Here is a 72089-nt window from a genome sequence, read left to right on the forward strand (position 1 = left end):
GACTGTCACAATTTGAGCTTTCGGCCGCCAAGGCCTTTGTCAAAAATAGACACCACACACACACACACACACACACACACACACACACACACACACACACACACGACTGCACCTCTGGCAGCTGAAGCCACACTGTGAGCAACAGCAGCAGCGCATTATGGGTGTGGCAACTGGGTGGGGTTAAGGAGGAGGCTGGAGTGGGGAGGGGGGGGGAGAGGGATAGCAGGGTAGAGGTTGGGGACTGTGAAGTGCTACTGGTGGCAAACAAAGATGAGTTGGAGTAGGGCTGCTAGGTTGCATTTGGGAGGTTAGACGGAGGGCCGAGGAGAGACGGGGTGGGGGGGGGGGGGGGGGGGGAGGTAGCAGAAAAGGAGAGAAGTAAAAAGTCTGGCAGCATTGGTGGAATGACGGCTGTGTAGTGCTGGAGGGGGAACAGGGAAGGAGCTGGATGGGTGAGAAAAATTACTGATGAAGGTTGAGGCCAGGAGGGTTACAGGAACATAGGATATATTGCAAGGAGAGTTCCCACCTGTGCAATTCAGAAAAGCTGGTGTTGGTGGGAATGACCCATATAGCACAGGCTATGAAGCAGTCATTAAAATGAATGATGCCATGTTGGCCAGTGTGTTTAGCAACAGAATGGTCCACTTGTTTATTGGACACAGTTTGTAGGTGGCCTTTTGTGTGGACAGACAGCTTATTGGTTGTCATGCCCACATATAATGCAGCACAGTGGTTGCAGCTTAGGTTATAGATTACATGACTGGTTTCACAGGCAGCCCTGCCTTTGATGGGATAGGTGATCTTTGTGGATAGGTGATCTTTGTGGATAGGTCTTGCATCTAAATCTATTACAGGGACATGAGCCATGAGCTAGGGGATTGGGAGCAGGGATTGTGTAGGGATGGACAAGTATATTGTGTAGGTTTGGTGGATGGCAGAATACCACTGTGGCAGGGGTGGAAAGGGTAGTGGGCAGGACATTTCTCGTTTTAGGGCATGTATTTGTTGGTACAAGCGAGGCTGCCAGCAACTGTGGACAGTAGCATCAAGCTGCACGTTACCAACAGTGCTGTACTCTTGGGCAATGTTATCTGCAGGCAAGGTGTTGCCTGCTGGCAGTGTTATGCTGTGTGCATTCTGCAGCTGAGTGCTTGGATCAGAGTCTGTAATGTGAGCTTTGTGCAATGTTAGGCGGCTTCAAGTTTTTTCAGGACGTGTGCTGGCTGACCTGGTGGCAGAGGCAGGGGGGCCCAAATTGATGTGGTATCTGTGCTGAATCACTGGAAACAGTCTGTCTGCCAGGGCGAGTCTTTTGTGTGCAATAATTCTGAACTGTAGCTGGGGCAAGAGTTGGACAATCCATACCATCTGGAGTGTCAGGTCTGGTGTGTGAAAATGCTACAACATGACAGCACTGCAAAGTACCCTTCAAATCATCTGCCTTACTGTTAACATCTCAGGCACTATAAACACTCCTCCAGTCAGCTTTAAGGAGCAAATGTGTAAAAGTTATTATACTATTTCTGTTGCTCACTGATGCTCATTTGTAGACACATTGAAATTCTTCTGTCTGCATATCTGTGTGTGGCACAGCCATATTTATTATCAAACAGTGTTGATAGGATATTGATTTGATTTTGGTTCTCCACATTTTGGCTCTGATGGGCCAAGCAGGACTGACTGACTGCCATGTCATCCTCTGTCAAAGATGTCAATGGATGCAGTATGGAGGGGCGTGGTCAGCACACTGTTCTCCTGGCTATTGTTGGTCTTCTTGACATTGGAGCTGCTACTTCTCACTCAAGGAGCTACCCAGTTGGCATCATGAGGCTGAGTGCACCCCTTTTCAGTCCTATGACTAAAGAAAAATTCCTGGCAGTACTGGGACTCAAACCCATGTCCTCTGCATAGTAGCCAGATATGCTGACCACTGAGCTATGGAGGCGGACTTCAATCAGATATACCATTACAAATATTGTTTAAGGTGTATAATCATGATATGTTGGTATTAACAAAATAGTTGTCAACAGCAAAGGAACTAGTTGCTGTTACATTCTTATTAACCCACAACACTCACCTCGAAACCTGGTAAATGATGAATTCAGTTTCTTTGCTCATTTATGGTAATGCAATTGTGAACTCTTTAAGCTTTCTGTATTCCAAAAAATTAGTTTATGGATCACGAATTATCATTCGCTCTTGACTTGGTCCACACAACACTCATAAAAACATCACTTCCACTGCTTCAGCTTCAAGCAGCTGAGTGAAATTGTTTTAACATTCAGTCCCTTCAGCCAGTAAGCATAAGTAGCAGAATGCTGTCATTTCCAGGTGTCATTTCCTGCTCCTGCTGAGAGCATTTCTCTGGAATGTGACTTCTTCCCAGATTTTTCTAAAGTTTATTTACAACACCACCTGCCTCCTTGGGAAAGTAACTAGACTTTAATCCAGTGTAGCTGGCTCTGATTGAACCTCACTTAAGGTAGATTAGGGAAGGACCAATCCATCAGTTCCATGACTGGCAAAACCCCATTATACCAGATGCAGGCTGCTGGCTCTGCTGTCCCTAACATCCAAGAAGATGACCCCACAGCATGGCACAGGATGATGTATTACAAAAACAGATACAAAGGTAATGCTCTGAAGGATGTATTCACCACAAAATTTCTTCCCACATCAAACAACCAGTGAACCCAGCTGATTAAGGAGTGACTGTCACATTTTTTAGTTGGAAAGGCTGTCAGCACCACAATTCACACCATTATTCCAGAAGATGTGGATTATCAGCTTGCCCTCATACCAGAAGGGCTCTAGGACCTGCCGGCTAACCAACCAACATCTGAAGTAGATGCACTGAAACATGACCCATTACATTGCAGCTGCTTTCAGCTACATCCTCCATACTGGCCACTAACTGTAAGTATGCAAACATTTTGAGACAGTAGCTACAACAAAGCTGGGGAAAGATCTGTGGCTACCAAAGAGTTATCAACTAATCTGCCTGTCATTTCAGAGCTGTTTGAAAGGCTATACACACAGAAACTATGGGAGCATATGCAAGTGAAACTCATTTTTTGTGATGAGAAGTTTGAGTTTCTGTCCAAGCACTTCATGATCCAACTTTCGTGGCTGGTGGAGGGAGTGATAGGTACAATAGACTGTTGGGAATACTGTGGGACTGTCTTCCTGGAAATGTCTCATGTTTCTGACAGAGTAACACAATGACATTCTCAAGCTGTTTTAATGGGGATTCCTTGGGATATACCACTGAAGAAGACCACTTCATCTACACATCCAGTGTGGGATCATCTCAGTTTGCAGTATCAGTATGCTAGCATTTGCAGTATCAGTATGCTAGCATTTGCAGCATCAGTATGCTAGCAGTTTGCTACGGTCAGTGCTAGGGCCAATCCTCGACAATTTTGTCACCAGTAACATATTAATCACACACTACATCTACCTCACGCTGTATGCCAATGACAGAACTATCTTTGAATAGAGCATGATCATTTGGCAAACACCAAAAAATCCAAGACGCCATAGATCACATAACATTCTGGGCCCTACAATGGTACTTGGCTTCCAATGCAGACAAAAGCAAAACCATTTATGTCAGCAAATGGAGCATTCCAGCTAAGCAACAGCCTGTTCTCATTCATGAAACTCCAAAACTGCACATCACATCACATCAGCATCATGTTAGACACTTAGTTAACAGCCAGGAACTATGGATGAAGCCACTGGATCACCTCAAGTGTTCTACCTGCTAATCAGTGTTGCCAGAATACATTGGTAGCAATTATACTTCATCAGTCAGTCTTCCAGCCAAACCTTGACTATGCTGTCATTGTGTAAGGGGCAGTGCAGCAGATCCTGTCTCCTGCTCATATAGAGTACATAGTCAAGAATCATGCACTGAGACTGGTACATCACTTGCCATACAACTTGCTCACAGCACAACTGCAGCAAGTCACAGAGTCATTTATGAGAAGGTGTACCAACCGTAGAATGACCCCGTCCAGACACTTTCACACAACATAACTCATAGTACCAGTATCAGATGACTAAACTTGCTGACATGTAAGTCAACATGCAATAAATGAAGGAGTTAAAGAAATCATAATAAACAAAAGTAATGGAAGGAAATGCTCCAAAGTTTCGTACTTGAATTACAACTAGGGAATGTTGACGAGGTCCCTGCAAAGATTGTATTGCAGCAAAGTCAAGCAACAGTTGTGAATTAGCAAAGTCATCTGTAAGCTACAAACTTTTAACTGTAGATGTATACTTTTGTGAAATTTGAACAATGGAACATCCAGGGTGGAATGTAGCATTATTATGAAAAGGGTAGTTGCTACTCACCATATAGCAGAGATGCTGAGTTGCAGAGAGGCACAACAGAAAGGCTGTCACAAAATGAGCTTTCGGCCAACAAGGCCTTTATCGAAAGTAGACAATCTCTCTCTCTCTCTCTCTCTCTCTCTCTCTCTCTCTCTCTCTCTCTCTCTCTCCCCCCCCCCCCCTCACACACACACACACACACATATATATATAAGAGGGAAACATTCCACGTGGGAAAAATATTCTAAAAACAAAGATGATGTGACTTACCAAACGAAAGCGCTGGCAGGTCGATAGACACACACAAACATACACACAAAATTCTAGCTTTCGCAACCAATGGTTGCTTCATCAGGAAAGAGGGAAGGAGAGGGAAAGACGAAAGGATGCGGGTTTTAAGGGAGAGGGTTAGGAGTCATCCCAATCCCGGGAGCGGAAAGACTTACCTTAGGGGGAAAAAAGGACGGGTATACACTCGCACACACACACACACACATATCCATCCACACATATACAGACACAAGCAGACATATCATATGTCATGATATATCTGCTTGTGTCTGTATATGTGTGGATGGATATGTGTGTGTGTGCAAGTGTATACCCGTCCTTTTTTCCCCCTAAGGTAAGTCTTTCCGCTCCCAGGATTATGTTTGTGTGTGTCTATCGACCTGCCAGCGCTTTCGTTTGGTAAGTCACATAATCTTTGTTTTTTTATATATATCTGTGTGTGTGTGTGTGTGTGTGTGTGTGTGTGTGTGTGTGTGTGTGTGTGTGTGTGCACGTACGTGTGAGAGAGAGAGAATATACTAGTACTAAAATCTGCAGTTCTTTACCTAGAATCATTAAATGTGTGAAAGATAATAAACCTTTATTTACACATAACTTAAGGAAGTATCTGCTTGATGTGACACACTACTTTTTAAAAGAATTCCTTAGGAGAAGTAAATAAAATTTACAGCAGAGATAAAAAAATTTATCACATAGATATTTACACGAATTTGCACAAAGAACTGGCCTGCAAATCTCATATGAGAAAACCCAGTACATAGAAAGAGTGCCACAAGACAAATTGCCTATTGTGAAAACCCATGGGAAAATCGCACAAGTACCACATTTTAAGTACCTGGGAGAAATCAGCCAGCCATCAGGGATCAACCTAAAGGCCAATGAGGAAAGAATTAAAAAACTACAGAAAGCATATAAACTCATGTGGAACTATTATAACAAAAAGTCCATATCCATTAATGCAAAATTGAGGTACTACAACACTGTCGTACTTCCTGAGGCACTGTATGCATCTGAAACAACACAAATAGGTGGGCAAACTAAAATCAAAGAAATAGAGAAACAAGAAAGGAAAATTCTCAGGAAAATTTTTGGCCCGATACAAGAGCAAGGAATCTGGAAGAAGAGACCAACATCAGAATTATGTAAATACACAGACAAGATTACAGATACAATAAGGAAAAGAAGAATGCAGTTCTATGGACATATCCACAGGATGAATGAAAACAGAATTTCAAAGCGAATTCTTAAAGTCATCAACTCAGGCAGGGGAAAAACAAAATGGATAAAAGAAGTTGAAGAGGACCTCAGACAAGCACACATAACAGTAAACGATGCAGAAAATAGAACTGAATTCAGGAACATCATCAAAAAACATAAATTTGACACCACAACACAGAAGAGACCAGGATGCAAATGGACAGCGGAGCGAAAGAAACAACACAGTGAACACATGAAGAAAATTTGGGCTCAGAAAAAACACAAACAATCATCATAAAGGAATTCAAGTTCAAACGCGCTCTTAATTGGGAATAATCGAAAATAATAATAATAGATATTTACTTGGGGTCACAGTGCTTATAATTATCGTATATAGTTTAGGATGTAAATAAAAAAGCAATGTTTGCATTTTTTTAGAATATGTTTATATGAATCAAAATAAATGAAACATGTTATTTCATAGATTTTGATGCTGAAATTGGTTTAATATCAGTTTTTAAATATCTTCTGCGAGTATTATTAAACTAAGATACAAACAAGGATGCTGTAAATTAATACCAGCCTACTATTATCATTATGATATGTGTGAAGATGTCCATGGAAATTAAAATGGATCTTTTTAAGTACTGAAATGATTAACTCCTACCTTCCACCAATGTTAAAAAAAGTTGTCATCCGTAACTTATTCAACATTAGCCATTTTGCACCTTCTAGGTCTGTACCACTTTAAGATACTACCACAGATTAATTTCAAAATTACTGCAATGGTCTAAATGTGTTATCAGCTTGCTATCATATTGCACACAGTGCTTTCTTGGCAGTTGTAGGAAACATCTATAACATGTAATGTGTCATTAAAAAAACTGAATAATTCACTTAATCAGACAGGGGACTGCTGTGGTGTTGCCAGTTGTGTGTAAGCATAACTCTGTAACAAACTACATCAAATGGAAAAAAGAAAATGCAGCCACAGTTTTCTTGGTTGAACAACTGTTCTCTGAACAGAAAATTATTGTTTTTCTTGACTTTGCATAGTTGCCCGATTATCTCACAGAGCACTGAGCAATGTTGAAGTAAGTACCCATTGTCTTTGTTGAAAAATGGTGACTTGTTGAGTTCTCCATAAGCTGTTTTATGAAGCTTGGTAAAGAGTTTTCTACCATCAAGATGAGTCTTAAAATTTTCATGTCTGTACTTAACCACAGCATATTTGTCTAGATCCCATGGCATTGTATCTACATATCTGCATCGAGTGACACATGTGGGCTGAGGATGACATGGCGGCCAGTCGATACTGTCGGGCCTTCGTGGCCTCTTTGAGCAGAGTTTAGTTTTAGTTTTTATGGCATTATGTGTCATGAACACCAACTATGATCAACATAATTTTTATCACTTTCACAAGGCACATTTCAAACACCAGGTATGCTTAGTCCAAATCTGTCTTTTTCTTTATGACTTTACTTATATATATTTCAGAAATGGAGATAGGTAAAAAAATGTGGTTTGAAGCATAATGTTCACACACACCTAAAATTTAGAGGAGTTCAATGAGTACACCACCTGTAGTATGCCAATGTGCGCCTCCCGCGAACTTTCTGGTGGCTACAGCAGTGTATCTCATCTGCAAATAAGATCATGCATAGAACACTTGTTTGACCAATTCTTGAGTACCACTTGAGTTTTTCGTATCCATTCCAGGTTGGATTAAAGGAAGACATCAAAGCAATTCAGAGGTAGGCTGCTGGATTTACTGCTAGGTTTGATCAACACATGAGTATTGCGGCATTGCTTCATGAGCTCAAATGGGAATCCCTGGAGGGAAGACAATATTCTTTAGAGAATCAATATTTGAAACTGACTGGAGAATGATTCTTCTGCTGCCAACATACATTTTACATAAGGATCTTGATGATAAGAAAACAAAATTAGGGCTTATATAGAGGTATATACGACAGCTGTTTCTTCCTCATCATGTTTGTGAGTGGAACAGGAAATGAAATAACTATTAGTGATACAAGGTACCCTCCACCATGCACCAAACAGTGAGTTGTGGAGTATGTATGGTTTCATCTGCAAATATCATTAATTTACACTCACGTTCATAGCTGCAGGAAGCTCAGTGCTGTAGATAAAAAATGATAGGGGAGTCAGGACAGAACCATGAATTGCTTCATGATGGGTAACTACATTTTCTGATGCTACAGCTACTCTTGATTTGAAGTCCACTGCTTTGAAAATTGCTTTCTGTCCTTGTTTAGCGACTCTATCCACAAATGATAATGTTGCCTGTTCAGACTGGTATATTATTTTGAAATCCAAATTGCCATTTACTAATAATTCCAAATTTATCTTATGCTTGACTATCCCAGCAAATAATAATTTTTCAAATATAATAAAAATACAGTCAGAAATGGAATATATCCATAAATATTCACATTTACAACATCCCTTTTTTGTAGTGATGTTTTGTAGTGGAGTATTTCATTCTGTCGGGATAGACACCTTGATCCATATTCTCAAATTACTATGCATATTTATTTTTAGTGAATTAAAGGTTGTCTTGAGCTCTCTAGTGGTTATGCAAGAGAAAATTATTTCATCATAAGTAACAGCCACTTGTTTCTTGAGGATATCTGTTGCCTCACCAGGAGTGGACTACACCCTATCTGTTTAGCATGAATTAAAGATCTCTGTTATCCCATGTGTGTCATTTATTTCTTTGTTCTTAATATTAAGGGCGATATTGGGGCCCTTGCTCAAAGCTATGTGTCTTTCACTTCTTATTATACATAAATTTGAGTTTTTAAGTCCAAATTATTAGGTTTGTCCATGAATAGCATATCTACAATATTTTCAGTCACTTTCATTATAATTGTGCTGTATCTTTCATAGAAGTTTATGTTATCAGGGCTACCTGAAGTTCTTCATTCAGTATATAACTTTATTTTTCCTTTTACATGATATTTCAGTGCTTGCAGTAATCCATGGCTTCTTAAGTTATTCTTTGCTATGAACTGATTATAATCTTCTTGGAAATACATTTTCAAAAATGGATGCAAACTGAAGGCATCATTTAAACATTTTAATTGTTGCATTAACTATTAATTTATACATTTATCTGCCTGTACTCCATATTAAAAATAATATTTCAGAATTTATTTCCAGAGCGGAAATACATGAGAGCTAAGGATAATTTCGACATACCACACCACAGATTAGCAAGAACAGGAAATTCCCACAAAGTAAACCCGTTCAAAATGTTCAATAAACTGCCAATTCATGTTCAGTCTATGGATATAATTTTTTTAGAATTAAGTGGTACAGCTGGCTGTCAGATCATCCATTTTATGACATTAAACAATTCTTTGAGATGGCTGAGGAGGATATTAGCATTTAAAAGTTTTCTGTAGTTAAACATATTATTGTGTGCTATGGTTAGTCATGTGTGTAATTACGTAGTGTATACAATACACATTAGTTTAACAGTAAACAGTGTCAAAAAATTTAAAAACATCTTTCCAATCTGGGTTTTACTTATTTCTCTGAAAGGATTCCTCTAGTGAATAAAGTGAGGTCTCAAGTAAATAATTTCTCAAGCTACGTTTAAATACTGATGTACTTCTCCTTATACTTTTGATGCTGTTGGGTAGGGAATTGAAAATTTTCGTTCCAGCGTACTTTACCCCTTTCTGAATAAGTGTCAAGTTCTTTAACTCACAGTGGAAATCCTCTTTTCTTCTGGTGTTATGTTCATGATGTAGGCAATTCGTTTCATACAGAGTGGGGTTATTTATTATGAAGCACATCAGTGAATATATGTACTGAGATGTTGCTGTCAGTATTTCAAGTCGTTTAAAAAGATTTCGACATGAGGTTCGTGGGGGTACACCACAAATGATTCTTATTGCTCTTTTTTGTGCTGTGAGGATTTTCTTTGCGGCAGGTGTATTGCCCCAGAAGATGATGCCATAACACATGACTGAATGAAAATAGCCAAAGTAAGCTGACTTTGAGATGGTAATGTCATTGAAGCGTGACAAAATTCGTAAAGCAAATGTTGCCGACGTCAGCCGTTTTAGTGTTTGTAGAACGTGATGTTCCCAATTCAGCCTACTGTCCACGTATACGCCTAGGAATTTTGATAAGTACACTTGCTTTATCATCTGATCATTCTGTGTGATAACTATTTCTTTTGGGTTTTTGTGGGTTGTCTGGAACTGGATAAAATTGGTTTTTTTCAGGTTTATTGAAAGGGAGTTAATACTAAACCAACCCAGAACTTCTTTAAGGATATCATTGACCTCAGATTCTAAGTCAGTAGCTGACACATTATCCACCACAATGCTCGTATCATCAGCGAACATTGTAAATTTACACTTCTTATTGATGGATAAAGGCAGGTCACTAACATATATGAGGAACAGCAAGGGCCCAAGCACTGATCCCTGTGGCACTCCGTGCTGCACAATTCCCCACTCAGAGTCCACTGTATATTGTGATACACTATCTGAAAGATCTAGAATAATCTTCTGTTTCCTATTTTCGAGGTACGATTTTAACCAGTTCCCTACAGGTCCTGTAATTCCATAATGACAGGCCTTCTTGAAGAGTATCTGGTGATCTACACAGTCGAACGCCTTTGATAGGTAGCATAAGACACCAATTGGCAGCCTCTTGCTGTTTATAGACTCTAGAACATCATTTGTGAATGAGAAAATTGCGTTATCTATTGAAACTCCCTTTTGAAAACCAAACTGCTGACTGTTAATGATGTTCAGGTCACCAAGGTGTGCCACAATCCTGTTGTACAGAGCTTTTTCTAGGACTTTTGAAAATGTTGTTAATAGAGAGATAGGGCGATAGTTTGACACATTTGTAGCATCCCCTGCTTTGTACAGGGGCCTGACAACAGAGTATTTCATTCTATCTGGAAACACTCCTTGTTGCATGGATGTGTTGCAGATGTGAGACAAAACTTCTGTCACTTCACTACAGCAAGCCTTCAACAGCTTGCTTGAAATATCGTCGATACCAGCAGAATGTTTATTTTTCAAAGACTGTATGATTTTTTTGATTTCATTGGCAGTAATGGGAAGCACACTTATTTGACTGAAAGGTTCTGGAGAATTATTTTTCATTATACGGGCAGCTTTATCTACAGAACCATGGCAAACTATCTGTGTTGGGACAGTTAAAAAATGTTGGTTAAAGATTTCAGCAATTTCCTCACTATTAGTTATCTCTGAGTTGTCAACAGTTAAAACAATATTTTTGTCTTTGGTGTAGTTTAGAGTCCCTGTTTCTCTCTTTATCACATTCCAGATTGTTTTAATTTTATTTTCAGAATTAGTAATTTCAGATGCTATACACATACTTCTTCTTCCTGGTTTGAGATTGTCCTTAATCTGAAGTGTTATTCTTGACTTGTTCTAAATTCTTAGGGACCACTTCACTTAGAATCCCTGGTATTAACATTAAATCTAACCATATAGCCTCTAAATAGTTGTGTAAAATATACATTCTGTCTTTGTTTCCCAGACATTTTGCACATCTACAAGGATAACCTCACCATGATTCTATCAAAAGAATAATGTTAATAACTCAAAAATGAAGGGTTTTTGGACATTTGTTTGTATTACCTTCTTTTCTTGTCTTGGTGTATGAAACCTCTGCCCAAAGTTTTAAAAGTATTTTTGAAACACCCTGGAAAAAAAACTATCTCTTTTGTTCCTACTGTCAGTTCTGCCTTGAACATTTTGATTTTTCTGTTGGTTACAGCAGCTAAACAGTTCATTACTGGTTTTAAAACTAAAGCACTGACAGTGTTTGGGTCTTGAACTTGACTAAGTTCCATGTGTACATGACTAGTCTTCATTTACTTTTGCTAAGTTTGTGATGATAAGATACACTTGTGTATATAGATGAAAGAAGAATCATTGACAGAGAATTTATAAATTTGACAGGCACATTTGGACTATTTGTGGAAAGTTACCAGTCAACCAGAGGTCATGTCTTTCTTGACACTATTATTACTAGTTTAAATATTTGGGATTACAAGATAAGGGTACTGGAATCAACAATTGTAGATTATAATGCATCAGTTATGGAGCTAAATACAAAACCAATGAGTAACTGGTCTGATATTACTTGAATGAATTCATCAGTAGAATCATTAAAAAGGAGAAGGGAAATCACCCGAAATGTGTATTACCATTTGTTAAATGGTAACAAAAAATTGAAGAGAGAACAGCAAATGGTGCATTCAAACCTGTAGTCAGTGAGTACTTTGAGAGTGTAGTCGAAAAACTGTAAATGATATTTCAGATTTGTGCACAGACCCTGTAAGCATGTGATTCAAAACAACTGTTGTGCATTGAGTGAGCAAGCACACACTAATGAGATCACAAGCATTGTTGATAGGTTGGTTGATTGGGGTTTAAGGCATTAAACAAAATGGTTGTCAGTCTCATGATCCAGGTGTAGTTCAACCGGAATAAATGATATCAGCAAAATACGTGTTCTGATGATGTAATTATGTAGGAGCGGTGAGGCTGAGGCACAGAAAGAACTACTGAAGCAAGAGCAGAGAAAGAATTTATGGAGAAGTTTATGGGTCAGACCAACATGGAGGTCAGAGCAGATGAGGAGCCTCCAAGGACTCATCCAGTGGTAAGAAAAGCCCCACCCTCCATCTGAGCCCCACCTGCGCAATGAAGGGCAAAGACAGTTACAGGGCAAAGAATGTCTTCTAATTGACAGATTTAGTATAGTAAAAAGGGGAAGCCTAAAAATGTAATACACATCAGTTGGGTCATCAATAATAAAAACAAAAGGAGAGAAGTAGATAAGGCTGTAGGAGGGCATCCCCAGGGCTCTGCAGTTAATGGGAGCTGTCCCACCCACAACAGTCCCACCCCTGCTCTAGTGTAGTCAAGGCATTAAAGAGCATCCACTATTCAAAAGAGTGCTATCTCTGAAGTAGTAAATAGGGTGCAACAGAAAAGGAGACAAACTGCACCTAAAAAAATTAAAAACAAGTGTGAGAGAAATAAAAGAGTGAGATTGCCAAGGAGATACAGTCAGGGTCCCGCCAACCCAGCATGTAGTGGGAGACATCCCAATCTCAGCCAACCTGCCCCTGCCCCAAAGGTAGCTTAAAACCTTATATCTGAAAATAAGAACCACTTTCATGGAGAAAATGGAGAATCGTCCATGAATCATCTACTAATATTTGAGGCAAAGGATTTGGAAGGCCATGTGTAGCATGGAGGGCCAGAAGAAGGGGGCATTCCACCAGATTATGGCCCTCTGTCTGTAAGGCTCCACAACTAAAATGTATTGGTGACTCATTATGTAAAATAAAACTAAGGGTTGGCCTGGTATGATCAATGTGGGAGTGATGTGAGTCAGTGAATTACTTCCAAGAGGAATGGAACAAAGAGTGCTATGCAGCAGTAGTCTCCATGAGAATGTGGAGTTTATTGGAGGATCCATTAGCCAACCAGATGTCATTCCATCTCTGAGTGAGCAGAGGTCTCATTCTCTCCCACAAATCCACACATGAGACCAGCAAAGTGAATGGAGGATGAGTAATCACTTCTCTAGGCAAATAGTGAGTCAGTTCATTTCCCGGAATACCCAAATGACTTGGGAGCCAGTCCATTGGGATTACCACATGACTTGGAAGCCAGATACAACAACCATGCAGTCATTATGAATAAGTTCAATGAGAAGGTAATGAGTAACAAATACCACAAGGCCAATACAGTAACATGGCCTGAAAACTGCTCATTGAATCACTACATATTAAAACATATCCATGGGAGGCCCTTTTAATAAAGTGGAGGGCTTTGTTAATGGCTATCACTCCATTGTAAAAACAGTACGCATTCCTGGCAACAAATGGTGTTCCTGACTGGTAGGGGATGTAAAAACATATCTGGTCTTATCCACAGTGTTAGAGCTGTCAGTGTAAAAGATGGTAGTACCATGAAACTCCTGAAGAATTCAACATAACAGACACCAAAAGTTTGTGGGGATGACTGATACTTTAGGACCTTGAAATAGATTGGTCCTAATTCATGGGTTGGACACCAAACAAGGGGGTTTGTGTGAGAAAACGGGGGAAGCACACCCCAGGGAAAAGAGGTGAAGATCCTGGAAGAGGGCTATGAGGCACATTCAAAATAGTAATACCACCAAAGGGTGGGTATCAAGAGGTTGACATCTGTCATATGCCAAAATAATAGGACAAATTGGATGATCAGGGAACTGGTGAATGGTGACTGCATATGAAACCAAGAACTGGTCTCCATGATGATGGACTGGGTCTAGCAATTTCAAAGTCAAAGGCATCACCAAGCCATAAACCTGACAACCATAGTCTGGTCGTGATGAGAACAGACATAGTCCGGTCATGATGAGAAAAGGGCCCAGTAAATATGGAGAAGAGTAGCATGATCCACACACCAAGAGGTGTGTGGAAAGAAACAGGCATCTTCTCCATGATGGGGAACAGTGTGACATTCAGGACAGATCTATGGGATGTTTGGAATCATAGAGAGCTGAGGGAAGTATCAAACACGGAACAACCAGAGGGGCAAAAGTGATGAATGAAATTTGGTAGGGAGCCTCGATGCCTGATGCAGGTTTAAAAAAAAGACTGCAATGAGGTAGTGTTTCCAACCAGACCAGATGGCTGTTTGTGGATCATCCCTCTGATAAACCACACTGACAGTGGGAAAAAAGGCCCTGAGACTTGATAACACAGCATAATCTGCAGGTGACCATTCTTTCAAGCTATTTGCAGGAGCACATTTGTCAGGATAATCAGTGATAGCTGTTAAGAAACTTTGGGTTTTCCCTGGCTTAAAGATATGAGTAACATTCAGATGTTGGATCATTTGATTATGAAATGAATCAGGGCCTGGGGCTCCATTGTGAGATGAGGCCAAAGCCTGAAGCTGTCCTTGTCAATGAAATGTTCATTATATGATTCAGCTTGGTGAAGGGGTGAAACATAAGGAGACATCTTCAACTTTTTTTTTCTGCAGTACGAAGTTAGCTGGACAGGAAGAGTATGCCAATGTTGGCACAAAGTGAGTTGCTAAATAGCCAACAACCACCAAGCATTGGTACAAGGCCATCCTGAAGCGCAAGATCCGAAACAGTTGTTGATAAGTGGCAGCCCAAAAGACAGATGAAAAGGCACATATTCCCAGAAAGGAGACAAGCACTCCCAGCATCCCTTCTTAATTTATTTAATTAGATAGCTACCCATAGCACGAGGTCACTTAAAAGTGATAAGGTTGGTTTGAGAAGGATGTTGTTCGAAACATTTCAGGGCTCTTTGGCAATCCTCAACAGCTACTTTAATGTCTTTGGTCCAGCATAGTACTGGACAGCAGTGGAGGGGACCTGTAGAAAGGGGAAGAGCAGGTCCAGTGGTGTGAGTGATCATGTTGGTGATGTCATGAACAACTTCATTCACGTAATATAACAGGACTGGAATAGGAAACATTGGGTGGATGGATGGGACAGGTTTTGCATCTGGGTCTTCCACAGGGATATGAACCTTGTGGCAAGAGGTTGGCATTGGGACTGGCATAGGGATGGACTAAGATGTTGTGGGGCTTGAGTGGGCGATGGAACACCACTTTAGGAGGGGTGGGAAATATCTAGGGTAGGATGTCTCCCATTTCAGGGCATGATGATAGATAATCAAAGCCCTCATGAAGGATGTGGTTCAGTTGTTCCAGTCTGGGATTGTACCGGGTGATGAAGGGGATACTCCTTTGTGGCTGGTTCTTGGGAGGGTGGTGGGAGGATTGGTGGAGGGGTGAGGGGAAATGGCTTGGGGAGCCTATTTGTGGACTAGGTCTGGGAGTAGTGCCTGTCTGTGAAGGTCTTGGTGAATCCCTCAGCATACTGAGCAAGGGAGTTTTTGTCACTGCAGATATGCCATCCCTAGGTAGCCAAGCTATATGGGATTTTTTGGTGTGAAAGGGATGACAACCGTCAGAATGGAGTAATAGTGGTTGGTGGGTTTAATGTGGATGAAGGTGCAGATGGAGCTTTCAGAGAGGAGATCAACATCTAGGAAGGTGGCATGCTGAGTTGAGGAGGGTCACGTGAAGAGGATGGGAGAGAAGATGTTGAGGTTGTGAAGTAACAAAGATAGGGTGTCTTGGCCCTGATTCCAGATCATGAAGATATTATCAATGAACCTGAACCAGACTAGGTCTCTAGTGTTTTGGGAGGCTATGAAGATCGCCTCCAGATGCCCGTAAAATGGTTGGTGCAGGAGATTGCCATGCAGGTGCCCATAGCTGTGCTGCAGATTTGTTTATAAACCTTCCCTTCAAATGAGAAGTAGTTGTGGGTTAGGATAAAGTTAGTAAGGTGTATGAGGAATGATGTGGTGGGTTTGGAGTCTGAAGGACATTGGGAAGGTAGTGTTCAATAGTGGTAAGACCATGGGCATGAGGGATTTTGGTGTACAGGGAGATAAAGGGGTGGGGATGGTGGGGAGTTGGTGAAGGAAGTGGTTGGTGTCTTTGATATGGAAGGCTAGATTGTGGGCATTTGATTGGAGGTGTAGGTCAATGTGGACTGAAATTCTTTCAGTGGGGGTACAATAACCAGTCACAATGGGCCATCCAGGATTGCTGGGTTTTGATTGTTGGATTTTGAGGAGCATGTAGAAGGTGGGTATGTGGGGTGTCATAGTGGTGAGGAGGGAAATAGATTCAGGGGGGATGTCCTGGGAAGGCCCTAAGGCTTTAAGAAGGGATTGAAGTTTGTGTTGGACTTCTGGGACTTATACACCTAAAAGCTTCTCCCATATAGCCAGGATAACCAGGGATCGCATATCTGTGGTGACAAAAACTCCATTGCCCAGTATGCTGATAGTCTCACCAAGGCCTTCACATATAGGCACTAGCCCAAGACATTGTTCGCAAACAGATCTCCCATGCCATTTCCCTCATGCCCCCAATCCTCCCACCACCCCTCAAGAACCAGGCACAAAGGAGTGTCCCTTTTATCACCCAGCATCACCCGAGACTGGAACAACTGAACCACATCCGTTGCAGGGCTTTGATTACCTATTGTTTTGTCTTGAAATGAAGGACATCCTACCCAAGATACTTCCCACCCCTCCTAAAGTGGTGTTCTGTCACCCACCCAACCTCCACAACATCCTAGTTCATCCCTATGCCACTCCCAATGCCAACCTCCTGCCACAAAGGTCACATCCCTGTGTAAGACCCAGGTGTAAAACCTGTCCCATCCATCCACCCACCCAGTACTTCCTATTTCGGTCCTGTCACAGGTTTATCTTACCCCATCGGGGGCCTGGCCACCTGTGAAAGCAGCCATGCTATTTACCAGCTGTGCTACAATCATTGCACAGATGTTTATATTGGTATGACCAGCTACCATCTGTCCAACAGTTGAACAGCCACCACCAAACTGTGCCCAAGACCAAAAGTAAACAACTCTGTGGCACAAAACGCTGCTGAACATAACATACTTGATTTCAATGGCTGCTCCAGTACCTGAGCCATCTGGATCCTTCCCTCCACCGCCAGCTCTTCAGAACTGCACAGATGTGAGTTATCCTTAAAACACATTCTCTCCCCTGTAATTATCCCATCCTCAACCTGCACCCAACAGTTTCCACCCTGTTTATTTGCGGCCATATGCCAGTTCATCCATCAATCCATCTTTCCCGCTCCTCTCCGTTTTTGCTCCTTTTTTCTCCACCTCTCTGCCCCACAACCCTCTGATACTGCATCTGTTGACAGACTAATCTGTGCACACTCAACCAGCCAGTGTTGGTCTCTTTCCCCACCTGTACAATACTTTCCCCTCTCCTTCCCCACCTCCTCCAGACTACTGCTTGCATCCCACATGATGATGAATTCCAGCATGAGATGATGTTACGAGGGTCACTCCAAAAGAAAGGCACACAATTTTTTTTTTTAAATCCATCTTTTATTCTACATGTTTGAAAGTTTTACAGTGTGTAGATACATCCTTTAGGAACAATATTTTCACTTCTCCACATAATTTCCATCCCTTTCAACTGCCTTACGCCATCTTGGAACCAGCGCCTGCATACCCACACGCTAAAATTCTGGATCAACCTGTTGGAGCCACTGTTTGGCAGCCTGCACAAGGGGGTCATCATCTTCAAACCTTCTTCCACAAAAAGATTCTTTCAGTTTCCCAAAGAGATAATAGTCACATGGAGCCAGGTCAGGACTGTAAGGTGGGTGTTTCAGTGTTGTCCATCCGAGATTTGTGATCGCTTCCACGGTTTTTTGACTGACATATGGCCATGCATTGTCGTGCGACAGCAAAACATCCTGCTTTTGTCGATGTGGTTGAACACGACTCAGTCGAGCTTGAAGTTTCTTCAGTATCGTCACTTATGCATCAGAATTTATGGTGGTTCCACTTGGCATGATGTCCACAAGCAAGAGTCCTTTGGAATCGAAAAACGCCGTAGCCATAACTTTTCCAGCAGAAGGTGTGGTTTTGAACTTTTTTTTCTTGGGTGAATTTGCATGATGCCACTCCATTGATTGCATCTTTGTCTCTGGTGAAAAATGATGGGGCCATGTTTCATCACCTGTCACAATTCTTCCAAGAAATTCATCTCCACCATTCTCGTACTGTTACAAAAGTTCTCTGCATACCGTTTTTCTTGTTTCTTTGTGAGCCACTGTCAACATCCTGGGAACCCACCTGGCACAAACCTTTTTTAACGCCAACACTTTCAGTATTCTGCAAGCACTTCCTTCCCCTATCCCAACGTAGCGTGACAATTCTTTCACTGTAATACGTCTGTCAGCAGTCACAAATTCGTTAACTATCTGCACATTGTCTGGAGTGTGTGTAGTACGAGGCCTGCTGCTGTGAGGACAATCCTCAATATTGCCATGCCCGCTTTCATCATGTAACTTGCTTGCCCACCGACTAACTGTACTGCGATTGACAGCAGCATCTCCATACACCTTTTTCAACCTCTTGTGGATGTTTCCGACTGTCTCGTTTTCACAGCACAGGAATTCTATGACAGCACGTTGCTTCTGATGAATGTCAAGTGTAACAGCCATCTTGAAGAGATGCTGTGACGGCGCCACTCATGGGAACAGGTTGAACTAAGTTTGAAACTAAGCGGGAAGGATGTATCTACACACTGTAAAACTTTCACACATGCAGAATGAAAACTGAATTTTTACAAAAATAGTGTGCATTTCTTTTGGAACGACTCTCATATGATTTACAAAATCTTTCTTAATTTAAATAGGTGTCACTTTAAACTAAATGACAAGTTATGTGTATTTTTTAATGTATTTATATTTAATTGTATGCAAATTCCTAACTGTACATACTTCTGTATTGTAGGTTTGACGCAGTCTGTCCAATAATGACTGGTCAATGACCAAGATATGGAAATAAATGGTAATAATAAACTGATTTAAAACTGAAGAGATAGCAAAAAGATAGGAAATTAAGGAGAAGGGGCCTGGATAAGTTGAAAGAACCAGAGGTTGTTGAGAGTTTCAGAGTGAGCATTAGACAATGACTGACAAGTTTTGAGGAAAGGAATACATTAGAAAACGAATGGGTAGCTTTGGGAGATGAAATAGTGAAGGCAGCATAGGACCAAATAGGTAAAAAGAAAAGGCCAAGAAGAAATCCATGGATAACACAGGAGACACGGAACTGATGAAAGAATAAAATATAAAAATGCAGTAAATGAAGCAGGCAAAAGGGAATACAAACACCTCAAAAATAAGATTGACAGAAAGTGATAAATTGCTAAGTAGGAATGCCTAGTGGACAAACATAAGGATTTAGATGCATAGATCACAAGGGAAAAGCTAGATGCTGCCTACAGAAAAATTAAAGAGGCCTTTAGAGAAAAGACAAGCAGCTATACAAACATCAAGAGCTCACACGGAAAACCAGCAAAGAGGGGAAAGCTGAAAGATGGAAGAAGTATATAGAGGGTCCATAAAGGAATATGAACTTGCAGGAAATATTATAGAAATAGATGAGTGTGTAAATGAGAATGAGATGGGAGACATGATACTGTGAGAAGATTTTGACAGAGTGCTGAAAGGCCTGAGTTAAAACAAGGCCCAGGAATAGACAACTTTCCATCAGAACTACTGACAGTCTAGGTAGAACCAGCAATGACAAAACTCTTCCATCTGGTGTGCAAGATGTATGAGACAGGCAAAATATCCTCAGCGTTCAAGAATATAATAATTCCAGTTCCAATGAAAGTAGGTGCTGACAAGTATGAATATTACCAAGCTAACAGTTCAATAAGTAATGGCTGCAAAATACTAACAAAAATTCTTCACAGAAGAATGGAAAAACTGGTAGAAGTCAACCTTGGGGAATATCAGTTTGGATTCTGGAGAAACGTACGAACATGCGAAGTAATACTTAGCCTATAACTTCTCTTAGAAGATAGGTTAAGGGTAGGCAAACCTACGTTTGTAGCATTTGTAGACTTAGAGAAGGCTTTTGACAATGTTGATTGGAATACTCTCTTTGAAATTCTGGAGGTAGCAAGGGTAAAACATAGAGAGCAAAAGGCTATTTATAACTTGTACTGAAACCAAGTGGCAGGTATAAGAGAAGGAGTGGTCAAGAATGTAGTGAGACAGGGATGTAGCCTATCAAGCAATAAAGGAAACCAAAGAAAAATTCAGAGTAGGAATCAAAGTTAAGGGAGAAGAAATAAATATAAGGGGCATTAAAAAAGAAACGTACTGTAACCAGGTGAAGGATAATACATCACTCACAACCATGTGGGAATATCCTATTGCAAAATACAACTCTCCAAGTTTCATATTTTCTGTTGTACCACTCAAAGAATCATATGATCTTCACACTAATGTGAGAAGCATTCCTACTAATGTGCCAAATAGTGTAGTTATGGTTGTAGTCTAAACTATTTGTGATAATATGAGCAGATATTTCACTATCTTAGAAGCATGGTAGTTCAGAAGGATTGTATTACTGGTATTTTTCTTTAATTACCTTAATACAAAACAAACTAAATATTCTACCAAAAACTCAACAGCTTTTTTCATTAAAATCATGATAGGCACCCTTTTGAACCTAAATAAATGTTGGAAATATTGATAACTGTTCTTGTAACTATTAATAGTGACATTTAATTATGACCATTTGTCATGTATAATTTTATGTTTTACACAGACAATACTGTTAGTGCATGAAAGACCAGTCTTCCACCATAGTGATTTTTCTCTGCTCCTTACGACATCCTATAGTTCGCTGTACTGAATATTGTTTGCTAGAGTTTATCAGCTTACTGCCAGTATGAGGACAAAGAAGATATTAAAACTCAAATAGAGGTTAGGAAAAAGAGTAAGAAATAATTTCAAACTCAGGGGTACAACTGGATTCATTCTACTTTGGAGTATAACCTTCTTTTTGAAGCTTTTTAAGTCTCAACTTAAAATCGGCCTCCTTTTTACTTAAAAGTTCGAGCTGAGGCTAAGTTCTCATTTAGTTTGTTACTATATTAATATATTCTGTGAGTATACTAACACAGAAATTTTAACATCAAATAAAGTAGGCCTGCTAACTGCTGACATAAAAATAAATCAGAAAGCATGATCAGGAAATTAAAGGTTCTCTCTTTAGCTGATATAAAATTGGGTCCAAAGAGTTCATTGCTTCAGTCTTACAACTAAGGGACTCTCATTTTGCAGGATTGGGGTTCAAATTCCCATCTGCCCAGCCAGAGTTATACCCACATTCTTCAAGTTTGTGGATAGTACATCTGTATAACTTAAACCCAAATTCTGGATCTATAATAGCACCATTCCTTCAATCCTCAACCAGCAGCAGGTTTGTGGGAGCATACAGTATATGGTTGAAATGATGAAAGTGCACTTATGTGAAGCACACAGGATCATGCTATGGATTGTAACAAATGTATAATTTGGTTATGTTCCCATTCTGAGAATCAGTGGCCTTCTAGAATGAATGAGAACTTCAGTGGAAAAACAGTACAGCGTATTTACTCTGAAGCTACCATGACAAAGTTGGGTGTTCATAAGGGAGTTTAGAGGGGATGAGGGGCAAAATGATGTCCAGGAGAACTCATATAGATGCTGTTGCATGCCACATTATACAATGGTTTTAATGTCAAAGGCTTTAAGTGAACCAATGTACTACATTTGGTGTCTCAAGAGGCTCACTGAACTGTAACTGTTGTTTCCTAACATAGTTCGGTTGGATGTCAGCAATCTAAGTATGTTCATATTTATTGGATTCTTACAAATAATCCTTTATTAGTCAAGAATGCCTAATCACTAGGCCAGTAGGAGTGACACTGTCATTGTGTGTAACAACATTCACAGCCCAAAATATCTGTACATGCACAGCTCAATAAAAATTTTTGTCCCGAAATATATGCGATCATTGTAAACACTGTACAATAGCATTGCATCAGGTAGTGTCCCCATATTAAGAGCACTTATCACAACTACTGGTAAAATTTACCACTGTCACCTAGCATAAGAGTAATATGCTTGGATCAGAGCAGGCACAGCAACGATTAAACACAGCAATGTTTCTATTATTAGATTTGGAGGCAGCTAGCTGTTTTAGCCAAAACTAGTTATCAATGAGTTTTGCAATCTTGAATACTAAAGTAAATAAGAATCCAATGCCAAACATATGCACTTGTGTTTTAGAGCAATTATCGCTTTAAACCATTAGGATTAAGTTTAAAGGGCACACCACAAAGCTGTTCTAACATATCACACAAGGACAACTTCGTCACGGTTAAGGTGAATGATGTTATAATTTAACTAAATTAGGGTTATATCCACCTCCTAGAAGACAAAAGCTCTTGCAGTAATTATTTTAAACATATGGCTATGATGAGGAGACCGGAATTTAATAACACTAAATATAATCAGCAGCAATACTGCTTCTGGGCACATCTGATGAGAACAAAATTGTGATAACATGCAAGTTACCTAATAATGATTTTGGTCTGTTCGTTTGATATTTGTTATAAAATATTTTATAAAAATAAAATTTTTATTAAAAAAAATTGCATGCTGTCAAAATATGCTACAATGTTCATAAGAAAAAATTCTTTAAAGATTCCAAACATCTAACCAAGGGCATTAGATACTAATAATCAGAAGATGATCTGAGAATAAATATCAGAACTCTGTTTTGCAAAGAATATGTCTATTACATTCTCTGTGAAAGTAACTACATGTTAAACGAAATTGTATGTTTCTAAAGTGACCCTCAACACAAGAAAATTCTGCGAGCTTCAGTCCCTGAAACACTTGCGACGCAAACTGAAAACTGATAATGAAACCACATTCTGCGGCTGATAAGTAATTACTGGTTTGGACAACATAAATACATCATTTGTTGTGATGCTGTAAGTCTTATTGGCTCCAAGGTTTCTATAACCCAGCATTTAATTTCTCCCCCCTTGCTGCTCAAATTCGAAGCGCACAGAATTATGGGTATATACGCAACTTCCTGTATGATCACCTAATCGTCTTACGCAATATAAAAGTAGAGCTCAACAAAAAAATTTAAAATCAGTTTATTTTCCTCTATATGGAGTAGAGAGAGTTTATTTTTAAATTTTGGATATACTGCATTATCAATATCTTTGAAACTTTGAGTGTATACATTCGCGAACTTCGTACCCCTTTCGCGCATGAACACATTGGCGAAGTCACTAGAATTTCTCTTTCCGTCGCTCTAATCGTGAGTTGAACATGTCGTATGCAGCAGATAGAAGGTAAGTGATAGGTTTTTCGAAGCTGTATGGTAGATTCAGTTTAAAGGTTTATGTAAATGTTGTCTAGGGTACACTATTGGAAGCTCTAGATAATATTTTGTAAATTTGTTACATTGTAATCTGCTGTGTGAACCGTATTGTCAAGGTTTCCAATGGTGTGGTGCGATTGCCAACATGGCGTTCAGGTATAATTTGACAATGAACGTGAATTACTCGCACGCTTTGGTTTAAAAGATGCTGTGTTCAATAAAATGATGTTGATTTAGTGCTACTTGAACGTGGCGTTTAGAAGTGATGGTTAGTTTATCTACCAATAGCTAAAGAAGTTTGGCACGCTTTCGCACTGGCACTAAGTGACACAGGTTTAATTCGTAGTTTTATTCGGTCTTGCGAGAAGGAGGTTTGAACTCAAATACTCTTAATTTTGTGAGAATCAGTACATGTATATTTGTGCTTGCGGGAACTGCTTATAAACTCTGCACTTTTGTGTTGAACTATATGGCATTGTGAAAGGAAAATTTGCTGTTCGTAGAATTCAAACTGATGTCGGCACAGAACCATTCCTTTATTTTCCAGGGTACTACCGTTAAAAATAATTCTTAATGTAACTTGGGTTAATGTGGAGACCAGCTTGTTGGCTATGAGCCTATTTGGCGCGCGCACACCAGCAGATCGTGACAGCAATGTGGGAGACTCGTGCTGGTGACAGTGTAGTCGAGGAAAGAGAATCACTCACATGCTAACGGAATCGTAGATAGCAGGAAAGAGAGTTATAATGCAAGAATGTCTTTAATTTGATTTGTAAATTTTTATGGTAGAGAAATATTGTACACTTGCTTGAGTCGCCTCTTTGTGATGTTTGAGCAATTCCCGTACCGTAGTGGAACATTTTAGCGAGGTTTTTGTTTGACAAATTTCACAGACAATTGTAATTTTTTATTTCAGAAATGACTGGCCTGCGGACGAGTCCAAAAATGGCCCAGAAAAGGACGCATATGAAGGACCTCCAGGAATGGAACCCGATGGCGTTATTGAGTCGAACTGGGAGCAGGTAAGTAATATGTAATAGCACTTTAACTCGTGGAAAAGCAGAGGAGCAATGTAAGCGTAAGAGCCGCGGAGTTTTTGAAATTTCTTGAATTTTGTTCAATCTTTGTAATACTATCCTTCTTTGGCTTGTGAAAGTATGAATTTTATCCTTAGGTGGTTGAGAACTTTGATGACATGAATTTGAAGGAAGAGTTATTGAGAGGCATTTATGCATATGGTTTTGAAAAACCATCTGCTATTCAGCAGCGAGCTATCATGCCTTGCATTAAAGGCCACGATGTCATTGCTCAGGCACAGTCAGGTAGGTTTAGTACTGGTCTGATTTAAGTCTTTTTAAATTGTACTCAGTGGAAGATACAACTTTTCTTTCTTTTTACTGCCTAGGTACTGGAAAAACGGCAACCTTCTCAATATCAATCCTCCAGCTCATTGACACTTCACTTCGTGAATGTCAAGCATTAATCTTAGCACCAACCCGAGAGTTGGCACAGCAGGTATCTTTTCCCAACTGATTATGATTTGTCATAAATTGTCAGTATACCGTTATTGATTTAGTTCCTGAAATAGCAAAATTAAGTTGCAACTTGCTATTTACTGAATGGTATAAATTTTTAAGTAAACAATTTGCTCTTTTAATGACTGAAGTTACTTCTGTTACAGATCCAGAAGGTTGTGATTGCATTAGGGGATTTTATGAATGCACAGTGTCATGCCTGTATTGGTGGGACAAATGTTCGTGAAGATATGAAGAAGCTGGAGATGGGTGTTCATGTTGTAGTTGGAACACCAGGCCGAGTAATGGACATGATTAACAGACGAGCCCTAAGTAAGTGTAGCTTTAATGATGCATCAAGTTTGGTAATAGTGCATTTGTTTGTGAAGTGAAGTGTAAGAGCAGTCAATATATGAATTTCAAAATTGCATATTTGAGAAGCTGAAAGTGCCAAAGATTCACAATTTGGGGTCTAGTGAGCAGGGGATACAACCCGTCGGCTTTGGACAATGACGTCACAAGTCGCCAAACGACAAGAGATTCTTCTTAGTGTTGGAGCTCCCTTCAGTAGCTGATAAGTGTTTTTTGGCTTTTTAAAAAAAAATCTCACGAGATAGAATAAACAGATCCACTTTATTAAGGAATCAGTAAAAAAACGAAACAAACATAACAGCAAAAGCGAAAATGGTAAACTGCTCTCTGGCGACTTGTGACGTCATTGTCCAAAGCCAACGGGTTGTATCCCCTGCTACACTAGACCCCACAGTTTCATGTGAGAACACCCCTGTGCAAAAGCTATAGCTACTTTTACTTAGTAAAAAAAATACTGTTGGTATGTATGTGCTACAGTACCAAAGTAAAAATAATGGCAAATTGTTGGCTGTGTATTTAAACTTTCCTTTCTGTAGGGTGGTAGTGTTTATACAGATGGATTAGTTTATATATGTTAGACTGTAACTGTTTATAAGAATCAATTTCAATGATTTTCCTTGCCTTTGTGGTGTAAAAGGAAATAAATTAACTATGACTTTGTCATTCTTTCATATGGCATTTTGTTTTAGGAACAAATAGCATTAAGCTGTTCGTATTAGATGAGGCTGACGAAATGTTGTCCCGTGGTTTCAAGGATCAGATATACGATGTATTTAAGACTCTTAATCCAGAAATACAGGTAATATGCTTTCATCTTTGTTGGTAATGTGAAGTAGGGTAGACAAATTAATATTAATCTGGAACCCATTTCAGGTCATTTTGCTGTCAGCTACAATGCCTGCTGATGTACTTGAGGTGACAGGTTACTTCATGAGGAATCCTGTTCAGATTTTGGTGAAGAAAGAAGAGCTTACACTTGAAGGTAAGTTCATATGCTTCTGGATAACATCAATAAGTTCAGTTATAACCCTGACATGTTCTTCACGGGTCATTCCATGTCAAGTCACCCAGGCCTTGACACCAACCATGTCAGATTTTGATGAAACTTGGTACAATTACTACTTTTATCATCCTGAAAGCACTTGTAAAATTTTTTTGCTCTTTCTCTGATAGTTTTTTTTTATAAATTTTTAAAGTTTTTAGATTTGGCGTTGTTTCAGCAGTCGGAAATCTTAACTTAAACGTGTCCTCACAACTAAACAAATTTGTATATTAAAGAATACTCAAGATATAAGTATGAAATTTTGGAATAAGTTTGTGTATTATATCTAAATGTTAAAAAAAATTACCATAAAGATATATTAAAACCTTTCAAATGAATAAAAATTTACAAGTTTTTTTTAGCTAACGGATGTTCAGTTTTACAAAAACTGCAGTATCTAGAGTCTCAGACCTGATAGAAAGCTCAAATTTGTTTTAAAATACTCTTAATTGTATAGGCTATTAGATAAAAGAAAAATTATGTTGGCTTTTTAACCTGTTTAATAGTTATCTAATTTTTAAAATAATATTAATTATATTTTAAAAATAAAAAGTACCAAGTGACTTAGACACCGAAAATAAGTTTTTGTCTTAAAGTAACAATGTACGCTTGGATTTTGTTCTGTTACTCCTGTGTTTTGAAGTAAAAAATTATTACAGTGTTAAATAGTGCTTGGATAGTATTTTATTAAGTTTATTCGAACTTTCAGTAAGTACTGTTACTTAGTTTACAGAGATTCTTTTCCAATATCCTATAAAAGTAACCAGAACAGTAATCAGACCAAAAGTGAAATCAGTATGTCAGATATTCAAACCTGTAGCGTAGGGTTATTTAAAAAATCTGACTGTTTCCAAACAACCTACACACCTTCAAAAAAGTTACAACCGGTATCTGAATTGAGTGAGGAAGAAAAAGATTTGATCCACTTACGATCTGGAATTAATCTGTCTGAATTTAAGAATATATGTTCATACCACAGCTACTACTTTTTAAATGTTTTTGAAAAGTATCAAACAACATGTGTAGACCCACTAAAAAAACACAAAAAGCCCATCAAAAAATCATTGAGAAGTGTAGGCTTGGATCTTTCTAAACAATTACTGACAAAAAATGTTAGTGTAAAACCTGGACAAAAGTTTTGCTCAACATGCTGTAACTTTTGTGAGGAAAAATTAAGAGTTGGTCAATTAAAGTGAAACAGATGAAGTTATGGTTGAATTAGAATCACATGAATCCAGAAATGAATCCCTCGTACGAACAAACATTGCTCTTGATAATTTAGGTTTAACACCGATAGAGCTTCATTGCTTGTCAGAACAAAGTAAAGGGTCTTATTTTAAAAGGAAGGTTAGCAGTATTGAAAAGACTGCAAAAAAGGCGGTTTCAAAACCATTAAAATATGATGCACCAAGTTCTGATGATGTCGAAGAAGATACAAGTGTGGTTGAGAAAGCAAAGGATTTTGATGTAATGATTTCTCTTATGAAAGAGAAGATTTCATCTGTTGGGAGGTCTAGAAAAATCCAGATTCTGACCTTGGCTCCAGATTCTCGAGTCAAAATAAAGTGATGAAAGAGTTTAATGTGAGTGAGTACATGGTGCGACAAGCTAGAAAGCTAAAATCTGAAAAGGGTATGTTGGAAACTCCTGGTCCAAAAAAAGGTAAAACTTTCTGAAAATACAGTAAGACTTGTAACAGATTTTTATGAAAAGGATGAAAGTTCCAGAGTGCTACCTGGAACAAAAGACAGTGTTCAAAAAATGAGTACATGCAAAAAAGACTCATTTTGTGTAACTTGAGAGAACTCTATTATTCTTTCTAATGGGAGAATCCCTAGGTAGAAGTAGGATTTTCAAAATTTTGTTTCTTGAGACCTAAATGGTGTATCCTTGCTGGTGCTGCAGGCACACACACTGTATGTGTATGCAGTATCCAATAGAATGTTAAACTATTACTGGATGCTGTGAAAATTGAAGAATCTTATGAAGACCTAATTAAGATGCTTGGGTGCAACACGGAAAACCAAAACTGCATGCTACGTCATTGCGACAGCTATACTGCACTAACTGAGTACTTATCTGAAAAACTAAGTGAAGATTATGATTTAGAAGAAGAAATTGTAATCAGTCAGTGGGTTAACACAGACAGGGCAGAAATGATCAAACAGTCTATCAGTGTTGAAGACTACTTTTCTTTGTTGGTTAGGTCATTGGAAAAGCTCACCCCACACTCGTTTATAGCAAAATCCCAATCAGCAGCCTTTAACAGATTGAAAGAAGACCCACCACCCGAAACAGCAATTATTGTGATGGATTTCAGTGAAAATTATTCCTTTGTTATACAAAATGAGATCCAAAGTTACCACTGGAATAGAGGTGGTTGTACTCTACACCCAGTTGGAGTTTTTCTAAGAAATGAGGAAAACAATGGTTTTTGTTTCCAACCAATGTTCTATTAGTGATGACCAAGAACGTGATACTGGTTTTGTTAACTTTGTACAAAAAGAAATTACAAAGTGGCTGTCATTACATCATACTGACATTGACTCAGTTCACTACTTTACAGATGGTTGTGCTGGGCAGTACAAAAATAGAAACAGTTCTAAAAATTTGACTGAACACTTGAGAGACTTTAATTTGAAGGCCCAACACACTTTTTTTGCAACAAGTCATGGGAAGTCAATTTGTGATGGCCTAGGAGGAACTATCAAAAGAATTTTAAGGAAAGCTAGTATACAGCTTTCAGACAAAGAACAAATGATGACAGTAATTGATGTGTGTTCATTTTCACTTTATTGACAAAAAAGAAGCTGATTTGCTACGGTTAAAACTAGAAAACCGTTTTTCAGCAACCCGAACCATTCCTGGAACAAGAAGTTTTCATAACTTCAAACCACTTCCAACAAAAAACTTTGAAATTAGGAGGACTGCAGATAGTGTAAAACCCTCCTTACTCTTTTCTTTCCATTCATCTTCTGATTGGGTTCGTGTTGAACCATCTGTAGATAGCTATGTGGCTGTAAATTATGATGGTAACTGGTACTTTGGTCTGGTAAAAACAATATTCAATGATGAAGAAGATGCAGAAATTCTATTTCTACATCCTTCAGGACCAGCTGCATCATTTTATTGGCCTGAAAGAGAAGATTCTTGCATAGTGCCTTTGGAGCACATAGTCTGTGTAGTAGACGCACCTCAATCAAGCGGCACTGGAAGAATGTATTACTTCAATAAAGACTGTATCAAAAGAACTGAAAGCTCTTGGATGCAGTGGAAAAACAAGTTGAATCAGCATTAATGTTTATTAAAAAGACAAAATTACTCAAAAAATTCAATGTTTCAAGCAATCAGTTGGGTTATACATAAGTACACTATCTTTGTACATAATTCTAATGTAATCTACTATAATTAATAAACATGTTAAAAAACCATCATTATTTTTATCAGGTAGCCTACATGTTTAAGAGTAAATTAAAACAAATTTGAGCATTCTACCAGGTCTGAGACTCTAGATATTGCAATTCTTATAAAACAAAACATCCGTTAAAAAACGAAAAGAAAAAAAATACATATATATATTTTTTCATGGAAAATATTAATATATTTTAATAGTATCATTTTTATCTTCAAATATGTATAATAAATAAACTTGCTGCAAAAATTCATGATGTTATCTAGAAGAGTTTTTAAGATAAGCAATTTTAAAGTTTTGAATACAAATTAAATTTACCATTTCGGAAGGTTCAGAAAACGCAAAACATAAAAACTTAAACAATTTATAAAAAAAACTATAAGAGATACAGCAAAAATATTTTGCAGGTGTTGTCAGGATAGTATTAGAACCATTTGAGCCAAATTTCATGAAAATCTAAGGAGGTGGGTGTAAAATTTATTTTTTTTGGGTGATTTGATGTGGAATGACCCGCACATTCACATTCGCATTGGTGTGTCGGAATTTAAAATTACAAGCAGAGCAAGTGTCTCTAGTGAGGCTGTAGCTCTTCAATTTGAACAGTTGTTAATAACACTATTGTGAGAGTGCAAACCTTTAATTTTAGATTTCTGTACAGTTTCAGTTCTGTGGTGATGCTGAAATGCTTAGATGAGGGGAAATTAGCTGTAATAGCTTGTCTGGGTTAGTGGTAGGCAATGCCTCTCATCTCTGAAATCTGGTTGATTTACAATGTAGCCTGTAGTCTACTTTAAATGGAATGTAATATTTGAGAGTTGAATGTGAATACAAAATTAGGTAGTAGTGATATGTTGTCTAGTCAGATCTGCAGTTATTGTAACATTTGCTCCATATTTAATATCATGCATAAGAATCTAATTTTGCAATTGGTTCAGCAGTCTCTGTTGAAGGAATTGTGTTGAAAGTTGATCCATGTTTAGTGCACTTTTCTTTGTAAGAAGCCTTAAGAGGTAAATTCAGAAATCTATTACATAGTAGAAAAATACCTCTCTCTCTCTCTCTCTCTCTCTCTCTCTCTCTCTCTCTCTCTCTCTCTCTCTCTCTCTCTCTCTCTCTCTCTCTCTCACACACACACACACACACACACACACACACACACACACACACACACACCTACCTGTGGTTAAGGATGATAAAATTTGTGGAAAATAGTATGTAGATATCACACTTTGATGGTCTTAGATTCCCAAAGCTGCTTGTATATTATATATGTAAACTTCTAACTAACAAGTCACTTTGGGTGATGAACTTCCAGAGAGCTGTGCAAATAGCATTCATAGTTGAAAGTGTAAGTTAATGTTATCGATAATGGATACTGGCTATTTCTTTGATAGGAAATGTAACGGGAAAAATCTGGTAAATGACCAGTACATAAAATTCACCATTTACAAAATTTTAAGTTGAGGTAGTGATTACAGGATTGTTTCAAATGACTACTGGAATCAAATGTGCAGTAAGTTACGTATTATTTATATAGAAATCCAATATGGAATATGTGAAGAAGGCACTGAGTGTAATCATCTGAAGATGGGTGTAAGTCCAAAACTATGATTAACATGGTTTCTTGGGTCCAGTACGGGACATTTTTAAAATTACTCAAGCCTTAGTTTACTGAAATATATTAAACGATTTCAAAAGTTTATCCTCTTACAGCTTAACATTAAGCAGACTTTCCTTTGTCCATTGCTAAATAGCGAGACAAAAATGATTTTTCAATTTATCCTGGTGTACTTAATGTCAAAATAGTTCATGGATAAACTGCCACAGGTCAGTGTCAAACAGGCACAATATTTTGCCAAACAGCCATGTTGCCATCAGGTGCACTTATGGCGATGTGGTCATTTGCCGAAATATTGTGCCTATTGGACATTCACATAAAGCAGTTCACCTGTGAAATGGACAAGAAATGAATAGTTAAAATGATAAACTGTGTAGATTAGTGACTTTGCATGCAAAAATATAAAACATTGTGTTTGTTACGTTGCCAGATGACAGGTGAAAAATGGGATCGGGAACCATGCCTCCCCGTTGTCAGTGCTTGTTCAAAGATAGGCTGAGAGGGCACAGCTGTAAAAGGGTGCTTAAAAACTTGATGCTGAACATATAGGTATAAAATTTTTAAAAATCCTCTCCAGTCTTAAAATTCTAACCCCACACATTTTTGCAACCTCCAGACAGCACTACAAAACAGGACTGTCAGGGATTGAATGGCCTTCAGTTGTGACTGGTAATTGACTACTGAATTCTAACAATTGAACAAGAATTATTCATTAAAAATTGGCTGCTATTAGTGTCAAGTAGTAATCTGTCACAAATTTCCCATCTCTACATTAGGCTTGAGACATTGTTCACTGTAGTGCTGTAATTACTTGCATCTCATTCTTTAATCCATAATGAAATTACATGAATTACTGTTGTTCAGTTTTGTCTGTCTTTAGGAGGTAGAAGTACACAGGAATTTTATGCCATGTCTAGGAAACTGAGGCTAGACGTTTCTGCTTTTAAAGAGGCTGGAAAAGATTTATCCAGCCACTAACAGAAGGCCAAATGGTATGACACACACTTTTAAATACTTGAGTTATGGTTTCCTCAAGTGGTGTTCAGGGATGCATTGACTGAATCGGGCAAGGCATATACCAACAGCTCACATCAATGTATAATATAATGTAAAGGCATTTGCAGTTCTTTTAGTGCAGCAAAGTAAATTAGGACAAATGTATGTTGTTTCATTAAAATAACCAGTAAGGGTTTGACGTAGAGGAAATGAAGATTTTCTTTTTATGCACATTTTGAGAGAGCTTATGTTTCATGGCCCAAAACTGGCAATCTTGCCTTTGAACCTACATCTATGTGATCATGTTGCCTTGCACTTGTCACTGTTTGGTGGCAGCAGCCAAACTTTCAGATGCAGCTACTGGGCTCCCTGCTTTGGAGGCATTGCGGGAACATATGGGTGTGTGAAACTTAAATATCATTCCTTTGACTGAAACTGTAACATTCTCTAATTTATCAGTCTGAAGAATGTGTTGTATTAGAAATAACTGATCCCTTACACCCATTTTCAATAAGGTACACAATACTAATGTGTGCATACAAGCTACACTGTTAATGGGATTTGGGGTGTGGTAGAAGCTAGCAATTAATACCATTACACTTCCTGGCAGATTAAAACTATGTTGCCAGACCGAGACTCGAACTCGGCACACAGTTTTAATCTGCCAGGAAGTTTCATATCAGCACACACTCCGCTGCAGGGTGAAAATCTCATTCTAATACCATTACAGTTGCTACTAAATGCTGTTCAGTAAACTAAATTTTCTTGAAATCTTTCCATACATTTTTGTTTAAATTGGCTATGATGCAAATAGGTTAGATGCCTACATATGAATGTTGTTCAGTTTTGAGAATGTCATGAATAACAATTTAAAGGTAAGATGCATATGGAAATGAACAAGGTAAGTGAACACCGGATGAAACAGCAGAAATCTGATATACTTAATACAAAGTCAGGAAACATTTAAAAACTCCCAATGTTTGTTGCATTTCAAAGCCAGTCCTTTATCAGTGTTAGTCCCCCAATTCTTCAAAGTCATCAATGTGGTGACACTGATTAGTGTAGTCAGATGTCGAAGATTGGTTTGTAAGCTACAGTGGAGTTAAACCAATGGGTTTAAATGTGGCATAAATTTAAGGCAGATGTATAACATGTGTGAATAGCACCTACAGAAGATATCATAAATTATTTACTGTATATTTCCCGATCTGTCCATTACAGCTCCCTCTAGTACCATGGAAGTTACACAGATGTCTTTAACACATACCCAATGATCTTGTTCCTCCTCTAGGCAATGTTTCCTCAATGTTCCTTTCTTCACTAAGGAGAACCTCACTTATCAGTCCACTCAATTTTCACCATTCTTCCATAATAATCATCTTGAACATTTTGCGTCTCTTTTACTTGTTTTCCCACGGACTGTCAATCACTTAGATTTATATTTCTTCCTCAAATTAAGGTGGATCATTTGACATCAGTAAACATATTGTAGCTAAAATTGCTATATGTGATGGGGCTAGTCTGCTTCTTGTCTGGTCCTGGATTCATCTGTTGTCATTTTACTTCCAAGGCTAGATGAGTCTTTTACTTTGTGTATTAGAGGAGTCAAAATCTTGACTTCTCTATAACCCTTTTCTGTTGCTCCTTGATACTTTTTTTTCATTTACTTGTAATCGATTATCTGCTTAGTAGCTTCTTCATCCTATGCAATAGATTTTGTAATTCTTTCATTTTCACATAGAACAGCACTGTCACCAATATTGGAAGGATTGCCCATGTAGTGTGCACAAAGAAATAATTATTGGTGGGGGGGAGTACCTAACTTGTAATTGTCATTTTAAGATTTCATGCCTCCACCCCTCTATTTATTCCTTTTGACAGCTTGCTACACTTGGTCTGCCCAAAACTTTTGGATCACAGAGTGTGCGCCCCCCCCCCCCCCCCCCCCCCCCAAAAAAAAAAACACACACATAAAATTGTTGTAATGGTCAACTGTGTTCCTGCTGTGTTAGAAGTGTTCTGAAATGGAGTAGCCATTACGAAGATTGTAGTGATGCTCTAATTAGTAAAATTTTCTTACAAAATGGCTGCAGAAATTTGTTGGCACATGGAGTATTAAACTAATGGTGTATAGCTGACATGACACTGCTATGGAGATACAAAGTAGCAAGGGAAGTACGTTATGCACATCTGTAGACCTGCTTTCCCATGTTTATTGTACACTTTCTATTGGTGCACATGGAAACAGCTATACTGCTTCTGCGTTACTTGTATCAAATTTCAAAAATATTTTATATAAAACTTTTTTGTACAAGAGCAGCATGAACAATGTCCCTGATCATTGTAGGACATAATGTGAGGACTTGATTATCAAGTAGAGGATTCTCTCTGTGGATGTTACATCCAAACCAAAGTAGTAAGACTCGGTGGTTAGATCATTCCATTGTTACAATGAAATCACATTAACTAGTGTTGTAAAATAAAGCTAAGTGTAATGGTTATGTTTTAACTTGATTTAATCCTCTTTCACATGGGCATTCAGATTGCCTGCCTCTGGAGTATCAGTTCAGTTGTGCAACTGAATTCGTGATTACCTGTATCAAAGTATGAAGTAAATGATAGAAAATTGAGCAACAGAGGTGGTATCCATTGTCCTCCAAAGAAGTGTGACAGGCCCTCTGCTGTTCGTAATATCTGCACGTGAGTAAGGAAAAGTATGAGGTCATGGTTACATGATACAGTAGTGTAAAGCCTGTCAAATCAACTAATACATAGGAATTACAATCATGACAGTTTCAATTGGAATAGGCATGTTTAAAATGTTTTGGGGAGCACAAACCAGATTGTTTTATTGGCACAGAACAAAGATGCAACAGGTCTACTAAAGAAACTGCTTACACTAAGCTTGTCTGACCCCTTGTAGAGTAATGCTGTGTGGTATAGGATCCTTCCCAGATAGGAGTGACAGAGGATGTGCAAAAAGTTCAAAGTAGGGCAGCTTGCTTCATATTATTGCAAAATGGGGGAAAATGTCTGAGAAAACAAGTGAGTTGGTGGTGACAATCATTAAAACAAAGGTGTGTTTCATTGTGAGATCTTTCACGAAATTTTAATCACCAACTTTCTTATCTGAATGTGAAAATATCTAAGCACAACGAGAGTTTTCTGAATGATTTATTCAACTGAACGTGCTTCACAAATTGAGCAAGTCAATAATGTGTTGCTCTATCTTCGGACCCTTAATGCTAGCAGTTATTCAGCTTGGCATTGGTATGGCTGTTGAATGGATATTGTGCCAAATTCTGGCCATTTAGTGCATTATATCACCAAAACCTAGGTGTTTGGATGGCTGCCCATAGTGCTCCAACTGTTCAGTTGGAGAGAGATCTGGCAATCTTGCTGGACAACATAGGATTTGTTGAGCATGAAGACAAAGCCGTGTATGGGTAGGCATTATCTTGCTGAAACGTAAGCCCAGGATGGCTTGCCATGAAGGGCAACAAAACAGGGCATAGAATATTGTTGACGCACTGCTGTGCTGCAAGGGTGCCATGGATGTTCATGAAAGGGATCTTACTATGGAAAGAAATAGCACCCCAGACTATCACTCCTTGTCGGTCTATATGGCGGGTGACAATCAGGCTGGTATCTCAGCACTGTCTGGTGTGTCTAAATTTCTCCTCACTGGTAATTGAGCCTCAGCTCACTGGGACTTGTCACCTTGACAGTTCTACTCCAATCAATGACATGCTTTGGGTGGAGGTGCCCAGGTCAATAATGCAGTATCAACCTGTTTGTGTCCCTTATCGTATGGCCCAACAACCAGAAGTGATAGTCTAGGGTGCCATGTCTTTTCCTCCTTTTATCTGCGGCACGCTTACAGCACAACGCTACCCGATGATATTCTACGCCCAGTTTCGTTGCCCTTCATGGCAAGCCATCCTGGGTTTATATTTAAGCAAGATATGTCCACCCACCAGCACGGGGCAAGAGTTCCTACTGCTAGTCTACATGCTTGCCAAACTCTACATTGTATAGCAAGATCACTGGATCTGTTCACGATTAAGAATGTTTGGAGCATTATGGGCAGGGCCTTCCAGCCAACTCCGGTATTTGATTATTAGATGCACAAATTGGTCAGAGCTTGTAACGATATCTCTCAGGACATCCAACAATCCTATCAGTGTCAAGCCGAATAACTGCTTGCGTAAGGGCCAAAGGTGGACCAACATGTTACTCAATTTGTGAAGCACTTCCTTCTGTGAATAAATCATACAATTTTTCTGAAATTGTAATAGTTTGTTTTTCTGTACATTTGTGTCATTTCTACAGATCTGTCCCATTCAGATAATTCCTTCATGGTGTGTGTGTGTGTGTGTGTGTGTGTGTGTGTGTGTGTGTGTGTGTGTGTGTGTGTGTGTGTTTTTTATTTCGTCCCTAGTATACATAGGGCTAAATGATCAGGATAAAAGAAATTTAGCTCGTGCTAGGTGTTCATTTTTCCTATGTGGTATTAATGTGGTGTAGTAGAGAAAGTGTCTGAAGATGGTTTGGAGAAGCCTTTGTGAAGCACTTAGTGTGAATTGCATAGTAATGTTGTAGATGTGTATCAGTGATTGTGCTGAGTGTAGTTATGAATTTCTGAAGATGAGTACTGAAGATTACAGGTGCAGAAACACCAGAATACTGATGTTAATGGGTGATGTCTCTGTTAGAAGTAAACTCTTGTAATGTTTCTCACATAATGCTGCTGATTTTCGTGCTTCTGTGCACCTTTAATCTTTGTTGTTTGTTTTTGGTATGTTACATGTAGATTTCACTAAACTTTATTTGTAGTCTCCCACAAGAGACTATAGTCCATGACATTTTTGAATACTGAAGACAAGGAAAAATCCTATGCTCTTTATAAATGAGAACATCATATATGAAATATTCTGTGCAAAGTCCCAAAATCATGTCGCTGTTGAAGGAGAAATTAACAATATATTGCATGTAGAAAATAAGACCCCCAAAGGATAAAAATGAAGGGGCTATATGCCACGTGCTAAATGTTTTGTGTGTAAATTTTGTGAAGCAAATAAAAGTTTCAGAATAATCATGCTTGGGTTGGAAGTTCCTTTTTTTCCGTGCTTGTGAGATTAACATGCCTCCATCTTCAGCAAAACACAATGTTTCTTTTTCTGTGTATCCAAACATGCCTTGATTTGTTGAACATGATTATTGGTCACTTTCTTTCAGCTCTGTGGTGTGGAAAAATTGTATAAAAGCTTAAGTATTTTGCTTTTATCATGAATAGAATTTATTAACATTTCTATTACCTTAAGTGGATTGTGTATTCAGAGATAGATCCCTTGCAACCTCACTTCATTACAGGGCTTATGTATGTGACATTATGTTGAGTATCTGCATAATTTGAACAACCTCTAAAATTGAGGTGGTGGTCTCTTAAGCCATCATTGACCCTTAGTGTAAAAGCGGCTTCAGGGGCGGTAAAGTATGTAGGGGCTAAGAATGACTTATTTAGCACTGGAATAGTTGTCTTTCTGAGCTTCCTTATGTTTATTTTTTCCTTCCTCTACATTCTGTAAATCACTTAGTTTGCTGAAATAAGTTCTATGGAAAGGTGTTCAAATTTCTTGCAACCTTGCTTTCCAATTTTGATTGTACATTCACATCTTAATTGGGTTAATGTCCATGTATCTCCCCCACCCCCACCCTTCCCAACCTTTGCTGCCCTGTCTCTGAAATATTGATTTTATTGAGAGTTATAGTGTAGAGAAGCCTGGTTTGAGCTGAAAAGACAGTGTGGTAGAGATTTGTGTAGCTAATGAATGTGAATGACAAAGGATGTGATAACATATATATTATAGCTTGATTTCTTAGTTAACACTGTATGTAGTGCACATATTGTTACAAAAACTAAAACTGCAAGGTAAATTTAAATATGTTGTATTGAACAGCGAATAAAGTGTGTAGTATGAAAAATGTAAGGGGGTAACTATATAAATCATGGCATTTATATGAACAGTGTGTGTGCTGCATTGTAAAATGAGCTGCTAGTGTTTTTTACTGACATTTAGTCAAGATGTTAAATGCAATTAAGTTTGCAGTAAATTAAATGCTCATTCAGTTATTAAACATGCTTTTCTTTCCAGGTATCAAACAATTTTTCATTAATGTTGAACGTGAAGATTGGAAGCTGGACACATTGTGTGACTTGTATGATACTCTTAGCATCACACAAGCTGTCATATTTTGCAATACACGTCGTAAGGTGGATGCGCTCACTGAAAGTATGCATAAACGTGACTTCACGGTTTCAGCAATGGTGAGGATTAATCTTCAAATAAGTGTTATTGATTTTAATTGTTGGGTGTGTTTTTAATGTTAAGGAAATGTTGTTTGTTCTATTTGCATAAAGCTTTAGATGCTACATAAGGGCTTGTGGCAAATGACACAGGCATTTATAGTTTTTTACACTTTGTCTTCAAAAGCTTCTCAGCAATGTAAGAGTTCTGCATCTATAAAAACATCCTAAAAGCCCAACTCTCAAAAAGCTGTAGAAATCTTAATCCACATAAAGTTTTGTCGCTGGTTAGAATAAATGTGGAAAATGTTTCTCATGTATTGACAGTTTGCCAGTGAAGTTTGTTATAAATAACAATGTAATACAAAGATGCACATATGAAACTTGTTGAACTTTTGGGATTCTTTCATAGTGAATTAAGCTTCAACATTTTGTGAATGATGTGTTAATTTCCTTTTAGACCATTCCACAAGTTATTGAACTTCAGAAATATAAAAAAGAAGTGTAGAAACAAATTTCAAAAGCAGAATGTATTACGAAAGGTTTCTTTAGAGTAATGTTAAAACATTTAGTGTGTGGTAATGTTACAGGGGTTCCATCTTTATAAATTTGGCTGTCCAAATTGTAGGAATTACTGATACAGCCATGCAGATAAAGTAGTCGCAATTAATTTATTCATACATTAGGTTTGAAAGATTATTATTTTAATGAAATTGGTATTTCAGTTGCTGACTATATTCCTCTTCTGTCAATTAGAATTTTATGGGTTCGAGTGTTGTGTTTATTGACTTGAGAAAGAAACTATATTAAATATTTGTAGTTTGTTATAGTTTGCAAGAAAAAGTCTTACGGGTGCTTTCATTATCATGTGGTGTTGTATTTGTCAAGAAGAAAAACTGTAAAATTTGTTACAGCACGGTGACATGGAGCAAAGAGAGAGAGATGTTATTATGAGACAGTTCCGAACCGGTTCGAGTAGAGTTCTAATTACTACAGACCTTCTTGCTCGTGGTATAGATGTACAACAGGTTTCGCTAGTTATAAACTATGATCTGCCATCTAATCGAGAAAACTACATACACAGGTAAGGAAACGACAATCTTCATTTGATTGTACAATACCTTTTGTCGCAATTGTTTAGGATGATTTGAAAGTTAATAAAATTGGTTTTATCTTTTTTAGGATCGGTCGAGGTGGAAGGTTTGGCCGAAAAGGTGTAGCTATCAACTTTGTGACCCAAGATGACAGGCGTACGCTGGAGGACATTGAGAAATTCTACAACACGCATATTGATGAGATGCCTATGAATGTAGCAGACTTGATCTAAGTCTAGTGCTGTTCTGTATTGCCTCGAGTTTTCTGATGGTGTGAGTATCGAGGTTCTGGCCGCACCTATGGTTTCTGGACTGTCGTGATAGCGAATTATCGTACTTCGCTGGTCGGCTCTCGATGCACACTTTATTCTCCAGGCATCCACGCAGATTAGTGCTGTTCTTGGATCCTATCTGAGAGACTTGCATATGGGGTGTTGGGGGTTGGACTTTGCCATCCCTCCCCCCCATAAAGTGATTGTTTCTTTTGTCGGGGTGCTGAATTTGACAGCCCCTGATTGACTGAATTTGGTGTCGTGTTTAAAAAAACTAACAGGCAGGTTATTTGTATGTTGATTCGTTAAGCTCCTGTTTTGTGTTACTTTTTTTAGATATAAAATTGCCTTGTGACGGGTTCAGTTTGCGTTATCAGGCTCTCAGTGCATGAGAGAAAACTAATACTGAAAATAAGTCAGCTGACTGTATTTATATTGAACTTTGGACCTGACTGTGCTTCTGTTGAAGTTCCTCCTTCAACCATATCTATTTTTAGTGCTTTCCTGGGTAGAAAAGATGTCTTTGTATTCATATTCTGTAAAACATATTTCATCATACGTCAAATGGGTGAACGAAAACTTTTTAAAATCAGGCAAACAGTTTAACAATTACACAGTGAAAAAACTCAGAATGATGTCATTTTATTGCCGATTCCAAAATACACATTTAATTTGGTTTCATACTCTGGTATTTTGTTGTCTAGGAAGATGTTTGGTTGGATTTTGGAAAGGATATTTTAATCAAAAAAGATGCAGGAGACGATCTAATTTAATGCTTAGTTTCCAAGAAAATCATTTTTGTATAATCTTATTTAGTGCGCTAATAAAAATTATTAAATTACATTGTTTTGCTTGTTAATCAATTGAAACCCTGTTTGAACATGGATTGCTTTACTGCGTCAGTTATTCAGATTTTTTGTGTTTTAAGGATAGGCAAGCTATTATATTCAAACTGCTTTTCTGTATTTACAGGCAATTTTGGCCAGTCCGCCAGTGAGAAGAAATTTTTGGAAATAAAGATCAAAATTTCCTAATTGAAGTCCAGCAAACAGTGGTTTTCTTATCGTTTGTATATTCCTAAAAATTCCTCTCCTTTGTGCCCTGAAAGTTTGTTTGATTGAAATTTTATATTTCAGTTTACAATATTTTGTACCTCAAATTTTGCTAGATTTACTGGTTCTTATTTATTGAATTTTTAGCAGTTTATGAGCATGAACTTTGTAAATTTAGCAAAATATATTTTAAATAGATTGTTAATAAAGTTGTCAATTTTGTACTCCGAATTGATTTGGACCCAACACCATGTTTTTTCTGTTCTTGAACTATATTTCATAATGACTCATATCTGGCACTTTAATACACTATCATTACCATGTTTAATATGGTAGTTTGACTTTCTGTATTAAATCTTAATGTGAAAATCTGGTGAAACAGCCTTTTTCGTTCATCGATTTCAATTTTGAGAGCATGTTGACCCAGATTATGGGTGAAAGGTTTCAGATCTCCCTTGATGACAGTGTATATTGTGGAATAATTTCCAGATGAGCAGCAAATGTTTTATCGCAGCATTCCTGTAATAAAGATTGTTTTAAATGCTGAGGTTATTAGTAGAAATGCATTTTAAATGTGTGCCAGTTATTGCCACTTATTGTATAAGATTTTGTGACAAGCAAATCAATTTCTTTATAAATTCAATGTTCTGTGGTTAGTCGTTCATGTCTGGGAGCTCATAATGTATTTCCAACACACAAACAAAAAGGATAATGCTTGCTTGTCGTAAGAAAAGTTGGCAAATCTAGATTTGAATCAATTGCCATTGACACCTCTTTTCTTTGTAGCATTAGATCAACCGAAAAATCTTTGGTAGAGTAGGAAATGAGAACAAATTTTGTATCGTGTGTATACAATGGAGTTACTCATCAATAAGCTTTCTGTTTAAATTGTGCATCATGAGTCTTAAAACTGAGATTCTGGTCCTTTGACTCTGCTGTGTACAGATTCTCAAAATTTTTGATTTTGTCTCCTAACCCAAACTGAGCAAACAATTTGGAAGGTACAATGTAGTTTTGTGCTGCTATGAACTGTACCAAAGTTTTTTTCGCTTCATTAGAAAAATATTTGTCATCGGTGTAAATGTTCAGTAGTACAGGGTAAACAGAAGAAAACTTTTCGTGTATCAGCTTTTTACATATGTCATAACTTGGTTATAATGTCAGAAAATTTTAAAGTTGAATGATATGCAGGAAGTATATGATGGTGAAAATGTTAAGTATTTTTTTACACATAGGCTAAAATTTCCTGACACACTTGTGCAAACAATGTTTTCCAAAATTCTCATAGAAGTTTTGAATTGCTGTTAAATATATCTGAAGTGATGGGACATAAATTTTGTTGAAAGGGCAGAGACAATGAGAAAGCATGCAAGAGATGTTTTGAATTATAGCCAACACATTATTGGTCGATCTGTGTGTTGTTGTTGATAGTAAGTCTGATTAGCAAGTTCAGTTGGGAAGAATGTAGTGTTTTGTTTGGAAATTGATTTGTAGATGATGGAAATGGCACAGTTTTTCTCCACTGCTGTTGCCTTTGCTGATTGTATTGGAGCAAAAGATGATAAAAATTTTGAATTTTAATAATTTACTTTTTTTACATTTAACTTTACATGTGCGATTCACTTCCTGACCAGCAAGGAAACTATTGGTGTAGGTAATATGCATTATGCTGCAGAAAAAAAGCTTTGGTTCCACTGTCGGTAAAACTTGCAGATTGAAATACAGGGTGATTCAAAAAGAATACCACAACTTTAGGAATTTAAAACTCTGCAACGACAAAAGGGAGAGCTAAGCACTATCTGTCGGCGAATTAAGGGAGCTATAAAGTTTCATTTAGTTGTACATTTGTTCGCTTGAGGCGCTGTTGACTAGGCGTCAACGTCAGTTGATGCTAAGATGGCGACCGCTCAACAGAAAGCTTTTTGTGTTATTGAGTATGGCAGAAGTGAATCGACGACAGTTGTTCAGCGTGCATTTCGAACGAAGTATGGTGTTAAACCTCCCGATAGGTAGTGTATTAAACGTTGGTATAAACAGTTTACAGAGAATGGGTGTTTGTGCAAAGGGAAAAGTTCTGGACGGCCGAGAACGAGTGATGAAAATGTAGCACGCATCCAGCAAGCATTTGTTCGCAGCCCAGGAAAATCGACTTACAGAGCTAGCAGAGAGCCGCAAATTCCACAATCAACTGTATAGAGTCCTATGAAAAAGGTTAGTTTTGAAACCTGAACGTGAACTACCCGAGGCGATGGATCGGCCACCAGGCAGCCCGTGACAGAGCACTTCATCACTGGCCTGCAAGAAGCCCTGATCTTACCCCCTGCGAATTTTTCTTATGGGGGGGTATGTTAAGGATATGGTGTTTCGGCCACCTCTCCCAGCCACCATTGATGATTTGAAACGAGAAATAACAGCAGCTATCCAAACTATTACGCCTGATATGCTACAGAGAGTGTGGAACGAGTTGGAGTATCGGGTTGATATTGCTCGAGTATCTGGAGGGGGCCATATTGAACATCTCTGAACTTGTTTTTGAGTGAAAAAAAACCTTTTTAAATACTCTTTGTAATGATGTATAACAGAAGGTTATATTATGTTACTTTCATTAAATACACATTTTTAAAGTTGTGGTATTCTTTTTGAATCACCCTGTATAGTTAAGGGTAAATGTAACCAGTAAAATGTTTGTGGGGAGCCAAGCACATAAACAAGGTTGAACAGATATTTCAAATTTTGGATCATATTCTTTCACATCTACACATACCCTGCTCCATTCTAATTGTCCTCGGGTAAGTACTTTTCCACTCACTGTAACCATAGGACCTCATTTTAACATTATTCAAATTTTGAAATTATTTTGAACTCCTGCTCTGTCCATCAAGGAATTCAAATTACTTTGTGTGAATTAACCCGACCAAGGTAAAGTTTTCCAGTGTGCAGCTATAGAGCTGCACATCGAAACTTAGTGCTCACAAGATAGTTTTCAAAAATCTTATTTTTCTGTAGGCTTCTGTATAATTGTCTAGCTTTGACATCCATTTTCCAAGGTTTTTATTATTTATTTTGTATTTTTTCTTTGGTGTTCACTACTAATTTATCTCAACTATTCTACAGCTTTAGTCTTAAACATTTTCATTCATTTTCTCTCCCCACCTACATCCCATTGTTAATGGATTCTTCCCTGGTCACTCAACAACACGTCCCGCTCTTGAAGTGGTTACTAATGGAGACATCTCTCTTTTTTTTTTTTTTTCCCCCAGGGCTCTTCTGTAGAATTTTTCATTTTTGGATGTTACACCTTCTTTCTCAAAGATCTTGGTGTGCTTAGATTCTGCCAACCCTAATCGGTCTTGTGCTTCAAAGAGAAATCCTTGTGGCACACACACCACAAAATCACATCTTTAGGATACACCTGGTATGCAAGCTGTCTCACAAATTTAAGTACTTACTCTCTAACCACAACAAGAGTATTCCAAACACCACTCCTGAAAGCTACGCAATGTATTTTCTCCTTACTTTAAGCCTTTAAATATAGTTTATTCTGTGCGCCTATTATAAGCTAACATGCTGCAGTTGATAGATGGTTTTAAATTATTACATTTTCAGTAGGTCTACAGGAACATCTGCTCTAAATGTGGGATGTTCATAAAGTAACCTGTTATTTAAAAAGAGTGAGTGAATTACAGTACTTGTTTTATAATACTGTTGAAAGGGTACAGTTTAATTTGCCTATTTAGTTTCCAGCCACATTGACATTTACTGTACTCTTTGATGAACTTCGAAATTTGACAATTGTAGAATGTTGCTGCCTGTATCTCTGGCATTAAATTTCCAGTGCCCGAATCTCGATATTCACTTTGTACAGAAAAGTACAACTAATCTGTGGAAAATGAATAAAAAGATCAGAGGTGCTGAAGCTATAACCCTTTTCTCAAGCAAATGAATCAAATCTGCATTTGATACTTGGCGATCCCTTTCCACATAATCATGGACATCGCCCATTTTTGAACATATTGACCATTGTTTTGCACTGCTTTCACACATTACGAAAGATTTGGGGTCCTGGGAATTTAATGCCAGATGGGTAGAGGTAGCAGAATTGTAAGACTGTAGAATTTCAGAGCTTGTCATTTGCCGTGACTGTCTCGAAAAATGTGTACTTTCATGACATTGTAAAACATTCTATAAATTCAAGTTTTTTTTTAAAAAAATTGGTTTCTTTATGAATAGTCGTCATAAGTACCAGTTTGTCAAACAAGTAATGATGTAGAATGAACTAAAGTTTGTACACTGTTGGGAAACTAATACATTTTATTATTTTTCCATTGAAGGAAATTGGATTATCACTTCCAATGATCTTTGTTCTTAATGTAGTATTCAAACCTATAAATACTTTCTAAAAAACTTTCTAAAAATTGAAACAAAATTTTTGGCCATGTGGTCTGCAAGACCAAATTACTGAGCATACTGTAGCTTATCAAAGTTTTACCGAAAAATAATTTCCTTAATTAAAAGATGTTATTTAGTTTGCTGATTTCACTTACATTCTTAGATGTACATGTAAGGGCTGTGGCCCATATATGTACAGTAATCCCAACCATAAAGTACAGAGGTGAGTTTGTGCTTGTTTAGGGTTGCACGGTAATTGGTAACCTGCCATTTATTGAAAGAAGTGGCAACATGACACTGATACATAGAAAGCAAACAAGTGAGTGTGTGTGAAAAACTTGGGTTTGGATTGTAAAGTGTAGATAAGAAATACCATCTGCCACACATTGTTTAGGGATGTGGGAAGTATAGTGACTGATGGAAAATTTTATCTTCAACAGTACAGTCATACTAAGTACACTGCCATAAATACTTGCTGTACAATACTTGGAAACAGCTGAAGACACTCCAACTCCTGATGTACATATGATGAAATATTGTGGAACATTAAGAGTAATGCACTAAACTCATATTGCACATTAGCCATATTATACACATGTGAATTCTTTGGCAAAATGTTGGCTGGGGAGACATCAAAACTGCTGAAATGTGTAAATTGTTTAGAGTTCCTATAAATCATAATTCAGTTTTTGGCTTTTCTGTATCTTCAGATTGGCAGTCTATTTACACACACACACACACACACACACAGTCAGGAGGCTGTGTTGGGGCAAGTTGAAGGAATGATGAGACACACAGAGAAGGGAAAAGGCTGTTAGCTGACATAGGTGTGTACGGTGGTAACAGTGGAGGTGGACTAGTGAAGATTGAGATTAATGTACTTTTTGCTCCAATTTATCAATAGTGAAATCCTCTGTGATGTGGAACATCCAGGAAGGTTACTAGAACGAAGGATATGTTGCAGTGTGATTTCCCACCTATGCAGTTCAGAAATTCTGGTGTTCGTAGGAAGGATCAAGGTGGTGCAGGCTGTGAAGCACTCATTAAAGTGAACCCTATGTTGGTCAGCATGTTCAGAACTGGATGGTCCGGCAGCCTCTTGGGCACAGTTTGTCTGTGTCCATTCATGCAGACAGCCTTTCATGCACATGTAGAATACGGCATAGTGGTTACAGCTAAGTTGTTAGAACATCTGACTGCTTCTACAAGTGGCCTTGCCTTTGGTGGGGTAGGAGATGCCTGTGACAGGACTGGAATAGGTAGTAATGGGAGGTTATGTGGGGACAGGTCCCGTATCTCGGTCTACTGTTGGGATGTGAGGCAGATCATATTGAGGCCTAATATTTTCCACTACGTTCTTGTAATATCTTCCATACATTGAAAGGATGGCCAACTAAACTCTTTACATGACTTTACAGTCTGTCATACTGTTTCGGAAAAAGGCTAGGTATTACTTTTTAAGATTAGAAATATCAAACATGATCTATAGAAATACAAAAAGATTTCGTCAGATTGCCAAAAATCATTTAACTTACTAATTGTCAGTGGTCACAGAAAAAGTCGTGCAGGGTGGTATGCGACTGTTGATTGGCACAGTCTCCACTCTAGGCGGTCATGTCTTTGAATAGCATTTTTGTAGTATGTGGCATAGAGATTGATGGCTTACTACCAGATAGCAGCTCTCATAAGAACCATAGTGATTACAATTCTGTACTTTAAATTTGTTGGTTAAAATGAGGAACCTCAGTGGAACATGTGACGTGTGTACCATGAGAATGCTGCTTGGTTGTTTTCTTAAAACAAGAATTAAAATATATTAAGAGGAATAAGAAATTATAAAAGAAAGACTAGTATCAAATTAGTCAGTAGTTAATTGTGTGCTGATAAATTATAAAGTAGTGTGTAAATAAATGGACAGAGTGATATGAGGGGGTACCCAAAAATCCTGGAATTATTTTTTAAAAGCTATATAGCTTCAAATTGTTTACAAAGCAACCTTATTCCATGCAAGATATTTTCCATTACAACTATGACATTTATCCCACTGGTGCTTCCAATGTTCAAAACATTTTTTGTTTGTACTCATCTTTAGAAATGGCTGACAGCAACCCCCCTCCCTCCCTTTGACATCTTCAATGTTGTGAAATTGGTGTCCTTTCGAGCTGCTTCTCATACATGGAAATAATAAAGTTGCATGGAGCCAGGTCATGTGAGTAAGGGCTGTGGGACAGAGGGACCATGCCTTTTTAGTCTAAAACTAACAGAGATGGCTGTCTGTGCAGGTGCGTAGTCATGGTAGAACAACCAGTCTCCTGAATGAGATTTTCACTCTGCAGCGGAGTGTGCGCTGATATGAAACTTCCTGGCAGATTAAAACTGTGTGCCCGACCGAGACTCGAACCCGGGACCTTTGCCTTTCGCAGGCAAGTGCTCTACCAACTGAGCTACCGAAGCACGACTCACACCCGGTACCCACAGCTTTACTTCTGCCAGTATCTCGTCTCCTACCTTCCAAACTTTACAGAAGTTCTCCTGCGAACCTTGCAGAAGGCAAAGGTCCCGAGTTCGAGTCTCGGTCGGGCACACAGTTTTAATCTGCCAGGAAGTTTCAACCAGTCTCCTGTTTGCTACAAATTGGGTCTTTCTTTGATGAACACTGTTGCGCAATCTTCTTAAAACTTCCAAATAAAAGGGTTGATTGACATTCTGACTTGAGGAACACACTCTGAACTATGCCCTTTGCATCGAAAGAGCAAATCGGCGTTGTATTGATGTTTGATTTGAACGGACCTTTTTTTTGATGGGGTGGTGATGTCTTCCATTGGCTTGACAGTTGCTTTGTTTCTTTAACCATAGCACCATGGCTCATCACTAGTAATGACCTTTGACGGAAAATCTGGGATCAGTTTCAAGCTGTTGTTTCAAAGCACAACATTGTTCAACTTGACGTTCCTTTTGATCGTCATTCAGAACCCGAGGAACAAATTTGGCAGCCACAGTTTTCCCAAATCTTCATTTAAAATCTGCTGAACTGTGCTCCAAGATAACACACTAATCTGACAGTTGATCAGTTGTCTGTTGACGGTCTATGAGCACATGCTCTCGAATTTTTTCAACGTTGTTGTTGATTTGGGCACTTGATGGACGCCCAGAACAAGGTTTGTCATCAATTGACATATCGCCTTTTTTTAATTGAGCAAACTGCTCGTACACTTTTCTTCCCATAGCGTCATCTTGATTAGCTGTTTTCGACGTAAAAACAGTTTCAGCAGCATTTTTACCAAGTAGAAAACACAGCTGCACGTTGTTCACTTAACCTTGCCATCATAAAAAACGAAACAAGATCAGAACAACACTAGCAAAAAGGGCAATGAGTTGCAAATTTCGAGGTATGTGGCAATCTTTTTTTCATGTGTTACAAAGCTTCAGACTCCCCCTTAGCTTTAACAATCTGATAATGCTGATGGTATCTCTTCTGCATTTTCATATACACTCCTGGAAATGGAAAAAAGAACACATTGACACCGGTGTGTCAGACCCACCATACTTGCTCCGGACACTGCGAGAGGGCTGTACAAGCAATGATCACACGCACGGCACAGCGGACACACCAGGAACCGCGGTGTTGGCCGTCGAATGGCGCTAGCTGCGCAGCATTTGTGCACCGCCGCCGTCAGTGTCAGCCAGTTTGCCGTGGCATACGGAGCTCCATCGCAGTCTTTAACACTGGTAGCATGCCGCGACAGCGTGGACGTGAACCGTATGTGCAGTTGACGGACTTTGAGCGAGGGCGTATAGTGGGCATGCGGGAGGCCGGGTGGATGTACCGCCGAATTGCTCAACACGTGGGGCGTGAGGTCTCCACAGTACATCGATGTTGTCGCCAGTGGTCGGCGGAAGGTGCACGTGCCCGTCGACCTGGGACCGGACCGCAGCGACGCACGGATGCACGCCAAGACCGTAGGATCCTACGCAGTGTCGTAGGGGACCGCACCGCCACTTCCCAGTAAATTAGGGACACTGTTGCTCCTGGGGTATCGGCGAGGACCATTCGCAACCGTCTCCATGAAGCTGGGCTACGGTCCCGCACACCGTTAGGCCGTCTTCCGCTCACGCCCCAACATCATGCAGCCCGCCTCCAGTGGTGTCGCGACAGGCGTGAATGGAGGGACGAATGGAGACGTGTCGTCTTCAGCGATGAGAGTCGCTTCTGCCTTGGTGCCAATGATGGTCGTATGCGTGTTTGGCGCCGTGCAGGGGAGCGCCACAATCAGGACTGCATACGACCGAGGCACACAGGGCCAACACCCGGCATCATGGTGTGGGGAGCGATCTCCTACACTGGCCGTACACCACTGGTGATCGTTGAGGGGACACTGAACAGTGCACGGTACATCCAAACCGTCATCGAACCCATCGTTCTACCATTTCTAGACCGGCAAGGGAACTTGCTGTTCCAACAGGACAATGCACGTCTGCATGTATCCCGTGCCACCCAACGTGCTCTAGAAGGTGTAAGTCAACTACCCTGGCCAGCAAGATCTCCAGATCTGTCCCCCATTGAGCATGTTTGGGACTGGATGAAGCGTCGTCTCACGCGGTCTGCACGTCCAGCACGAACGCTGGTCCAACTGAGGCGCCAGGTGGAAATGGCATGGCAAGCCGTTCCACAGGACTACATCCAGCATCTCTACGATCGTCTCCATGGGAGAATAGCAGCCTGCATTGCTGCGAAAGGTGGATATACACTGTACTAGTGCCGACATTGTGCATGCTCTGTTGCCTGTGTCTATGTGCCTGTGGTTCTGTCAGTGTGATCATGTGATGTATCTGACCCCAGGAATGTGTCAATAAAGTTTCCCCTTCCTGGGACAATGAATTCGCGGTGTTCCTATTTTAAATTCCAGGAGTGTATTTTCTTCCTGTGCTGTAAGTGTAAGGGACTGGTATTACTTGTTTCCCGACACTGGACTACGAGATTGTGTAAACTTTGTTGGCTTCTAGATCTTTGCAATAATATTTGTTCATTGCACATTCTAATGTATTATTTCCACACTGTCCTCCATATGCTTCCTACACATTGAGGTATTTACCACTGGTATTAAGACAGTTCTGTGGTTCAGATGGTTTATATGATGGAAAATAAGTATCCATTTGATCTGAAATGTCTGTCTTATTCTCTCTCAAAAGGAAGGTTATGTGACTGTGGTCCCTCTCGTGCTGGGGACTGAGTGTCCTGGCCTTTTGTTATTAATCTTATGAAACTTGTTTTCTTCTCCAAGGAAGGCACTAATATTCCGAAGTCTAGTTTGCTGTTATATATGTGTGTTGGCAGCAATAAGAATTTTCTTTGCTGAAGGTAAGTACAGGGTATCACTTTTGTCTCATAGCTTACCCTTAGCCTTTATATTCTAGAAATACATATTTACGATTGCAGTGCCTGTGTTCAGAAACATGATGCAATGTTCCTTCAGACTACTGCTGCTATGAAATACATGAAGTGTATTCACAGTTGCGAATAGGAACAACCGTTGTCAGCTGTGCAATGGATGAAAACAATGAAAATTTGTGCCAGACCAGAAAACGGATTTCCCACTTATCGTGAGTGATCGCTTTACCATTAGGTTAGCCGAGCATACCACATAGTCAAATCTAAACTACCACATGTTGTCAATAAACTGTTTACAGCCTGCACTCTTATATCTGTTATGTATATATACCGGGGAGGTATGTACGTATTGTATCGTACTTCTGAACAACAAAGGCACTGCAGTGTTATATTTATCTGCCGACACTGGGTAAGTGATTTTCAATGAAAATGTGTCCACTGTACAGGAATATACATAATGGATGGATGGATGGATGAGTGCAGGTTTTACACACATTGTTGGTGACATGTGGAAGGTTGGTGCTGGCTGTGAGGCGTGCTTGGATAGCAGAATGGTAAGGTGATTGCTTGCGATAAGTGGAAAATCTGTGTTCAAGTCCCAGTCTGGCCCAAATTTTCATTGTCATTCCATTATACATGTGATGGTTGTCTTATTCACATCTGTGATTACATTTTATGAAATACATATTTCAATGATATTCACTTACAGTGATCAGAACATGTTGCTTCCAACAATCGCAGGGTGTCATAAAGCATTTGTCTTGGCCAACAGTGACTTTGTGGCAGTCAGTATTATGTAAAATACTCTTGGTACAGACAAGCGGGCTGGTGCTGGTGTAATTGAAATAATGTGCACATATAGATAAACAAGAAGCAGTACAATCTGTAATGACTCATTTAGGACTCGTGTGGGTACTATGAAATATCAATATTATCCTCAAATTTGCAGTAAGATTTCATGTATGTGACACACAAAGGACTGGGTGTGAGGACATTGTCCATCAAAATGGTGGGCACTCTAAAATCTTGTGACAGATAAATATATTATGGAATTAAAAAACAAGCACTAAAGGTTTTTTCATTCCCAGAAAACTAGAAGCAGCAATATTTATGCAGAAAGTTTGGAAACAAAAATTGCATCTCGTAGAGTAATGTTAAGTGAAGGACGTCTTGATTTTAGTCTTGATCCGTTACTAATATGTTATATATTAATGATATTTTGCTAAATGTGCTTGATTAATTCTAAAAATAAAAAAAAAAAAAAACCAAAGTTCTTCCTTGGTATGACCTAAGGAGTTTGAAAAATGTCTTAGCGGGAATCCTTAAATATGGGTAAAGGAAAATCTAGCACTTCGCTGCAGCAAAACAGCACATTTCAGTTTGATGTGGCAAAAATACCACTGGCTGGTAAAGTAATAAGTGAAGTGACATTCTGTCTCTTGGTACTGATATATTCAGCTGTTGCAAAGAAACAGTTTTGGTCTCAACCATCACAATACTCTCCACTGTTAATGGAAATGAAAACTGAAGACTTGCTTATTTTTATTTCTGTATTGCATTGTGTTGTGGAGTTAAATGGAATTATACAAAAAAGGTAAATCAAGTCTGAAAACAGGTCATATGTCTAGGAACTGCAGTGGGCATTCGATGGTACCTTGGTACAATGATAAGCTTCCCTGTGGCATGCACATCTTACCTGTAAAGTAATGTAAATATATTACTATAACATACACCGATTGTTATACACACACATAATATTACATAAAGGTGGTTTCATATGCACCAGGAATGAAACAGAACAAGACATAAATCAAACATGAACAAAACAATGTGAGCGAAAAAAACTTAGTTTGAATGTACAATAAGTTTGTAATGAATGCATTAATTTTGTGTAACAAAAGTAATGTATGTCTTAACATAGAATTATTTCAGCATGTATCAAAATTCCTATGGCAAATAGTACAAAAATACATGAGTAGATCTTCTAGGTCCCATATTAATATAGCTTATATTGTGTGAACTATATAAATAAGTTGTTCCGGAGTCATCAGGCCTGTATCTCTGATGTTTCGTAAAGATATTTTAAATTTTGTTTTTGCAGTATGTAGGTGGATTCTGCTCAAACAAAAAGTGTGCATGAGATATATTTGATATGATACTGAAATAAGCCTGTGAGATTTTCAATTTAAGTACTCTTCTGGACCTAAAACTCGGCAGCCTGACTGGAGAACATAGTATACCAGCTGTGCTTGGTCATTGCCGGGGACTTTGTTCTTTTGTCACCTGCTATAAATATCCGTGAACCAAAATTCCAGCACACTAATTTTAGATTGCACATGTATTGGCCACATAAAATAATAATCTGGTCTATATATCATTTGAAATAAAAACAAAAATAACTTGTTCTGCTTATTATCATAAGAAACACAGGAGATATGGTGTGCAACAACTCTTAGTTGACTCAGATGGAGGAAGTGTAAGCTTATCTGTTTGAGAGAAGCTTACAAAATCTGTCATATACAATGAATGTTCTGACAGGCAGGATATATGTTTTGTATAACCCACATAATTACACTTGTGAAGTATAACATCAGGTGATCAAAATCAATTGCAAAATGATTTAGACTAGATACCTTTGTGGCACAAAAAGTGGCACTTGACTTTTAAATAATGAGAAGTGTGAAATCATTCTGAACTGGAGCGCCAAACATTAAAGCAAAGGGAATTTCATTGTGGCAGGATCTTCTCATGAAATTTCAATCACCAATCTCCTTCTACAAATGTGAACATATTTTGTTGACACCCATCTACATTGGGTCCCATAACACTCCCCTGTGGCACGCCAGAGGTTACTTTAATGTCTGTAGATATCTCTCCATTGAGAACAACATGCTGTGTTCTGTTTGCTAAAAATCATCATAATAAAATAAGAAAAATTGGAGTTCACACAGAAAGATTTAATTGTTCATTTTTCCTGTGCACTGTTCGAGAGAGGAATGGTAAAGAAACACCTTGAATGTGGTTCAATGACCCTCTGCCAGGCACTTAATTGTGAACTGCAGAGTAATCTCGTAGATGTAGAAACGGGTTACACCTACAATTATACTCCGCAAGCCATCCAACGGTGTGTGGTGGAAGGCCACTGTCATTACCTCCCTTTCCTGTTCCGGTCGTGTATGGTTTGCAGGAATAATGACTGCCGGAAAGCCTTCGTGTGCGCTCGAATCTCTGTAATTTTACATTTGTGATCTCCTCGGGAGGTATAAGTAGGGAGAAGTAATATATTCAATACCTCATCCAGAAACGCATTCTCTCGAAACCTGGACAGCTAACTACACCGCTCTTGCAGAGTCTGCGACTTGAATTTGCTAAACACCTCCGTAACGCTATCACGCTTACCAAATAACCCTGTGACGAAATGTGCCGCTCTTCTTTGGACCTTCTCTATTCCTCTGTCAACCTGACCTGGTACAGATCTCACACTGATGAGCAATACTCAAGTATAGGTTGAACGAGTGTTTTGTAAGCCACCTCCTTTGTTGATGGACTACATTTTCTAAGGACTCTTCCAACGAATCTCAACCTGGCACCCACCTTACCAATTCAGATCGTTCCGTACGCATGCTCCCAGATATTTTACAGAAGTAACTGCTACCAATGTTTGTTCTGCTATCATATAATCATACAATAAAGGTTCCTTCTTTCTATGTATTCGCAATTCATTACATTTGTCTATGTTAAGGGTCAGTTGCCACTCCCTGCACCAAGTGCCTATCCACTGCAGATCTTCCTGCATTTCGCTGCAATTTTCTAATGCTGCAATTTCTCTGTATACTACAGCATCATCAGCGAAAAGCCGCATGGAACTTCTGACACTATCTACTAGGTCATTTATATATATTGCGAAAAGCAATGACCCCAGAACACTCCCCTGTGGCACGCCAGAGGTTACTTTAATGTCTGTAGACATCTCTCCATTGACAACATCATGCTGTGTTCTGTTTGCTAAAAACTCTTCAATCCAGCCACACAGCTGGTCTGATATTCCGTAGGCTCTTACTTTGTTTATCAGGCAACAGTGCAGAACTGTATTGAATGCCTTCCGCAAGTAAAGGAAAATGGCATCTATCTGGGAGTCTATATCTAATATTTTCTGGGTTTCATGAACAAATAAAGCGAGTAGGGTCTCACACGATCGGTTTCCAGAATCCATGTTGATTCCTACAGAGTAGATTCTGGGTTTCCAGAAATAACATGATACGTGAGCAAAAAACATGTTCTAAAATTCTACAACAGATCGATGTCAGAGATATAGGCCTATAGTTTTGCGCATCTGCTCGACGACCCTTCTTGAAAACTGTAACTATTTGTGCTCTTTTCCAATCATTTTGAACCTTCTGTTTCTCTAGAGACTTGCGGTACACGGCTGTTAGAAGGGGGGCAAGCTCTTTCGCGTACTCTGTGTAGAATCAAATTGGTATCCTGTCAGGTCCAGTGGCTTTCCTTTGTTGAGTGATTTCAGTTGCTTTTCTATTCCTTGGACACATATTTCGATGTCAGCCATTTTTTTGTTCGTGTGAGGATTTAGAGAAGGAACTGCAATGCGGTCTTCCTCTGTGAAACAGCTTTGGAAAAAGGTGTTTAGTATTTCAGCATTACGTGTGTCATCCTCTGTTTCAATGCCATTATCATCCCAGAGTGTCTGGATATGCTGTTTTGATCCACTTACTCATTTAACATAAGACCAGAACTTTCTAGGATTTTCTGTCAAGTCGGTACATAGAATTTTACTTTTGAATTCACTGAACACTTCACGCATAGTCCTCCTTACGCTAACTTTGACATCGTTTAGCTTCTGTTTGTCTGAGAGGTTTTGCCTACGTTTGAATTTGCAGTGAAGCTCTCCTTGTTTCGCAGTAGTTTCCTAACTTTGTTGTTGAACCACGGTGGGTTTTTCTCATCCCTCACAGTTTTACTCGGCACGTACCCGTCTAAAACGCATTTTTCGATTGCCTTGAACTTTTTCCATAAACACTCAACATTGTCAGTGTCGGAACAGAAATTTTCATTTTGATCTGTTAGGTAGTCTGAAATCTGCCTCCTATTACTCTTGCTAAACAGATAAACCTTCCCCCCTTTTTTTATATTCCTATTTACTTCCATATTCAGGGATGCTGTAATGGCCTTATGATCTCTGATTCCCTGTTCTGTGCTTACAGAGTCGAAAAGTTCAGGTCTGTTTGTTATCAGTAGGTCCAAGATGTTATCTCCACAGTCGGTTCTCCGTTTAATTGCTCGAGGTAATTTTCGGATAGTGCACTCAGTATAATGTCATTCGATGCTCTGTCCTACCACCTGTCCTAAACCTCTGAGTGTCCCAGTCTATATCTGGTAAATTGAAATCTCCACCTAAGACTATAACATGCTAAGGAAATTTATGTGAGATGTATTCCAGATTTTCTCTCAATTGTTCTGCCACTAACGCTGCTGAGTCGGAGGTCGGTAAAAGGAGCCAATTATTAACCTAGCTCGGTTGTTGAGTATAACCTCCACCCATAATAATTCTATTTCACTACAGGGTAAACTACTACTAACAGCGACAATCTATCCATTCTAAACACTGTCTGTGCCTTTGTAAAAATTTTGGCAGAATTTATCTCTGGCTTCAGCCAGGTTTCCGTACCTATAATGATTTCAGCTTCGGTGCTTTCTATCAGTGCTTGAAGTTCCGGTACTTTACCAGTAGTGTCTTATGAAAGGAAATCAGACAGTGCTCAAACTTCTTGGTAACAAATCACAACTTATGTGGATGAGTGTAGCAAATTTTTTATTCTGTTGAAGCACAACTTTTAAATTCTCATCAGATTTTAGGTATATATCTCACTTATAAATTTGCTGTACATCTAATAATTCTCAAAGTGCACATGAGTAGAATGCAGAAAGTTTCATGGTGGGGGGAAATCATAAGCAGAGAACATAGAGCAACAAATAAATATAATTGTAGCTATGCATATTCAGAAGTGTTGGAAAGTTTGCTGTAGGAAAAACTGAAGTTGCTTATGGAAGGATTAAAGTAGTTTAGAAAAGTCAGAAGGACCTGAAGAGAGAAAGAAAAGGCAAACTAGAAGTATTGCATGTAATATGTAATGGAAGGCAAAAGTCAGTTCCTAAGTGAAGCCCTGAAACATTGCTACTGTTGACTGGCAAACAAAGTACTTAACTTCTCCTCATGTTACATTGTTTTGCATATTACATGGTCTGCTGCCCTTGTGGGTAAACTATTCCCATTTTTTGTTTTACTTAGCCATTCTGGCTAGCCTTTATGATGAAAAGGAAATGGACACTGTCTTGTCTCACATTCAAGAACAGTCTCCTTCATTAATGATATTCTCTTTGGTGAAGTTAGCAGATTGGCAGTTAGGACTGAGCTTGCAGCAGTACATTTACCTAGGAGGATGTTCAAGGATCAAGAAAAACCTAAATGTAAAACTTGTCCATGCAGCAAGACACTATTCTGAAGAAGTGCACAGCTCAGGACGAAAGCATATTCCCAAAGCAGCAAGTTTCAAAGAATGATGTCTGGCAATGTTAAGATGCCATGTACAGTAAACATACCATAGCTGAGGCAGAATTTCTTTTGAAGAATTGTGAATCAACCTGTACCAATGTAACAGTGCTCTATCAATGTGTAATGAGTATTCCTACATCATTAGATAGACACAATATAAATCACACTGTTACTAACAGAACAGAGCATCTTTACCTGAGCAGTTTGCATTACTGCAGTATTGTTGAATGCAAGACATTCTGCTCCTAAGTTCACTCATTACAACTTATATGGCCATACCGGCAGAAGGACATTTCATCATTAAATGTTACAAATGAAAGGAAGATTTTATCTTGAACACTGCTTTTCAAATTTAAATTGTTTCCATTTGTTGTTACATGTAATTGCCCGAAAAAGAATGCGGTCAGTATGGTTTACTTGAAAGAAACCTGCATCTATTGTCTCCTTCAGAAACTTGCTACACTATATAAGAGTAGAATTTTTCTTCAATTACACTAGAATGAAATTCTGTCTACAGAACTGTCCAGATGAGGGATACCACTTGTAGCATCAGCCACAACATTTTCCTTAATATAATATGTCTTCAGGAGATCAATCCATTATTTTCAAATAACAATAAAGGTAAGAGGTAAAGAGCCCAGGGTTCCTAAGCATTGGGATGATCAATAACTGGATTCCTTTTTGAAATGTAAGCTTTGTGCTAATTTCATGAATTACTATTAGGTGTGATAGAATGCTGTCTGAAACAGTGACCAGGAATCAGTAAGATGATCTGTTTAGGTTGACCATGTTCTACAACTAACTTTTTGTATGTTTATAATAGGAGCAACAAATGGTAACCAAACAGTTAGGGGTGGACAGTAGAATAGTATTGATGCCCAATCAAAACAACTGCCTGCTTTTGGGATGTATTTATGATGATATTGAAGAAGCAATGAGCTTAAATAACAACAGCAATACATAAAACGGACATAAATGTGAGTGCATGTACATGCAAGAAATGATATTACAAGAACACACCATTAGCAAACAAGGTAACTTTCCCTAGACCAATAACTAAATGTGCAGATGTCTATAGTGGACAGTCCACCACCTACTCTGAAGAGACAGGCCGATTTAAACTCCCAGCCTATGAAGGCTTCCATCATCACTACAGAAAGAAATACTGTGCACAATGAATCATCTGGACACGTGAAGGGATTAGACTATTTGGGCAGAAAATACCTTTCTGCCTGTGTACAAAAGAGATGCACGTTAAAAATACTGATGCTCCTTTCTTGCAGGCTACATCCTCCACACAAAAGATGAACTTTTGGTGAATGGCCAATAGGTGGGGTGACAATGTTCATCAGGCACAGATACCAGAACACTGCAGACAGTGGCTGTCATGGTTTGTGGCCAAGTTAATGTCACCATGAACTGTTTTTATCTCCCACAACACAAGCTCATTGATGGTGAGACCCTCAAATAGCGTATTATGATATTAGGGGTGAACATCTTGAGCATGTCACATGGTATAAGTATTGAGGGGCAATAATAAGAGACAGGGATTGGAACAATGATTAAAAGTATAGTATTAAGGAAGTTTTTTTATTATTTTTTTTTTCATCAAGAAAGCACAATAACAAACATCAAACAAACTTACGCTAGGATTGTAACTGATGCAACCCATGCAAGAGTGTAACACAAATGCTCTAGAAACTTAAATAGGCACCCTTGGAAGAAAGACAATGTACTTGCAAAATCCTGTTGGGTAAATTTACAGAACCTGTACATGAAGAAGACTGTGTGACCATTATGCTGCCACCTTCATTTAGTGCAGATACTGTGAAAATAAGGTGAGGGAGATTCAGGTGCATACGAACGCACAGACAATTACTTTTCCCTCACTCAGTACTTAAATGGAATAGGAAATAAACTCAGTAATACTGGTATGATGTACCCTCTTCCATGCACTGTACAGTCACTTCCATATTATATAGCCTATTGATGTAGATTATTGAACTCCTTCATGCATTTCTCCTTTTAGGAGATTCCAATACACTTAGTGCATGATTAGATTCTATCACTGTGAGCTACAACATGAACTAATTGAGGGCCTCACACAAACTGAGGACATCATAATGCTTTTTACTTATTTCAGAACTGTTGTAGGATTGTCTGTAGCCATAGACTTCTCATTCTGCTTGTGTACCCTTACTGACACTGCTCAGTGAGACATTGACCACGAACTACATGGAGTGACGTGTCCTCATTTGGATCCATCTGCCAGATAGAGCAGACCCTGGCTGATGGCTGCTGATATGGTTGCTAGGAATGACCAATTGGCAATTTTGTCAGTTGGCAATTTTTAAATAGCATTAAAATGTGAAGGACTGGAGGATCATGTAACTGAGATCCACGAGGTCACTGATATATCCGTGCTAAATTTGTCAGGAAAACCTAGGAAGTTTCCTGTCCTTGGTGGAAGAACAAGTGAAATTTTGCACCCAGGGACAGGCATGAAGCTATGGAAAGGTTCAAGTTGTGCCCCACGGCAAAAGTGTAACCATATTTTGCATTGTGAGTGAAAAGAAGAAGAATTAAAAAGACCAACAAGAGTTACTGAACCCCATAAACAGATCCAGATATGAAAGAAAATGAGGTAAGCCATTATGAGGATTTTTAGATGTCACTCATGACTGTACAAGATCAGGGCTGTCTCCTAACACCACCAGGCAACACCAACCAAACGGTGGCTAAATTTTGTAAGGACATTATGGCTGATTATAACCAGGCTTCAATTGTCTGTCTCTATGAGGTGACACAGGAGAGAGATGGTTATGATTTCTGTTTCATCAACACTGAGGAATATAACCACCCCTTTTCCCCGTAGGAAGTGGATTCTGCATTGTCTGGAGCTCATGAAACTGCACTTAGTCATGATATGACAACGTATACTATGCTACGGTCCACAAGTGGGGGATTTTGGGAACATTGCCTTATCTTCGTGTAGTCCCGGAAATATTCTTGAGGTACAGAGTCAAGTATTTCCTGCCTTAACATTTTAAGCATTAGCCATTGTGATGAACCATATTATTTCCCTTTCAGTGTTCCTTACTTGTGTATCTCTCCATCTTCTATCTGTCATTTGGACTCACAAAAATGACTTGTCAGTTGTAAACAATGATCAAGTAGCTGGAGGAATGGAGTAACTACACAGGTTTTGAGTTCTCTTCTGTTTATGTCCTTTTTAATCACCCTCATTCTCATTTTAATTTACCCCTTTTTAGAGCTGTGGGATGCCTGTCTCAAATTTTAAAGAACATTTAAATTTTTGAGTCTTGTCTCTGATGAAAGATTATGATAGCTGCACTACCTCAGAGACTGAAGTTAAGATTCCTCAAGGCTTTAAATCTCTTACAATACACTGGCTGTAGCTCCTGAGGACAGGCTGAGGGAGACTGCTCCAACTGTATGAAGCCTTTGTTTAGTCTTAACTGGACTATAAATGTCAGATTTGTGGATCATAAAAGCCTTCATGCCTTAAAATGTTGGATGCAGTGCAACATGTGGAAATTAGGGTTATGGATGGGGGGGGCTTTTGAAATTAGTGCTATTGATGGGGGCTTACCACACAATCCTAACTCCTAGCTTGTATGCAGAGGGTGGTGAGCTGCACGTTGGCACCTATTTTTGGTATGCCAAACATATAGGGTCTCATCTCTTTCAAAATTGTTTTGGCATATACTCCATTGCCTGATTGTGGCTGGAACATTTACTCAACACTTATCGAAGGCCAACAAGGCCATTAGGATTAGGGATGCATGTCAGGGAGTCGTTTATCTTGCACATTGGTAGAATAATTAAGATCCAAAGCCTGGGGTAAAGTAGGGGCTCCCTTGGCTAATAAGTGGACCCAGGTTAATTTTAGAATTCATGAGACGCATGAAGGCATGTATCCTAGATTACATATTTAAAAATAAATTTTATGGTTTCATCATACAGACTTTATTAGTGTTCAGACTAAAGGACCCCAGAAGCCCTGTTCCCTGATAGTTTCCTCAGGACGTGGGTTTCTATCTACAATGCAGTATTTGTTGCCACCCCAAGGGTAATGGAAGAGATGAACCAACAATGTCATAACAAGTAACACATTGTCTTGGATGAAGAGTCATTAACAGAAGTAGCAGTAACTTTAGGCTTCACCCATGGAAGTGTGTTGTGCCCATTGTTAATAGCGTTATTGACCCAGCAGATAGTATTAATTGTAACTTCAGACTTTTTGCAGGTCTGCAAAAATAACCAGCAAGATATTTATAAGGTTTCAAAGTGATGAACAGATTGATAATCTAAATGTTCACACATTAAAATTTTGTGCTTCACAAAATGAAACAAAAGCAGTTTACTCTGTTTACAAGTTTAATGAGTCACAACTGGAACCAGACAACTCTTACAAATACCTGGATGTCAGAAATTGTAGGGACCTTCTGTTTTTTGCAGGAGGCAGATGGGGCATCAGTCTTTTGAGAGGTTTGATGTGTGACCTACTGCAAAATTCCTCTCCTGTATCAACTTCTTCATCTCAAAGTGGCACTTGACACCAATTGTCCTCAATGATTTGTTGGATGTCTTAACACAGGTCCCACCATCTTATACCTTCTTGCTGTCAGTGTTTGCCACATGTTCCTCTCCTCACCAGTTCTCCAGGCAACCTTCTCATGTTTTAATCTTATCACCCCATCTAATATCTTTCTATAGTACCCCACCTCAAACACCAGTTTTCCCACAGCCCATGATTCATTTCCATATAACACTGCACTCCACACATACACTCTCAGAGCTGATACTAGCAGACTTCCTTTGGCCAGAAATGATTGCCTTAGACTAGTCTACCTTTATGTTTTATACTTTCTCCTTGCTTCATCTGCCACGTGTTATTTTGCTTTCGACGTGTCAGAATTCCTTCACACTATCTACTTCATGGCCTTCAACTTTGCTGTAAAGTTTATCAATAATATCAAATAATAATAATAACAACAATAACAATATAATAATAACAATAATAATAATATTATAATAATAACAATAACAATAATAATAAAACTATGGAAACTCCACACACTATCTACTTCATGGCCTTCAACTTTGCTGTAAAGTTTATCAATAATATCAAATAATAATAATAACAACAATAACAATATAATAATAACAATAATAATAATATTATAATAATAACAATAACAATAATAATAAAACTATGGAAACTCCACGGAGGAATATCAAAAATGTAGGAAAAGACAGATTGCTGCTTACCGTAAAGAAGACACGTTAAGTTGCAGACAGGCACAATTAAAAGACACATCTTTCAGCCACAGTCTTCATCAGTAAAAGAGAGACACATACCATTCACAAACACAAGCAAGCACACCTCACACGCACATGACTGCCAACTCCCAGACCAAGACGCTGGAGTTGGCGGTCATGTGTGCATGAGGTGTGCTTGCTCATGTGTGTGAATGGTGTGTCTGTCTCTTTTACTGATGAAGGCTGTGGGCAAAAGCTTTATGTGAGTGTCTTTTAATTACTCCTATCTCCAACTTGACATGTCTTCTTTATGGTAGGTAGGAATCTGCTTTCCTATGTTGTTAATAATAATAATAATTTTGTGTGGCTCACTGGCTTGGTGCGAGTCTTTCAGCTGGATGGTGCTAATGTCACTTGTATGTCCCTAACTTACACCAGTTATTCAACTGGGGAAAGGGGATCTACAGTGCAACATGGAATCAGAAACACATGTCATTTGTATGTGATTCCTCACAACAGTGAGAGGTGAAGGTTAGATTAAAAGACAGACTGAAAAACCAAAAGTCTGACCAGGATTCGATCCCACAACTCTTCATTTCCAGTCAAGTGCTTTGCCATGAGACCACCAGACCCAACAAATAATATCAAAATTTATGGACTACACTTAATTTGGTTGTACATAACATATCAAAAAAGCAATATCTCAACTTCCAGGCCTTGAGATCAAGTGGACGCTCTGACTATCAAAGCAAAGTTAATAGATCCAAAGATCAGAGTAGAATAATAACATGAAGTTTTACTATCAGAGCAGAAAATGGTAGGCATGGCGAATCTACACAAAATTTCAGTGGCCATCCACATGGATATGCTTAGATTGCTGAAACACACACATGCCAGTGGAGGAAATGAGAACTGTGTGGTAGTAGGTCTAGATGTAGGTATAGTTGCTGTTAATCGGCAAATGCCAAGTTCTTCTGAGACACCCAGTAACCACAGCAGTAATCAAAGTTGAAAGTTTTTATGGAAGGACTTCAGCGTGAAAAACTTCATTGTCATAACATTGCATTTTGCTTCTTCTTTACACATTAACAACAGTTGCTATTAACATACTTTATCACTACATATGTTCTAGAAGACTTCAAAAAGTAAGCTACGCATGTCATCCCATGTTAAGACCGTTGCGTAATGAAGGTGGCACATTGCCAGCAGATGGAACATGTTCCAGGCTTCCTGCATATAGAGAGAGATGCTGTGGTACAGATAGCAGGTGCATCGCAGTGCAGGAATGAAATGATGTGGCAACGGGAAACATACTTTAAAGTTGAAGTATGTGGGGCAAGTCCTATGGACAGAATATTTAAATTCCACACAGTTTCACCATGAAATTCTGATGGTATATGAACCAAATGCAATGTCACACCCAGCCATAATGAAATGGTGTCAACAATTTGATCAAGGCTGCACAGCCATGCCTGATGCTGATAGAGAAAGAAGGCCATTGACATCATCCACAGAGGACAATGCCTGTGCTTCTCATTCTGCTGCCCCCCATTACTACATCTTTCTTCAGTTTACTCTCAATCCATAGTGTGTCTTCATTAGGCTATGCATTCCATATAACAGAGCCTACAATTCTTCCACAGTTTCAATGAGAATAGTGATGCCATCAGCAAATCTTATCATTGATATCCTTTTGCACTGAACTTTAATCCCACTCTTGAACCATCCTTTTATTTCCACCAATGTTTCTTCAACGTTTAGATTGAAGACTAGAGGAAAAGAATAAATCTCTGTTTTATAATCTGAGCACTTTTTTTCCTGCTCTTCAATTCTTATTTTTTTGCTCCTACAATAAGTTCTTGTACACTGTATATTACCCATCTTTCCCTATATCTTAAACCTATTTTCCTGAGAATTTCAAACATCTTTCACCATTTTTCCTGACTGCTTTTTCTGTGCAGTTGCCTTCCTTGTACCTCTATTTATCTGTCCAACTTCTGTGATTGGCCTTTTTTAGAGATGTCCATTTCCATTCAACTGAACTGCCTATTATGGCATTCCTTATCACAGTATCTACAACCTTAGAGCATCTATCATTCCTCTGATTTTCACTATTCCATTTCCTTCCACATTGATTCTTTCAAACAATTCTCTTACACTTTAGTCTACTCTTCATCTTTATCAGATTGTGATCAGAGTCTGTATCTGCTCCTTTTTACACCTTACAATCAAATATACAATTTTGAAAACTCAGTCTGACCATCATGTAACCCAACAACGGAAAATCCAGGATGAAATGAAACAATATTATGAAAGAAAAGTTGCTAATCACCATATAGCAGAGATGCTGAGTCACAGATAGGCACAACAAAAGGACTGTCGCAAATAAGGTTTCGGCCAGCAAGTCCTTTGTTGAAAGTCGATGATACACACCCATAAGCCAATACACACTCACACACACGACTGCAGTCTCTGGGAACTGAAGCCATGATGTAATCCAGTAGGTTTGTTTGACCCAAGGGAGAGCATTATGGAGATGTGAAAAAACCTGAATTGGCAGACACCTGAAGGTAGTCGCCAACCATCCAGTATTATATCTGAGGAATCTAGGAATATACTAGATCCCCCTACCTATTGCTACACTAGAGACTGTGAAGATAAGATTAGCACAATTAAAACACACACAGAGATATTTAAGCAATCATTCATTCTACACACCAAGTGTGAATGGAATGGGAAGAAACTCTTAACGTGTGGTACAATAGGAAGTACCATTTGCCGTGCACATCATGTTGGCTTGCAGAGTGTACATAGATGCAGAGCAGATTGGGAAAACAAGAATCCTTGGTACCAGCGTCCGTGAGGTCATTTCCCCCAGGTCTGCATGTGCGCTGGTACACAGCAGAAATGAATGCAATAACATAATGAAAGGAAAGTTGCTACTCACCATACGGCAGAGATGCTGAGTTGCAGATAGTTCCGTAAGAGTTCAGGGAAGAAGGTCATGGCCGGTGTTGCCAGAACTATGTACTTATATGGGTATGGTGTCTGTTCTTTTGGACATGTCCAAAAGAACAGACACCATATCCATATAAGTATGTAGTTCTGGCAACACCGTCCATGACCTTCTTCTTCTGTGCGGATGCACATATATTTCCCGAACTCATACAGGACTTGGTAAGAATGTCTTCCATGAGTAATGAGTGTGTTGGGATGGGACACTACGAATGTAGTGTGTGGACATACAAGGTGAGAATGCGGGTCTCATGGGAGGCATGCGCGAGACAGTTCCTGCAGTCAAGCTATCCTCTGTGCCCTCGATGGCTCAGATGGATGGAGCGTCTGCCATGTAAGCAGGAGATCCCGGGTTTGAGTCCTGGTCAGGGCACACATTTTCACCCGTCCCTGTTGATACATATCAAAGCCCGTTAGCAGCTGTAGATATTAATATAATTCTAATTTCGTTCTAGATGGCTGCAGGTCATCAATGGTGTCTGTTTTTTCGGACATGTCTGAAAGAACAGACACCATATCCATATAAGAATTTTTTTGTGTTTTGTTTGAGATATTTTGATAAGATATTACTATAGGTGTTGTTAAAATATTCAGGCATTGCCATTTTGATATTACCCCTTATTAAGTTCCCCTGTGAGCAGTCACTAAGAGGAAGTTCAATGACTGGAAGAGAGGAGCAATAAGTTGCACTCAGTGAAGTCTAAAATGCAATTATGACTTACCTCCTTTCAACACCATCACAACCAAGAGAAGTAGTTCTTGCATGACTAAGAGTGGGACAATGTCCCCTGAAATATAGTTTTCTCCTACTGTGGAAGAACCCAGCAGTGTGTGGAATTTGCAGAACACTGTTGTTAATACATCATATGTTAATTTGGTGTGTTTTATTTCCTTGTTTGAGTGTTGGACTGTGTCTTTCACAGAATGTGCCCATTATTTTATACGACACTGAGATGATCATGGTATAGGATTCAAAGTTCAGCTTGTTGTGTGGCCTCCTTCCCAAAATATTGGGAGAGAGTTTAGTGGGTTGCAGAGTGGCTAGGGGGTCATCAGGCCACCATAATCTGGCTCCTATTAACTTATTTTGTTATAGTATTTTATGGGTGTTAATGACAATTATTCAGCACTATTTTTATTTGTGTTTCTCTTGTTTTTATGAACTTATTTACTTTAGGTCCTGTCGCGTTTGTTTTTTTGTAACTGTTCTAAAGCTTACTGCAGTTTTAATTGATTTTAATCATATTCATCTCCATTTATTTTATGTCAGAGTGCTGACAACTCAGCAGTTCACTGCCCATCATTCTCAGTTTCCAGACTTTCTGCTACTACTACTACTACTACTACTACTACTACTACTGCTACAGCAGAGAAGGATTTAGCACTGATATCGGATACACTAGAACAAAATTTAATTCTTCCTGAACCAGGATGAATAGTTGTCACCAAGATTTTGGGAAAGAATTGATTTAACATACAACTGATGCTCTTGTTCATCCCTAGATTTTCACAAATAACTCATCACCCAAAATTAATAGTCTGACCCCAACACAGGAACAAGAGTCCAGACTATAAGGTCACAAACTTAATTTTTCATTAGGTGCGATGCACAATAGTTCTATCAAAATTTATAACTTTTTATAATTACTATTATTAATGTAGCTTTACCAATGCAGTGGAACCTATAAAATCATGGCAGTATATACCAGTTTGGGTCTGCCTTGTTATTTTATTCATTTGGCAGATGGTGTCACAATTCTTGATATTCGGCTGTTATTAATAGATTGTTTCAGCTTGACTTGGCACTATGACCATTACAAGGTACCTCAAGACGTAGCATCTATTTTTGGCAAAATTCGATTCTGCTTTTGGCAAAATTCATGTGCAGTTTTGACAAAATTTGAATCTGAACTTTTTTGTTTGTGGTTGATTAGTTGTGTAAACTTATAAGTTTTTCATGCTACATATCTGAAGACCAAATCTTAGTGCATTGAAGCCATGATTGTGGACCTTTTTGACTGGAATGTTTGCTTTTGTAAAAACTTCAACAGTTTCTTTTTTTTCCAAAATGGTCTTACAAAATCTGCATAATCTTGATTTTGAACTGTAATATGGCATTCGTTGTTGTGCTACCTATACTTGACAATGCTACAGACAGAACCAACAAGGTACATAGCACAACTATAGAACAAAAATAACCCTGTTCACACATTAGGGTTAAGACTTTTGGTGTGATTAAAATACATTGACAAGTTTTATCTTCTGTGGCATGGTTAAAATACATTGACAAATTTTGTTTTCCAGATGCAATTGTGCAATGTCTGGACACTATAACTAGCATCTGGCTGTGAACATAAACAAACTATAATTGTGACCACCAGAGGGGAGAGGAGCAGTGTGAAGAAACACTCTCATAGAGCAACCAGCATATACCCTTGTTATGTGTTTCTGTGAAAAGAGAACTGGCACAACATCATAGGGATTGCTGATCCCTTCTGGTGTTATGAGGGTCATAATCAAACCATGTGATAGACTGGGATTAGTCTCTACATTAATTTCAAAATAAGAAAATAAAACAATGAGCAACACACAACACAAGGTGTTTGGTAATGGTTACCTCATAATTGATAGCTGAGTTGGCATTATCCTAAATGAAGTAGTTCAGGCCAACCTATACTTGTATTTGACACAACCATAGTTCAAAAACCCACAAACTAAAACTGCAATGTTAAAGTGTCCACATTATACCACCTTTCAGACTGTAGCTAGCAGACATGCACACACATTACTTTGTTCTAAGACGCTAGGTCCCACAGCTGAGACCTGTATTGAATTACACAGCAGGTATCATATACTGACCATTCAACTGTCCTGACACCAGAGCACTGAGCATGATCATGTTCATACACATTTTATTTCGCAAATACATTCTTATGCGCATTATCTCTCCTCCTCCTCCCCCTCCCCCTCGAAAAAGGCTACACCAGATGATAATAGCATTTATTAGATAATATAATATTTTTACATTTGAGGCATAATTTGCATCATGTTGGTCTCACATGCCATCACGTCAAGGGTGTACCATGACTACTTTAGTTTGCAGGAAACCGATATCACCAGAGTCAACTGTTGTGGGCAACAACAGGACTTAAAGCAATTGCCACCATTGACTATTTTAGATTGTAACACTGCAGCAAGTCATTCACTAATCCAATTCTGGTTAACAACACCTAGCAAACAGACATACCATACAGAACCAACATCTCACTATGATAAATGGCACATGTGTGTCCTCCACTCATTGCACAGCATTGGTTAGAGATATTAGCATGGGTACAAGGGCATCACAGTGGTATAGCAAAGGATGGAAGAAATTTACTGGGGCTGATGAACTGTGGCACCCTGACAGCAGATAAAGTGGCAGTGAAAAGTAATAGACAGAGTCAAAAGTCTGGTAAAATACTAGCATGAATAAGTGCAATGTGAATTTTTTTCAGATTACTTTGAAAACATGCTGGAGAGGAATTAGTGCTTGAGATAGTACACAAAGAACGTTACGTCTGTATTCTTTATCTATTCCAGGAAAACCCAAAAGATTTTCTATATATATATATATATTGTAAAATATACTGTTATTAGCTTTATATACACTGTACAGACACTTAGAAGGGAAATTTTAACTGGTAATCACTGTAACTGATTTGTCAGCCTTTATACTTTAAATCTACATGTGCTGAGTTTTGATTACATGTTAATGTACAACAGTTTTTTCCCTCTGACATAAATCATGAGTTGTATGAAAAAATCCCTCAATTCCAATGATGTATAGTTAATTTCTCACAGTAGATGTGGCAGTTTTTACATTGTAAATCAATGAGGGTCACTTTTGGTGGCAAGTATGATAAAACTCACTGATAGCCCACCTATAGGGGATGACTCAAACTTCTACAAATAATAATAATAATAATAATAATAATAATTACAAGCATTGGCCAAATGACTTAGAAGATACAAAAAAAGTGAAAATAGAAGGAAACAAAACCAAACATTCAACACAAACCAAAAGAAATTTTATCAGACAATAGATAACACACACATTAAAATAGACAACCCACCAAACATAACAGACATCTAACACTTCTGGAGCAACATATGGTCAAACCAGGTACAACATAACAGGCACGCATGGTGGATACAAGCAGAAACAGACACATACAAGATGATACCACAAATGCCTGAAGTGATAATTTTGCAACATGAAGTCACCTGAGCAATTAATTCTACGCACAATTGAAAGCCCCTGGAAAAGATAAAATAGCAAATTTCTGCCTAAAGAAATTCACCTCAACACATTCACATCTAACTAAATTATTTAACAGTTACATTGCAGACCCATACACATTCCCTGATACACTTACACATGGAATAACTTATCTGAAACCTAAAGATCAAGCAGACACAGCAAACCCATCAAAATATCGCCCCATAACATGCGTACCAACAATATACAAAATATTAACTTCAGTCATTACACAGAAATTAATGACACATACAACACAGAACAAAATTATAAATGAAGACCAAAAGACTGTTGCAAAAGAAGCACAAGGATATAAAGAGCAACTGATAATAGATGCAGAGGTGACATATCAAACTAAAACCAAACAAAGGTCGCTACACTACGCATACATTGATTACCGAGAAGCTTCTGATAGTGTACCCCACTCATGGTTACTACAAATAATGGAAATATACAAAGTAGATCCTAAATTGATACAGTTCCTAAACATAGTAATGAAAAAGTGGAAAACCACACTTAATATCCAAACAAATTCAAATAATATCACACCACAGCCAATACAGATTAAGCGTGAAATATACCAAGGAGACTCATTAAGTTCTTTCTGGTTCTGCCTTGCTCTGAACCCACTATCCAACATGCTAAATAATACAAATTATGGATACAATATTACTGGAACATACCAAACCAAAATCACACATTTGCTATACATGGATGATCTAAAACTACTGGCAGCAACAAATCAACAACTCAACCAATTACTAAAGATAACAGAAGTATTCAGCAATGATATAAAGATGGCTTTTGGAACAGACAAATGTAAGAAAAATAGCATAGTCAAGGGAAAACACACTAAACAAGAAGATTACATATTGGATAACCACAGCGACTGCGTAGAAGCAATGGAAAAAACAGATGCCTATAAATATCTAGGATACAGACAAAAAATAGGAATAGATAATACAAATATTAAAGAAGAACTAAAAGAAAAATATAGACAAAGACTAACAAAAATACTGAAAACAGAATTGACAGCAAGAAACAAGACAAAAGCTATAAATACCTATGCTATACCAATATTGACCTACTCATTTGGAGTAGTGAAATGGAGTAACACAGACCTAGAAGCACTCAATAAACTTACACGATCACAATGACACAAATATAGAATACATCACATACATTCAGCAACAGAAATATTCACATTAAGCAGAAAGGAAGGAGAAAGGGGATTTATCGACAAAAAACCAACATTATGGACAGGTAGACAATTTAAGAAAATTCTTTATAGAACAAGCAGAAACTAGCAAAATACACAAAGCAATCACTCATATAAATACATCGGCTACACCATTGCAATTTCATAACCACTTCTACAACCCTTTAGATCACATAACATCAACAGATACGAAGAAAGTAAATTGGAAAAAGAAAACACTACATGGCAAGCACCCGTATCATCTAACACAGCCACACATCGATCAAGACACATCCAACACATGGCTAAGAAAAGGCAATATATACAGTGAGACGGAAGGATTCATGATTGCAATACAGGATCAAACAATAAACACCAGATATTACAGCAAGCATATTATTAAAGATCCCAATACCACAACAGATAAATGCAGACTTTGCAAACAACAAATAGAAACAGTAGATCACATCACAAGCGGATGTACAATACTAGCAAATACAGAATACCCCAGAAGACATGACAATGTAGCAAAAATAATACATCA

At 38.5% G+C, this 72089-nt stretch overlaps 1 protein-coding gene across 2 annotated transcripts; it reads left to right on the forward strand.

Annotated features, from left to right (window-relative positions):
- Window positions 1–23631: 23631 nt before the first annotated feature.
- Window positions 23632–41397, forward strand: LOC126457763 (eukaryotic initiation factor 4A-I). Of its 2 annotated transcripts, XM_050094327.1 has the most exons (11): window positions 23632–23692; window positions 24638–24743; window positions 24896–25043; window positions 25127–25236; window positions 25403–25568; window positions 26297–26406; window positions 26481–26589; window positions 38831–39003; window positions 39897–40066; window positions 40165–40349; window positions 41321–41397. In XM_050094327.1, the coding sequence occupies exons 1-10, from the start codon at window positions 23670–23672 to the stop codon at window positions 40307–40309; spliced, it is 1260 nt and encodes a 419-aa protein (XP_049950284.1). In that variant the 5' UTR covers window positions 23632–23669; the 3' UTR covers window positions 40310–40349; window positions 41321–41397. The 2 variants fall into 2 exon arrangements, with proteins under 2 accessions (XP_049950284.1, XP_049950283.1); XM_050094326.1 differs by having other exon boundaries at window positions 40165–41397.
- Window positions 41398–72089: the final 30692 nt, after the last annotated feature.

The sequence above is a fragment of the Schistocerca serialis genome, chromosome 2, assembly GCF_023864345.2.
Source record: "Schistocerca serialis cubense isolate TAMUIC-IGC-003099 chromosome 2, iqSchSeri2.2, whole genome shotgun sequence".
NCBI classification, from domain to species: Eukaryota; Metazoa; Arthropoda; class Insecta; order Orthoptera; family Acrididae; genus Schistocerca; species Schistocerca serialis.

What these genes read in the sequence shown, in the direction of transcription:
- LOC126457763 (XM_050094326.1), top strand. Translation starts at nt 23,670, where the DNA reads ATGTCGTATGCAGCAGATAGAAG. An exon ending in CATTGCTCAGGCACAGTCAG is followed by an intron (nt 25,044 to 25,126) that starts GTAGGTTTAGTA and finishes TTTACTGCCTAG; the next exon opens with GTACTGGAAAAACGGCAACC. An exon ending in CTCTTAATCCAGAAATACAG is followed by an intron (nt 26,407 to 26,480) that starts GTAATATGCTTT and finishes AACCCATTTCAG; the next exon opens with GTCATTTTGCTGTCAGCTAC.